The following is a 72,089-nucleotide window of genomic DNA, read 5'->3' as shown; positions in this document are numbered from 1 at the left end:
ACTGTCTATCGGGGAAGTATGTATTTGGATCAGATATAGATTGTGTGTAAAGTTGACAGGGGTGGGTTCTCTGTATCATAAACAGACCTCATCATGATGACACTTCATTTAATTCCCCCAATCAAGGGGAAGAGGAGGAAGTGGCCAATGACAAGTGGAGAGGGGTAGGGCCTAGAAAGCTAGCCTCTCCACCCACTTTCAAAACACATAAAAGCAGACAGTCAGGACAGATAGGGAGATTCTATTCCATCTGCTGCGGGACGCTCTGCCGGGAAAATCCATACTTTACCTCCATCAACCTCCAGAGAGCCAACACAGAGACTTCAATCTATCCACCTTCAGAGACCAAGACTTTACTTCAGAATTTGTAGCAGAGAAGTCAACTACAAGCTAAATCCCTCTTTAGCAGGCCTCAAATCATTGCAACTATTCACAGCCAGGCGAGCTGTTTGAATTATTTGCAAGAACTCTTGCCATTTGCCAGAAAGCAGTGTTGTATCCAGAGAGAGTCCAGCTGAACCGGAGACCTCTGTATCCGGACCCACAGACCTGATCAGAACCAGAGACCCAGACCAGACCAGCAGAGTAGAGCTGACCCAGACACTGTGTGCAGAGACCGTCCGTGGCGAGTGAAGACAACCCGCTGACCAGATCGTGACGAGGCCCAGTCCTTCTAAAAATTAGGAGTGAGTATCCGCCAAAACTGTGCAGAACCCAATCTCTTAGATTAAAATACTCAAGCTATTTTAACTTGAGTAGAACTGTCTCCTAGAGATCCTGTCACCTGTCATTCTTAAGCTGCGAGCTGTCATATGTAAATCCAAAGTTGCACGCTGTCACTTGTCATTTTGAGTTGTTTTAAATCCGAAAATCTACCTTTACTAAATTGTTCATAACTCCGGAACCGTTTGGGCTAGGAACGAAATTTAACTTTCATCTGGAAGCTGGGATCCTAGGCTGTCCTAGGACCCCAAAACGATAGTGCTACTCCTTGTAGTTCCTCTGCAATCGCGCCCGGCGCACTCAGAAAAATCTGCCGCGATTTGACATTTTGCAGCGAATTGAAAGGTTCGCTCACGTGTAAAAATCTGCAGCTGCTTGCCTTCCCTTGCAAAAATTCGTTTGCAACCTGACAACCATTCATAGAGCATTGCTAAAGTGATCCTGAACTCATTCAAAGTATCTATCACTCACCCTGAACCTCTAGAGGGAATTAAATGCATTTTAGCATATTTTTCACTTCCTTGCAAACCACATTCAAAGCATTTTGGGCCTGTGTTTAAAACTCCGACCTGTTTTCCTCTAAGCTTGCTGGGGGGAACTGAATTTCGTATTGTCTTGATTGCATTCCTGAGAACTGTGTGCTCTCCTTTCCATCTCCTTATATTGCATAAAGGGGGGAGTGAATGGGGAGTGAATTTTCAAAGAAAAGTGATTACATTGGCCCTCATTACGACCCTGGCGGAAAGTGACTGACCGGACCGCCACAGCGTAAATAGCGTTTCCGCCATTGCACGATGGAGCAAAGTGCGGCTCATTCCGATCCATCGGGCACGAGCACCACGCCATGGCGGAAGTGCAAAGTCCGCGATGGCGGAAATGACCCCAAAACGGCCCACACCGCCGCCGTACGGCGCCCTAGGTGCAATACCGCCACCCATTTTAGCGGACACCGCAGTGAGCGCCAACCGGAAAGTACGGTGACCGTAAATATACGGAAACGGAAGTAAAAGCATGGTCCCGGAACGTGAAACATCACGCCGTACACCTATAAAACCACAAAATCCACACAACCATTAAAAATACTACCCTGAGACACATCCCAACCCGTCATCCACCCTAGTGAAACCAAGAAAAATGGGAAAAGTAGCAAAGAAAGCGTGCGACAGCAAGCGCCAGGTCCACTTCTCCCGTGAGGAACTCACCGTGCTCACAGAGACCCTCCAGGAGAATGCTGCCGCCGTCTTCTCCACGCAAATGACCAGGACGGCACTTGCGAACAAGAAGGCCATATGGGCCCTGGTGGCACAGCGGGTAAGTGCGGTGGGGACCGCACCCCGTAACCCACAGCAATGCAGAAAGCGATGGGACGACCTGCGGATACGCGTCCGTACCATACTTTCTGCCAACCGCAACATTGCCACAGCCACCGGGGGAGGATCGGAATCACCCATCAAGTTGACCCCCTGGGAAGAAATCTGTGCCTCCACCATAGGAATGGAGAGTATAGAGGGAGTCGGAGGGATGGAGAAAGGAGTGTAGACATCCGAAGAATCAGGTAGGTGGCCCAAATAAAACAATGCCAAAACCACAATGTCCAATCATGTGAAGTACCACGTGCCCACATAGTGCAACAGTAACACATGTCCAGGAGAACGTCCACATACATAGGCCTGATAGCACACTTCAAAACTCACATCAAATACATAAATAATTAAAAATCCTAAAAACACCCTCTACACGTGCAGCAGGCACACCCTAACTGCAGGCTGCCAAACAACTGCACCCTCACTCCACACACAAATGAAACCACCTCCAAGGCCCCGACCCAAATCACCCTCAGGTACCACCCCAATGCATGTGATACATTGCCATTCCAATTCCCACAGACCCATTAATAACGCTCGCCCTCCTTTACTCCACCACAGGGTCCGATCCAAACGACGAGCTCCAGGACACCCCTACCAGCACACCTGCAAAGAGGGCCAAGACCAACGGCCAAAGACCCTCCACCTCAGCTGCACGCATCAAGACACGGCAGCAGCACAAATCAAGTGGCAGCACAGAGGAGGGAACTCCAACAGGCACCCCAGCAGCCAGCATGCCCACAACACCACCACCACAGGTCCCCCCAATGGATGCCACAGTAGGCACTGCTTCTGGTGGCAGCAGCACCATAGGTGACACTGCATTAATGGCAGCATGCTCCGACACAGAAAACGGGGATGTCGAAGTCAGATCCATCCATGACCTGTCCCAATCCCCCTGTCTGTTCCATCCCGTACACCATGAGGATACCACGCAGGGGCACCCACAAGACGACGACTGGCCATCCCCCACAAGCCCTGTGGCAGGGCAACATGAGGTGAACAGCCACTCTGTGACACCACCGCAAATGGCCATGGCCCAGCAGAGGCAACAGTCCCTCGACCAGTTAATCGTGCAACAGCAGCAACTGGCCACGCTCCTCAAGGACCATGCCGATGAATGTGGGGGCACTAAGGCAGACATAGAAACATCAACTGAGACACTTAGGGCAGAAATGGAGAGAAGTACAGAGACACTAAGGGCACAAATGGAGAGTAGCACCGAGAGCCTGAGAGTCCAAATGGAGAGTAGCACCGAGAGCCTGAGAGTACAAATGGAGAGAAGCACCGAGAGCCTGAGGGGGGAACTGCATGCGACGTCCAAAGACGTATGTGCCGAACTTGCCGCAGTGCGCCGTGTGCTCACTGAGCTCTCACAAACCCTTAGGGACATGCATGGACGTGAGCAGGCAGAGAAATCATCCGTTGCAAGTTCCGTCCAGGGCAGCCCCCAACGTAGATCTGGGAGGAACCTGCGCTCCACAGGCAGGGGTGCCCCTGATACCCGCAGAGGGGGCTTGCAATAGCGACTGCCCACTGACAATGAGCATCTTTGGACACTGGTGTTCGGGGGGGAGGTAGGAGGGTGGAGGGGGGGTGTTGGGCTCACTTGGGTGGCGGGTCGATAGGGTGTTTAACATGATATCACATATGCCATAAACAATGCACGATCAACCAATGAGATGTGAGGACATTGATCTTTGTGTACGAGGCCATTATAGGCGTACAGTCCATATTGTGCATGTACCAGACACACACAGTGCCACGAGTCCCGTGTCCATGTATCAGCCACCAGGCGTGAGTGCTAGAAGCATGCATCTATGAGATGCTGACGAATGTCACGGCCCTCCTGTGCCTCGCAGACTCCTTGAGGTGCTGCCACATCCCCACCCTCATCATGACCATCTTCAGGTGCTTGCAGTTCTGCGTCAGGGGGCATGGGCACATTTCTACGTACGCACATGTTGTGTAGCATGACACATGCCATCACCATCTTTGCAACCTTCACATGGCGGTACAGGAGTGCCCCGCCAGACCTGCTGAGGCACCGGAAACGAGTCTTCAGTAGGCCGAATGCCTGTTCTATGACTACACGGGTACGTGAGTGGGCATGGTTGTAGTCCTCCTCATGCTGGTCCCGTGGGTTCCGGACTGGTGTGAGGAGCCATCTCTTCAGTGGATATCCGGCATCACCTGTATGTGGACGATAAATGAATTATGTGGAATGCCATTGCTACGTACGCACCCCCCCCCTTCCTGCCAGGTCATTGCCGCATCACATACCCCACATCATCATGCATGAAATGAGACTCACCGAGTAGCCAGGATCTGTTCCCTGCGTGTCGCTCCATGTAGCGTGGTATTGTAGAGTTCCTCAAGACCATAGAATCATGGGTTGATCCAGGGAATCGGGCACAACAATGTGTAATGATCCTGTTGGAGTCACACACCATTTGTACATTCAGAGAATGAAATTGTTTTCGGTTGCGGTACTGGGCCTCCATGGCATGTGGGACGACCAATTCCACATGGGTGCAGTCGATGGCACCAATGCAACCCGGTATGCTGGCAAGTACATGGAATCCCACTTTTGTGTTGGTAATTTCCTGCTCCGAGCGTGGTAGAGAGATGTAGTCGTCTGCGTGCTGCAGGAGGGCATCGAGCACTTGCAATAGTGTCCGTGAGAACAGTGGCTGTGAAATGCCATGCAACTGTCCGACTGTGTGCTGGTAGGTGCCTGTGGCCAGGAAGTGGAGTACAGACACCACCTTCAGTAGGGGTGGGATGGCGGTTGGGCTATCTATCATGCTGACAAGGTCAGCCTGTGTCATGTCCACAATGGCGGTTATGGTGTCCCGGTCCAAACGGTAGAGGGTGTGGATCTGCTCATCAGTGAGGTTGAACGGATGTGCTCGGAGGCGTGGGATTGCGGGCTGCCTGCGTGGTGGTAGTGGCTGTGCTGGCGGCCCTTGCTGGCCCTGCCTTGCCCTCCTCCTCCTGCGTCTCCTCCGTGCGGCCGGTTGTAGTTGGTGTTCGTCTTCTTCTTAAAGTTGGAGTACTTGCAGTGCTATCAGGTCCCCCAGGGCCAACATAGCTAGTCCTGCCGGTAGCATTTCGGAGTGGGTGTGGTTGTGGGAGGAGACTGGGTGTGCAATTTATGTGTTTTCAGGCTGTATGGCCTCCACCTGTGGTGATTCATTCCACCTGTGCAAGCTGCTCTCCCCTTTGGGCGAGCACGTCCCGCACACAACGCTGCAATTCGACGAATGGCATCTTGCTATTACAATCATGTATTTGTACCCGATGGCAGTGTAACATTGGTTGATATGTTCATTCGGCTATGGTCCCATTGTTTCACATACTATCTTTGCAGTCGCGAACAGACTTGTGAAGGGTCAGTGGAACGTAGTACTCGAGTAACGGTGGACCCTCATGCATCACTGTACCGAGGTTCAACGACGGGCGGGGCGTCCCATTTGTGAGTGAAGGCAGTTGCCATTTTCACACACAGCCGCACTAGATGGATTAATTTGTGATTTCAAGCGGCCACAGATGCCTTTTCGACGTGATGTTGCAAATGAGGAATTCGAAGGGCGGCGCTTTCGGTTTTCAGCTAGCGGCGAGGAGATGCCCACAGGTCTGACTGCAAATATAACGTTCTATTGTTCAATGTCCTTGGGACAGGGGCCATGGCGAGGATGCAATGATTGATATGAATAGTTTGGGATGCGCAATAGCGAAGTGGACGATGAGGCCGGACGTTCCCAAATACATGTTACTTCACAACACTGGAATTACAGGCTGGGGCACAGTGGATTTTGCAGGCTGCATAACGCACAGACTCAATGGAAATTTCACATGTTATGTGAGTATGGAAACAGGCGTTTTCATTACGGGATGAGGGAATGATGAATGGATGCATGGACAGATGATTTGATACAGAGTTTGCCATGTACAGGGCTTCTTGGAATCTGTCCGCCTCCCCTGCGCTATGTGATGCAGGGCTGCCATAGTGGGACCATCGTCTATCTGGCCTTGTTGAGCCCTCCCTGTCTCGACGCGCCTTCAGACACTTGTGTCTATGCACGTTACCAATCCCATCTGATGGATTCTGTTTTAACAGACGCATGCACAGGTACACTCGTTTGTGATGGTGTTTTCACCTCGATATAGATAGTTATGATTCGCAAGTGGTTTTTGGGTGGTGATGATCCTTTGGAGTGGGCTAGCATGCATATGGCTGTGGATTTGGTGTGATCATTGAAGTGAGTAATTCAAATGTAGTTCTGATGGCCATACTATTCTTTTTCATTTCATTTGGTTGACAGGTATCTCCTCCCCTTTTGCCACTGCCATCTGTATGCCACTCCTGCAGATGGATTTTACTCCCGACACCTGCTGCTTCGTGTTAATCAGTGGAGCAGCATTACGATCTTATGGGACGATCGCCAATGGGCCACATGCCCTTACGCAGTACTAGTGGCTAGGAGCAACATTTCAGCCTTTCAGCTGGACTAGTGCCTCCCTGTTGGGACGGCCCTGTGGTTCTAGGCGCTTCCATGTTGCCTTTTCGTACGAGAATGTAGCCCCTGTGTACCATGAAGGAACAGGGCGTCACACAAGAAGTAGCTGGTCATTTATTGCGGATGCAGCCCACAATGGTGAAATGTGTTTTGGAGTTCATGGCCTAATGGCTGTATGGGCTTGGTGAATTTGTTGTGCATTAAATTTCTATTCTGATATGGACCGTGTAGCGTTCTTCTTTGCAAGTGATGTGGCATATTCCTATTTGGGGAGCGATGTATTGTGAGGAGATCTGCATTGGGTTCCAGCTTCGGAGTATAGTTGCGTGGTACTGTGCTGGGCGCGTTTGCCTACGAAGCCCAGTGAGGTCAGGGATAAGGGCTGCCAATATGACTGTTTTAATGATGTCATGCTCAGGGGCGGGGGATTAGCTTTTGTGTAACAGATGCCGGTCAGCCAGGTGGATTGGTGGAATGATGTGATTTTCGGAATATTGCTGGTCACAGGTGCCTGTGTTTGCGTGCGTTTCTTGGTGGGAGACTGAGGTCATGTCCATTGGAATAGCTTCTGTATTCGTGCCATCTGTGCCCTGCAGCTCCCATTGGCCCCTCTTGAGATTCATTTGTTCGTTGGCAGGCATGGATGACTAGTTAATTTCACTGGTTGCATTGTGTGACTTCATTGCACCTACGGGGAGTTGTACAATGTGGCCAGGGAGCGGTGTACAGGCACTCAGTGGGGCCGTTTACGGTTGGTTCGCGATGCCGTACTTCTCACCATGGCGGAATGGTACTTTCCGCCGTGCTTGATGGCGTTAGGTGCATGTCCGCTAGGGTCAGAATTCGCGTACCGTTGCGCCATGGTGGTAATTACGGTTTGGCATGGCGCGCGCGCGCGTACTTGGTGCAGTTAGCGTTGGCGTTCACTACGGTGTCGCTAATGGCATCGTACTTTGCGGTGACGGGTCATAATCGCACCGAGCGCTATTCGATGGCGGCATTGCATTTCCGCCATCGTTTTTCGATTTCCGCCAGGGTCGTAATGAGGCCCATTGTCTTTTAGTGAAGTCCTATCAAGTCAATTTCTATGCTGCATTCTTTTTCATCTGTGCAATTCATTGAAACCATAAAGCATTCTCTGATACTTTATTCCCCTGTTCCTAGTCATAAGACACCAGAACTGTGCTATTGTAGGATTGCTTATTGCTGATTACTGCTCAGATTAAGTGTGATATTCAATTATTAATTTATTATAAGGTGTGATATATATATATTGTTTACATTCTCAAATAAACCTTTTAAACTTGCAAAACAGAACTACTTCTTGGCTCAGTGAGGTCAGGGGGATTCCAAGAGAGGGGTGTTATATAGGGGTAGTCATCCAGAACGCATGAACTGGACATAAAGATATATCAATAAGGGTTTCCATTCAGTATCCCAGACTAGGCATTGACTTAGCTGTAGTGTTGAATTGAATCCTCTTACAAAGTGGGGGCTCGAGCCGGACGTTTGGGTTAGATCTATCACTTGTGCAGATTAATACAGTGAGCCAGCTGACCAGATACACATATCCGGTCGGATCACCATGCTGTGTTACGCTGTAAAACACTCCTCAAAAGGGACACTCTAAGGAAAAGGTCTGTTTTGCAAAAATAAAATACTAATTTCTGTAAATCAGGACAGAGACCAATCTCTAGAATGACGACCTTAGTAGACATGAAAATAGCCAGAGAGCACTTCTTACATAAGTTATTTGTGAGAGGTGAGTGGACTCACCAGGACCGCATGGTCTGGTTGCAGGCCATCACGCAACAGGTCACTGAAACAGGGTCAGATATATGGAGAGATCAGGGTCCCTTACATGTGGCCCTGAGTGAACTATACATGGCTCTTAAAGCTAAGGATGAACAAGACAAGATGGTTAGGATAGCGGCATATTTGTATCTATATATGGGAGCCATGCAAGACAGATGTGCTGAAGGTCACGATCTGGCAAATAGGCAACAGATGGCGTTAGAAAAGGTCCAATCTGACCTGGTCTCTTCTGAGCAGAGGCTGCAGAGGAGCCAGGAGGCAGAAAATGATAGTAGGCAGTATATCATTAAAATAAAAGAGGACATGGATATACTGCAACAGGAAAAGGCTGACCAGGATACCAGATTTCTGGCCTTGCAGAAGGAGTACCAAGAAGGTTTGGACTCCCTACTGCAGAGCCAGAAAAAGCTGGAGCAACAGTTAGACTTCAATAGGGTATGTGCTGATCAGGTAGTCACCCTGCAAAGCCACCTAGATAGGGAGAGAGCAGAGAGCAATAAACTGATTCTGAAAGACCTGGATACCCAGGCAGAGTTTGATCAGGAGCGCCAGAAAGCTGGTGCCTTCCAAAGGCAAAGGGACGACCTGACGGTACAGATGCAGACTCTTAGTCAGGAAAGGGACACCTTAGGCCAGGAAGTCTGCCACTTAAAACGAAAAATGGAAGAAAATCACCTGGCCCACCAGGGACTGGGTGACCTCCAAAAAGAACACCAGGACTTGCTAGAGCACACCAGGAGGGTGGAGGAGGCTCTGGCAAGACAGGAGCAGGCCAGTAGGGATGGGACTCAGGAGGTAACCCTCCTGCAGCAAAGACTGGCCCAGGGCTCCAGGACCAATCAGGAAATGCAGAGAGAGAATGAGGCTCTCTGCCAGCACAATGTTAGGCTCCAACAACAGGTAGCAATGCAGGAGAGACTGATAGAGTCTAGTAAGCCCTTAACTGAGGAACTGAAGGCGCAGGCTCTTGCATTGCAACAGGGAGCAGGGGCGGATAGAGACCAGGTTCGCTGGGAAAGGGAAACTCCTGAGCATAACCTCAGGAGCCCTAGTACCAGAGGCCTTTATCTCTCTCAATCCCTGGACTCTGCCACCCCATGTCCCCTGGCGCACATGAGCACCGGGCCACAGGGATGGCAGATTACTATCCAGCCAGAAGCATGGGGCTCATAGGCCAGTACCTCCCAGGAATGGATGGGCGGGCATCCGGGTATGGGCACCCAAGCACAGTGCAATTTAGTGGGGAACCCCAGGAGAATAGGCCCATTAAGGGCATCCTGAAAGCTTCTGCCCAGTTAGGTCAGTGGGGGGGGTACCCATCAAATCCTGGCAGCAAGGAGGAATCTGAAGACTCATCTGAACAGCGCAGGACACAGGAGACCAGGTCCCCACATTCTGCTAGCCAATCCCAGGCTTGCAGAATCTGGGAAAACCTGGAAGATCAGACAGGAACCTCTGGGAGCAGTGCCTCTGAGTCAGAGGATGAATGGACCAGGGTTACCCGAACCAAAAAGGACAATAAGGCAAAAAGGGCCTTGCTTAAGGACCCATTGAAGCAAATAAAGGCAATAAGGAGTGTCATCACGCCTTATCACAAGAACGCCAAGTATTCTGTTTGGGAACACTTGGAGCTTTACGAGCAAATGATGGAGACTTTCCATTTGAAGGACAGCCAAAGCTGTATTCAATATGTAAAGTGGACCTTCTCACCAGAATACTCCAGTTTCTTTGCGGGGCTGGAGGACCAAAATCATTTAAGATGGTCCACCTATAAGGCGGCCATCTTGAAACATTTTTCTGTTCACAGAAATCCTCAAGAGGCTCGCAAGGCAGCCTACAATTTGCAATGTGGGGAGGATCAGGCCCCACAAGAATTCGTGCAAGAACTGAAACGTGCCTTTGCGCAGACCACCAGAAGGGTGCGCACAGACAGCAGAGAATTTGTCAATACATTTTTCCATGCCTTGCCCAAATATATAATGACCCAGCTCGTGAGAGATTTTCATGAGAAAAGATCTTTAGACTGGGTCATTGAACAGGCTACCCGGATCTATGAGGTGCATAAGCCCATAGAAAATAATAGCAATACCCAGAAAAATCCCAAAACCAACAGCACCCCTGCTGCTGCCAAGGTGGCAGAGGTAAAGGTCACCCCCGTTTTGGATTTGGAGATGGGGGGGCCTAAAAACCTACCTGCACCTAATAATTCACAGCCCAGAAGGCCCTCGGGCCAGTCACAGACAGGGAGTCGAGGAGGTAGTCCCACAAATGGGGTCCCCCGCTCCCCTGACTATGTAAGTCCCCGCTATAAGGGAAACCGACCAATCCTGGGTTATGTGTGGACTCCTCCAGCCTAAGGGGGGGGGGGTCCGGCCAAGCACCTAACCCAGGGAACTTCCATCCCAACTTCCCACAGGAGGGCAGAAATTCTCCAAATCCTGGGCAGAACTTTTTCCCCAGGTATCTGCCCAATTTCCAGCCCCAAAATCATCCATCCTTCTTTCCCCAATTCCCTGAGCCCAGACAACCTAATCCGGGAGAGGGGAGGCCAAGGGTGGAGGGGTACCAAAATCTTCCCAACCAGGGGTACTACCAGAGAAGGGATAGCTATCCTTCCCGGGATCAGCCCAGGGGAGAAAATAGAGCCTCGAATCAGCCTGAGCGTGTTTCCCAGTTAGAGCGCCAGGTCCAAAATATGGCACGGGATCTGGGTCACATACTGAGGGCTCAACAGAACCCTCAGATGAGCATGCCACCGCAGAATGCCCCAAACTCTGGACCTGGTGCTCAAGAACAATGACGGGGGCAGCACCCCGATAACACACCGGTACCCAGGGAGGAGGCACAAGGGGAAGGGGGGTGTAAAGCCTTGGAGGAAGCGTCCTTCCCAACTTGTAAACAGCCCCTGGAATACCAGGAACCGGAAACAAAATCTCCTGCCCCTGAAAGCCCGCCTCCCAAGGAGCAGAGGGGGGGTAGGAGAAACAAAGGACCCAAACAGACCCACTTTGTGGAGGAGGTACAGGTCTTCCAATTTGAGGGAGAGGGATCCTCAGAGGATCCTGGGGAAAGGACCTTCTCCTTCAGAGATGTGGGAACTCCTCCCAAGGGAAAATGGGTCCCAAGGGATGCCAATTCAGACTGGGGAGATATGGAGACTGAGCTACAGCCGCCCATCATCTCATCCCAGAACCCACAATACCAAAATCCCCTGGTTCAAACCCATCCTGATGACTGCCTCCAAAAAGGGGGAGCGGCCCAGAACCGGAACCAGGGGAACCCACAATGGCTCTGATCTCCAGTTGCCAACTTTTTCTTTCAGATTCCCAAGGCTCTCCACAGAATTCTGCCCAAATTTCTTCTCTTGCAATGTCCAAAACCAGAAAGTTAGCCCACCAGTTGTCCAAAAATGTGCATTATCTGTGCCCCCTTGAGGAGAAGGAGGGAAGATATTATGCCCCGGTACAAGTACAGGGGCAGGGTACGATTTCAGCGCTGGTGGACACGGGATCTCAAGCTACCCTTCTGTCCAGAAGGGCCTTTGATGAACTGAATGCAGGAAGGGGAGGGAATTACCAAATTCCTCTCACTTCACTTCCTGGACAACTCCAGAACTTGGGCGACACAAGTTGAAACACCCGGTCATAGTTGTGACTCCAGAGGTTGTCAGCCCTAATAGATTGCGTAAACAAGGTCCTCTGGACCCAGACTAGCCGACCAATAAAATTAAAACAGAGTGTCAACCATGTTAGTTTAAACGGCACCTGCCACATGGTTGAACAAAAATCTGACCAAGTAGAATTTCACTTCCAGAAGAACCAAACTCCCGACGTGACAGTAATAGCAGTAGGACAACAGACTGGTGATGGGGGGTCCTCTCTATTTCTGAAAATCAACCTTCCTTCCAGTTTAAGGTGGTATTCCACACTGGAAGGAAACACCCTGAAATTCTTTACTAATCCACAATCAGAAACTCCCACTCCTATAGTCCAGAAAGATGTGAAATCAGCTCAGAGCCTGGCTGATATTCAGCAAATTGGAGAGCAGTTGTTCATCCCTGTTCAGTTAAATGATGGGAAGGACTCTGTTCTCGCTCGAGTGTGTGTGAACAACGGTAAGAGCTTCATCAGCGAAGCCATGTTCCGCCAACTCCCAAAAGATCCAGCCATTCCCACATTCAAACTGATAGACAAATGGGAAATGGACCTGGAAGCACCCAATTCGAAACATCTCCTGCCAAGCAGGTGTATGCTCAAAATCTCCATTGGCAACAAGAGCATAGTCCACAATTGTTGGGTCGTGCGAGACGTCACTGCCGCTTTTTACTTAGGCAGTGACATTCTCAATCGCTTTGCCATTAGTTTGGACCTAATAAACTTCAAAGCTTGGTCCCGATTAGCAGATAATCCCATGGGCTTTGATGATCCAGAAAAAGCATTTAGGTCAGCTCAATTGCTACCTTATGCAGTTGAGATTCAGATCAAAGAGGAAGTCACCATCCCAGAAAGGACCCGACAATTCTCCCTGGAAGTGAAAGTTAAAAGAGGACAACATTTGAAAAACCCTGATGCTTACATACATCTAAACGCTTCTCTCCAACAGCAAGGGTTGGGGGTAAACCCAACTCCATTAGTCAACATAGAACATGACACCATTATAATAGAGGTGGATAACAGCGACTTAAAGAGTATTACTCTAGCCGCAGGCACCATTATTGGAATGGCGGTTGATGACCGACATTTTTCCATCGATTTAGGAAATGAACTGTTAGGACCAATCCCCAAGGACTGTTTTGACAGTGACAGTGAGGACAATACAACACCAGACAGGATTTTTACCCGCCATGGGGGGAACTTCCTGGTGTACACTTCTTGCCCTTATGGTAAGGAAGATGTGACTTGTGACTTCAGGAGGGATGAGGTGATTTTCCAGGTCCATGAGGGCTGCCTTTCCCACCTGAAGCCTCCAGTCCAAATCAGCACTCTGACCAGGGACTTCTCCACCCAGCTGGAGGAGGCCGCTGAAATAGCCAAACCAGAAGTCTTTCCAGGCTTCAGGCAGATGGTGGAAGAGAGAGTCAACCTAGCTGATGCCTGTGTGACTCTGGAACAAAAGCAAAAGTTGAAACAAGTTTTCTTGGATTTCCAAGATCTCTTTGCGGTAGACTCATATGACTGTGGCCGCACCGACATCCACACAACAACAATCCCCACGGACCCTGGCATGACTCCAGTGTTTGTGAAGCAATATTGTTTGCCTCTCGCATCCATGGAGTCCCTTACTGAAATAATTAAGAACCTTGAGTCCCGGGGAATAATCCGTCCAATACACAGCACCTTCAATAATCCGGTGCTGGGAATATTGAAGCCAAACGGCCAGTGGAGACTCTGTGCCGACCTCAGGGAGCTCAACAAACGGGTCCATACTTCCCGATGGCCTCTGCCCTACATTGACCAAGGGCTGGCCCAGATCCAGGGGTCACAGGTATTCACTGCAATAGACCTGACCAATGGATACTGGACCGTGCCTGTCAGTAGGGAGGACCAATACAAACTGGCTTTTACCTTTGGGGGCCAGCAGTACACATGAACCCGGACTCCCTTCGGATACCTCAACTCCGGCAATGAATTCAACATTTTCCTACATAAGGCCATGCCCGACCTGGGTGCGAGGGGTAACCTGGCTTATGTAGATGATGTCCTCATCAAAAGTTCATCTGTGGAGGAACACATAGCGGAGATCCGTTATGTTCTGACCAAGTTGAGGGCCGCCGGAGCAAAACTTTCCTTTCAGAAAGCACAGTGGTGTAGAACCCGTGTTAATTTCTTGGGGCATGAGATTACTCCTCAGGGTCTCTGTCCCCAGGAAAAGAAAGTGGAAGCACTTCAGAAACTGAAAGACCCCGCAACTCTGCGGGAACTAAGGAGCCTCCTTGGACTGACTAATTACAGCAGAAAGTTCATTGAGGGCTACGCAGAGATCACCAGACCCCTGATTCATCTCCTGAAGGGGGGGGTCAAGTGGGAATGGGGTCAAGAACAAGCCGAGGCGGTAAAACAACTCAAGAGAAGCCTCTCAAAAGCACCTTGCCTAGCTTACCCTGTCAGAAACAAGGAGTTCTTCCTGGAGACGGGGTTCTCTAATACGTGCTTGACGGCAGTATTATACCAAAAGCATGACAAGGTCAATAAAGTAATCTCCTATGCGAGCAAAACTTTATCATCTGTGGAGGAAAAATTTAACGATTGTGAGAAGGCACTCCTGGCAACGGTGTGGGCATTGAAGAATTACCGCCCGTTTATCCATGGGGAACACATCATAGTGGAGACTCCACACCAGCCTCTGCAATATCTTCAAAGTGACAGAATCCGGGCCGGAAATGTGAGTAATTCCCGAATTACTTCCTGGATTCTGTCAATGCAAGGCTTTCCTGTGGAGGTCAGATATGGCCAAAACAAGAAGAGTCCCCTCGCGCAAGGTCTGGCTGACTTGCATGATTGTGCCAGAGAAAACTGTCTCGAGGACGAAAGTCTAAAAATCAAGGACAACACGGAGGCATACCTTAATTCCCCACACAAAGTGTAGGACAAGTGTGAGGGAATGCCCACTGTCTATGTGGATGGATGCTCGTACCATGTTGACAACGACGGGGAGAAAGAACTGGTGGCTGGCATAGGGAATGCATGGGTGAAGGAGTTCCCAGAACCCTCCGCTGGATGCAAAATTGGTCCCTGAAGTAGTCAGGTGGCAGAATTGATGGCTGTGCATCAGGCCATCCTCACTGCTGTTCAGCATCAACTCCACGAACTGGTCATAATCACAGATTCGGATTATGTACGGAACGGGTTCGTGGAGCACCTGGTTAATTGGAAAACCAGAGGCATGTTATGTGCTAATAACAAACCCTTGAAACATGGGAAGTTGATCCAAAACATTGATGATCTGGTCACCTCGAATGAGATGACCATCTATTGGAAAAAGATCAAGGGTCATTCCAACGTAGAGGGACCAGACAAAACTGGAAATGACTTAGCTGATCAGCTGGCCAAAACCGGGGCCATCCAAGGGGATCTAATAGAAATAGAGTCCCTGTTGGGGGAAATCCAGGTCACTGCTATCACTAGGTCCCAGACAAATGCTCACAATGATCTGTCAACTGCCCAATGGAGCAAGGAGACCCCTGATGCTGATTTGATTACCGCTCAGAAGGGGGATCCAATAATTGGTAAATTTTACCAACACATTGAGGACCCTGAGAACTTTCCCCTGACGGATACCGATTACAACGGGAAAGAGGACCTTAGAGTGTTGATGAAATGTCCAAAAATGTTCCGGATCCAAGACGGTTTGTTGGTAAGGCAATCCAAAGCTGGCCACGATCAGTGGGTGGTTCCTACCTCATTCCGAAGCCTGATGTTAAGTCACGCCCATGATGCGGCCACCGCCGGTCATAGGGGGTTTCACACAACACTGGAAATCTTAAGAGAGGTTGCATACTGGCCACACATGGGCCAGGACCTCAACCAATACTTGAAGGGTTGTCTTGTGTGTGCACAATTTCAGCCAACATCCCTCACACACCGGGCGCCTCTCCAAAAGAGGGGGATGACACTGCCATGGTCAGATTTACAAATCGACTTCGTAGGCCCTGTGATTCGCTCGTCTAGAGGAAATAAGTACATGTTGACTGTGACATGCTTGTTTACCAAGTGGGTGGAATGTCTCCCAGCCCCAAATTGCAAGGCAGAAACAGCAGCTGCCCTGATGATTAACCACATCTTTTCCCGTTTTGGTCTACCTCAAAGGATTGAGTCAGACAGAGGTAGCCACTTCACCAGTGAAGTAATGACAAAGATGTGGGAGATACTGGGGGTCAAGAGAAAGCTACACATTGCTTACAGGCCAGCTTCTTCTGGAGCAGTAGAGAGATACAACCGAACCATTGTGAGCATATTAAAGAAGTTTGTGGCAGATTCTGGGCCAAGTTGGGATATCCGATTACCTCTGGTCCTAATGGCCATCAGATCTACCCCTTCATCTGCAACCAAAATGTCACCATTTGAGTTGATGACTGGACGCAAGATGGTGCTTCCTCAGCATTTGCTCTACAGAACCCAAGAGCAAACGTTGATAAATGCCTCCACAACTCATGAGTATGTGGAGAATTTAAGGAAACACCTTCGGCATGTTTTTGCCTATGCTCAGCGGAATCTAGAAAGATCAGCTGAGAATATGAAGACCCACTATGACCTGAAAACTTCCAGGAAGGAATATCAGGTGGGGGACCGGGTCTATCTATACAATTTCCAAAGGAACCAGGCCAAGCAGCGAAAATGTTTGCCTACATGGAAGGGACCCTATGAGATTATAGACAAGATCTCCCCTGTGGCCTACAAGATCCGCATCCCCAAAGGCGGTTTGGCAGAGGGGTAAGACAAGTGGGTCCACATAAACCAGTTGAAGTGTTGCCATCCCAGGCACACTTTGCAGCAACTGGAGGAGTCCTCGGTAATCCCAGAGGGTACCGCTCCAGAGTAATTCAATTCCAACCCTAAAAGATCCTACCTATAGCCTATCAAATTCTGTGTTTCTCAAGTTTATGTGTTCTTGTCTCTTAATTTAAAAAAAATGTGCATGTTCATATCTGTTGAGTTCTAAAATATATATGCCACCCCACTATATCAATGGTGGGGGAGAAATGTCCATGAATAGGTATTGCCGCTCTTCCTTTGTCGTCCTAGGAGAAAGAAAACCTGGAGACTGGCCAAGGAGGACGATCTGGAGACCGGGAGCAGAGACGCAAGGGGCCCAGTGTACCGCCCAATACTCCCATCAGGACCGGCGAGGAGAACTGACTGATCCACCCCTGATGGAGGAAAGGATGCTGAACTTTGTCATCTGCGGAATTGGAAGAAGATGATGCGGACCTCCGAGCACGTGGGTCAACATCCTTAGCACCCGACATCCCCTCAACTCAATCCAAGTGCAGTCGGGCGGGGGGGTTTGTTGGGTGTTCTGACCCACGTTTGGACTATTATGCTACAACATTTGGTGCTGTGGGCTTAGGAAATCCAAGATGGCCGAAAAAGCCCACATGTGCGCCAGAATCTATGAAAACCGCGCAGTTTGTGCGCACACCAAAATGGTCGCCTGACTTGCCACCCCCCGGTGCGGGTGTGCTGGGTCAGAAGAGCCATGAGTGAAATGGGGTGCCAAAGAGAAAAACAGCAGTGCCTGTTCGCTAGAAAGCACTTTAAAAATCACCCTTTGTTTCTCTGAAGGCAAGCTCAGAATGCCCATTTCAAACATTGCAGAATATCCAACAATCTCACTGAACACCAGCAGACATTTGACAGAATAAAGTCTTGTGGGCATACAAAATCTGGAAAGAGGATGAGCCTTAAATAATGTTCATAGCAAAACTGGCTGAGCTGTGGATTTCAGCAGTTTAAGTAAATTTGGACTGAAAGACACTTAAAATCTAAATGTTTAAAAGAAATGAGTGACCTACTTTTGAGGGTCACATAGGTTGCAATTGTTTAAATATCATAGTTTTAAACTTAAAATCAGCATTCTAGCTGCATGCGTAAAAATTGGAAGTTTGATTTGGACAGGGAAACTGGCAGCCAAAGAGACATTTAGCTGAGGCCTGGCTTAAAAAGAGAGGGAATTTTGCCCACCAGCTACCCCCGACAGGATTTGAGACTTGCACAACAGCTGTGTTCCCAGGCCTAGCTGCCTTTTGCTGTTCCCACCAAAAGGGATATGACACTTCTCTGATTGAATTACCTGGGCTCTGCAGGAAATTGAACAAAGCCCTGTCCTGACTCAGGCAAATGTTTTATTGGGGGGGGGTCGTAAAAGTGGCTTCCTCCTGGAAGGAAAGGGGAGGAGCACTGCCTGTGAGAGCAAGCTGGCTTGGCAGAACTGGAAAAAAAAGAAATTCAACCTTGTGCTGGGGGAAACCACACCCCTTTGGGGCCAGAACATAAATCTAAAAAGATGGATCATTCATAGAGCGGACTTGTGAAAATTTTATAAGTGATATCATTATTCTTGTGATTTTTCTGTGCACATTTGAAGACGTGTTAGGACCCGGTGGTATGTTCAGGGGGGTTTTTAGAGGAAAAGAGGATATTACTCTAAATGTATGTATGTTAAAAATCTGACACTCCACCACCTAATGCCCACATGCTTTGCGAACATTTGTGTAAATGCGGGGACAAATCCAATATTGGTAACCCGACCAAAAAGTGAAATATGTTGCCATTTTTGTACCCAAGCTCCTAGAAACGACAGAATTGGAACAGGGGCTACCATCAGTAAATGCATGATGTGTGTATGCAATGCCAAACAACTGTCTATCGGGGAAGTATGTATTTGGATCAGATATAGATTGTGTGTAAATTTGACAGGGGTGGGTTCTTTGTATCATAAACAGACCTCATCATGATGACACTTCATTTAATTCCCCCAATCAAGGGGAAGAGGAGGAAGTGGCCAATGACAAGTGGAGAGGGGTAGGGCCTAGAAAGCTAGCCTCTCCACCCACTTTCAAAACACATAAAAGCAGACAGTCAGGACAGATAGGGAGATTCTATTCCATCTGCTGCGGGACGCTCTGCCGGGAAAATCCATACTTTACCTCCATCAACCTGTAGAGAGCCAACACAGAGACTTCAATCTATCCACCTTCAGAGACCAAGACTTTACTTCAGAATTTGTAGCAGAGAGGTCAACTACAAGCTAAATCCCTCTTTAGCAGGCCTCAAATCATTGCAACTACTCACAGCCAGGCGAGCTGTTTGAATTCTTTGCAAGAACTCTTGCCATTTGCCAGAAAGCAGTGTTGTATCCAGAGAGAGACCAGCTGAACCGGAGACCGCTGTATCCGGACCCACAGACTTGATCAGAACCAGAGTCCCAGACCAGACCAGACCAGCAGAGTAGAGCTGACTCAGACGCTGTGTGCAGAGACCGTCCATGGCGAGTGAAGAAAACCCGCTGACCAGATCGTGACGAGGCCCAGTCCTTCTAAAAATTAGGAGTGAGTATCCGCCAAAACTGTGCAGAACCCAATCTCTTAGATTAAAATACTCAAGCTATTTTAACTTGAGTAGAACTGTCTCCTAGAGATCCTGTCACCTGTCATTCTTAAGCTGCGAGCTGTCATATGTAAATCCAAAGTTGCACGCTGTCACTTGTCATTTTGAGTTGTTTTAAATCCGAAAATCTACCTTTACTAAATCGTTCATAACTCCGGAACCGTTTGGGTTAGGAACGAAATTTTCATCTGGAAGCTGAGATCCTAGGCTGTCCTAGGACCCTAGAACGATAGTGCTACTCCTTATAGTTCCTCTGCAATCGCGCCCGGCGCACTCAGAAAAATCTGCCGCGATTTGACATTTTGCCGCGAATTGAAAGGTTCGCTCACGTGTAAAAATCTGCAGCTGCTTGCCTTCCGTTGCAAAAATTAGTTTGCAACCTGACAACCATTCATAGAGCATTGCTAAAGTGATCCTGAACTCATTCAAAGTATCTATCACTCACCCTGAACCTCTAGAGGGAATTAAAAGCATTTTAGCATATTTTTCACTTCCTTGCAAACCACATTCAAAGCATTTTGGGCCTGTGTTTAAAACTCCGACCTGTTTTCCTCTAAGCTTGCTGGGGGGGAACTGAATTTCGTATTGTCTTGATTGCATTCCTGAGAACTGTGTGCTCTCCTTTCCATCTCCTTATATTGCATAAAGGGGGAGTGAATTTTCAAACAAAAGTGATTACATTGTCTTTTAGTGAAGTCCTATCAAGTCGATTTCTGTGCTGCATTCTTTTTCATCTGTGCAATTCATTGAAACCATAAAGCATTCTCTGATACTTTATTCCCCTAGTCATAAGTCACCAGAACTGTGCTATTGTAGGATTGCTTATTGCTGATTACTGCTCAGATTAAGTGTGATATTCAATTATTAATTTATTATAAGGTGTGATATATATATATTGTTTACATTCTCAAATAAACCTTTTAAACTTGCAAAACAGAACTACTTCTTGGCTCAGTGGGGTCAGGGGGATTCCAAGAGAGGGGTGTTATATAGGGGTAGTCATCCAGAACGCATGAACTGGACATGAAGATATATCAATAAGGGTTTCCATTCAGTATCCCAGACTAGGCATTGACTTAGCTGTAGTGTTGAATTGAATCCTCTTACAACGCGTTAGCTCTCGAGGACAGAGCGTTCTTTTCTTTATAATTTCCAATTTTATCAAAAATTTGTATGTTTAAGTCTCCACATATTATTATGTCAATTGATGGAAACTTTGTGACCAGTTTATCAAGCGCTGTTAAGAATGCATCGAGATATGCCATTTCGTCAGTCACTATGGGGTTCCAGTACATGTTAAATATGACCATCCAGCGTGACTGGTTGCAGGTGGATTTGTTTTGTTGTCGTACCACCACATATTGGATCCATGGGTTCAGATTTGTTGCTTCCACCGGAGTCCAATAGGAGTTAATTTTTATCATCGTTATCTGCCCTGACGATGGTCTTCCCTTTTGTTGTATGATGGCTGGATTAGTAAAAATATTGTATCCTTCGCACGTGGGAGGGTGCGACAACCATGTCTCTCGAAGACAGATTATGTGTGCTTGTTGTAGTTTAGGATGGGTTTGATGGAATAAATGATCATGACCTCTGGTATTCCATGAGGTCAGTAGGGTCTGCGCTCTCTGTTTCTCCACTCGTTGTTATGAGGACACAGATAAGCTACTTTCATTTTCTTTTGATTGAAATGTATATTCTCTTCTGATATATCTAGAAGTAGAAAATTGTTGATTTGTTTGATTTTCGTCTTCCCCGCTATCTGACATGTCTGTTGATGATGCGTCGTTGATTGTTGTTGATGCAAGGTACGTATCTGATTTTTCATATTTTCGGCTAAATGGCCTCAGATCATTATTATTGTACTTCGCGGCATCAGACCTTGGTCTTTTGTTCGTCTCATTCGTCTTGATACATTTGAAGCCAATAGATTGTAATTGAGTGTCGGCTTGCAGGATTTCTTGCATAGTTGTTTGAGTCATAAGCTGTATTTCAACTGTATCAAGTTTCTGATCATCAATGAATTTGACCAGGTGTATGTCTTTCGTATTGCTGTGCTTCAGTTCTGGAATGGCCTGGAGAACACGTAGAGTATTAGTGCGGTTTAGTATCACAGCAGGCTTTGCTGGTCGTATATGTGTCAGTGTAATTACGCATTTCTCTTGTCGTTTTAAGGGATCGACAAATATGTGTGTTTTTAACAATGGGTAAGCAAAACTCTTGTCGTCATAAGTCGACTGACAGTGGGTGCCTGGTGTCGATTCATTTATTTGTTCTCTTAATAGTTTCTGGTCAGCGAGACGACATTTTTTTCTTTTTTCCTTTGTTTTTGATTTTTCCATAGTATGGAAACTTTCAAATTCTTCATCCGATATGTCAATACAAGTAAGTTCTAGACGGCGGTTAGCCGTCGAGTTGGAATTAGGGTATTGATCTAGGAGGATCATGTCTTTGATGTTCTGTTCTTGATTTATAGATGCAATGTCTATGGATTTGCCATCCGGGTAAGTGGATAGATCTAGTAAATCAACTTCATCTTTTGCCTCCTCTTGTTGTAATTCTCTTCGTGTCATTGGAGGCATCTCTGTCTTTTTTGTTTGTCTTTTTCTTTGGGTGTTAGCCTGTATGGTTTGGTTGTCTACTTTCTGCCTATGGGTTTGCGGTATCAGTAGCCCTTCCTGGGGCGTGGGTATGGTCAGATTTCTTAAGAACGCACGGGATCCTGTTTGTCGTTTCTTGTTTTTCCCTTCGTTAGAGGCCTTTCCTTTTATGTTACTTCTGCCATCCTGCTTCAAGAACATGTCGAAGGGTAAAAGATCTGATCTTTGAACAGGTAGTATCTCAGATTTGGAATGATTTAACTCTTGCCGAGGTGACATCTTGGCATTTGTATTCTCTAATTGTACTTCTTGTTGTGTCTGTACATTTTGGTCTATTTTCCACTGCGGGCCACACAGTTTTGTTAATTTTGCCATTATCTTTGTCATCTCATTCATAAGTAGCATGATTGCAGAGTTCCCTTGTATTCTTTCCATTCGATCTGCACTGGCAATTTCGGCCAGTCTATTTTGCCACATATGGCTTGTTTCAGCTTCGGTGTTCAGACGTTGTTGTATTTGGCAGATGAAGTTCTCAATATGAATCTGCTTCGTATGCATCAGCGCAATCAAAGTGGCTTGATCTTTTATTGCATCGACATTTGACTCATGTAATTTTAGGAACGGAATCAGTGACTGTGATGTTGTTGTAATCAAGATATTTTGTAGTTCCATCATTGTTGTTGGTAGACGGGCCATCTTCAGGGGCTCTGTCTGTGGTTCTGCCATTCTATCATCAGATGTACCTGGGTCTGTAAGAGGTTGCTGTTCTATCTTTAATGGCTGTTGACTGCCCTTTATTACCTCATGTGACTTATCATGACATTCTGATGGATTGTCTTTCCATGGAAAGAACGAGTGCTCCTCTGTCTGTTTTTGCACCGGGGTTGATGTATGACATGTTCTTTTCATAGTTGAATTTTTGTAATTCGGCTCTTGTTCAGCTGATGTCATGTAATGTCATTAGTGAATTTACTTCCATCATGTCCATTGACAGGCGCGCTGCTCTGAAGGATTTTTGTAGGTCAATTTCATGTGTATGGGAGATTTTTCCCATATTTTTCTCCTGTACTTGAACTCATAGTGCTCTTGCGTGTGCTGCCTTCGCTTTCCTTTGGGTTGAAATTTCATTCGAGGACAGCTGTGTTAGGTGTTTCTCAGTTATATCATGGTTTCTTATTCCATTGAAGGATTCCAAGCAGACCTCTACTCTAAATTTCGCTTTCTCATCTTGAGGGAGCGTCTGTAGATCTTGATCCTGCTTTGACACTGCCGCAGGAGCACGCCACTCTGCATCGACACCACCAGGGGGCAGCGGCGGCAGAGCGTCCAAGCCCAGGAGCTCGCTCGACACAGGAGTCCGAGCTTCACTGCTCGGGGAGAGCGAAGCCACGGCATCCGGGCACAGACGGGCCCCCGCGCCCCCGCGGCCCTTCACCCCTCCCTCCCCCCGACAGAAATCCCAGCGGCCAAGGTGGGCCGAGCAGCCAGGGGCGCAGCCACCGCCCCCCAGCCTCCACCGCTCTCCCCGCCGGACCTCCGCGGGGGCCCATGACCCGTCCCCCGCCCCGGCAGCCTGGTCCGCGGCCGGCCTGCCGAGGACCGCAGCCAGGCGGGGGGACCCACAACAACAGCCAGGTAGGGAGGCACTCCGAGGGGGGGGTCACTGGCTCTGCGCAGGAGAAGGGGGCGGGGAGGGGGAGTGCGATGGCAGTTCTGGTCCGCTATTGGCTGGGAGTTGTAAGCTGCTTATGTTTTCCGACTCCAAATGCCAACTGTGTGGAGGTGGGTCAAAAACTGCAATGGTGGCATTCAGGTTTCTTACCTTTTTTTCTCGCGCCGTCATGTCAACATTGCTCTTAGTGCGTTGTATTTGTTGGATCGAGTTTTTTCCTTTAGAGACTGTGGCAAAAGCTTGGGAGATAGATGGTTGATTCTTACTGAGAGGTAAAACCGGGTGCGTATTCATTTCTGTTTTCCCTCTCAATCGTGTTCTGGGTCTGGGTACGGTAGATGACAGGGGTGACATCTTCAGTTCGCCACCATTTTCCTTCTTACTCATGATGTTGGGCAGGGAGCACAGGTAGTGCCTCTATCCAGTGAGCTGTCAGTGCTCAGGCACGCGTGAATGGGCACTTCAGGAAGCGGAGTGGGCCAGAAGGGTCAGCAGGGTCGCCGGGTCGCCCCAAGAGCCCAAAGACCCTAAGACTCTGCGACCTGACTCTGCGGCTGCCCCGTGGCTAGTGGGAGCTTTTAAGTTCCTCTCCCAAAAAAAAACAAAGTAGAAAGAGGACTGGATCAGCAGTAAAGTTCTTCTGAGTCTGTCTCCGTAAGACTCTGCGACCTGACTCCGCGGCCGCTCCTCGGCTAGTCGGAGCTTTTAAGTTCCTCTCCCAAAAAAAAACAAAGTAGAAAGAGTACTGGATCAGCAGTAAAGTTCTTCTGAGTCTGTCTCCCTAAGACTCTGCGACCTGACTCCGCGGCCGCTCCGCGGCTAGTGGGAGCTTTTAAGTTCCTCTCCCAAAAAAAACAAAGTAGAAAGAGGACTGGATCAGCAGTAAAGTTCTTCTGAGTCTGTCTCCCTAAGACTCTGCGACCTGACTCCGCGGCCGCTCCGCGGCTAGTGGGAGCTTTTAAGTTCCTCTCCCAAAAAAAACAAAGTCGAAAGAGGACTGGATCAGCAGTAAAGTTCTTCTGAGTCTGTCTCCCTAAGACTCTGCGACCTGACTCCGCGGCCGCTCCGCGGCTAGTGGGAGCTTTTAAGTTCCTCTCCCAAAAAAAACAAAGTCGAAAGAGGACTGGATCAGCAGTAAAGTTCTTCTGAGTCTGTCTCCCTAAGACTCTGCGACCTGACTCCGCGGCCGCTCCGCGGCTAGTGGGAGGTTTTAAGTTCCTCTCCCAAAAAAAACAAAGTAGAAACAGGACTGGATCAGCAGTAAAGTTCTTCTGAGTCTGTCTCCCTAAGAGTCTGCGACTAGACTCTGCGACCTGACTCCGCGGCCGCTCCGCGGCTAGTGGGAGCTTTTAAGTACCTCTCCCAAAAAAACCAAAAGGAAAACATTTAATGGACTGGGGCAATGGAAACAGGGTTTGCAGAACTCAAGAGAGCAATTTCTTCTCGGGATTCCTAATTATGCAGAGGAATTCTACCTATTCCTATTCTACCTATTCTCGCACACGAATGGCAGTGTTATGACGGAAGTGCTAGCCCAAAGAACCTCGTTGGGGTACAAGCCCCTGGCGTACTACAGTGGGAATCTGGACCCAGTAATGAGAGGCCACTTCCCATGCGAACAAAACTTAGCTGCCGTAGCGTTCGCCATAGAGAAGGCGACAGCCATTGTAATGGGATGCTCCATGATGTTATACATCGAGCACTCATTATTTGCCATCTTAGAAAAACCAAAAGGTACATTGACATCACAGAGAGCTTCTGCATATGAAGTGATTATATCTAATCCATCGATCAAAATAGTTTGATGTAAAAAAGTAAACCCAGCTACTGAAGGAGTGCTGATGCATGACTGTGCGAACTACGAAGAATTCTATGATGAAATCCCCAGGGTGAAAGAAAATGCCCTGGCGGGAGGGGAAATCGTCTTTATTGACGGGTCTTCGAGAATCGATCAAGAAGACGGACAAAGATATACAGGTGTGGCCGTAATAAAACACATAGCAAACTGAGAATTTCAAGTACTTATCAGTGCACGAATACCATCTCACTATTCAGCACAGGCTGCAGAACTATTGGTGTTGATACTCGCCATTGAGAATCATGCAGACCAGGAAGTTACGGTGTATAGTGACTCTGCCTATGTGACGTCAACAGTGCGCGCAGGTTTAGCGCGCTGGAAAAGGAGGGGCTACGTCCGAGCGGACGGCACGCCAGTGCAGCATGCAGCATTATTGGACAGGCTGATGAAGGCACTACAGCTTCCAGTGGGCATAGCGGTCGTGAAATGCGCCACCCACACCAAAGGGACAGATTTTGTGTCACTTGGAAACCATGTAGCAGACGTGGAGGCCAAGCGTATGGCGTCTAAAAGTGAGACGATCATGGAAGTAGAAGTGGCACGCACCCATGAACGAATGAAAGTAGCTTTAGCCACACCAGAGGCCTACAGTAATATGGTGCAGACTCAACGGATGGAGCTTCAAGGGGAGGCACCGCAGGATGAAAAGAACCTGTGGAAGTGTTGACAGTGTTCTTTAAACCCCTCAGACGGATTGTGGTGGCAAGACAGCACTGTTAAACCAGTAATGCCTGTAGCCCTACTAAAAATAGCATTGGAACAGTTGCATTACCCATTTTATATGTCAATAGAAAATCTTGCTGCAACGCTAGCAGAAGACTGGTTTATACCGAATTTACCGGAGCATGTTGCATTCTTTATTGTGAATTGCATAATCTGCCAGCAATTCACCGCTGGGCACACATTAAAAGTAGTGAGAAGAGTCATCCCCCAGCCAAATGGGCCTTTTCAGCACTTAAACATCGACTATGTCGACATGATTCAAGTGTGTAACGGGTACAGGTACTTAATTGTAGTGGTGTGTCCATTCTCCAGATGGATAGAAGCAGGTCCCTGTACACACCCAGACTCAACCTGTGCTGCCAAATTCCTGGTGAAGGAAGTGTTCCCTAGATAGTGGCATGTGAAGTGATGAGGTCAGATAACAGGGCTCATTTTGTTAACGCAGTCTTTGAGCAGATCAGCTTGCTGCTTGGTATAAAGCACAAGTTCTCGTCGGTGTATCATCCGGGAGGTAATGGTATTTGTGAGAGGCTCAACGGCTTGTTAAAGGAAAGGATAGCTCACAATGTCCTGTTCTGCCTAGTCACTGACTATGCAGAAATGGTTGGGAGGCCTGCAGAGGTTGACGTCATCACCTTCATCGGAGATCCGGATAATGTCGGACACATGGGAACACTCCTCCATGGAATCATGCTCTAAGTGGAGCTGTCCAACTTTCAAAGAGAATACCTAAGGAGATTCCAGTGAAACCTTCTGCCGAGGGACAGATCCAAGTGACTGAGACACAGCTCTTCATCTTTCCGCCGAGGGACAGATCCAAGTGACTGAGTCACAGCTCTTCATATTTCCGCCGAGGGACAGATCCAGTAGACAGAGACACTGTTCTTCATCTTTCCGCCGAGGGACAGATCCAGGAGACAGAGACACTGTTCTTCATCTTTCCGCCGAGGGACAGATCCAGGAGACAGAGACACTGTTCTTCATCTTTTCGCTGAGGGATTGATCCAGGAGATGGAGACACAGTTCTTCATTCTTCCGCCGAGGGACAGATCGAGAGAACAGAGACGAGAACTCCACCATTAATTTTTATTTTTCTTATTTTATTTTTATTTTCTGAATTGAATTTGGATTGATTACTATTTTTCCCATTTCTTACAATGAACAGGATCTAGAATGTCTTCAGGACTGAAGCAAATTCGGGGGGTGGACTGGGAATTGACCTATTTTGAATATGCTCAATAAATGCGACTCATCAAGTTTTTCACTCAAGTCTAATCCTTTTCCATAGTCTAGTAAGGGAACTGCATCCCGTAACCAGAGACAACTGTCACCCGCAAGAGTGGGACACATGTGAAGCACAAGATACTTTATGTTACAAACTTTCTGAGAGTCAATAATGGAATAAATGATAAAGAATAGAACTTTAACAATTGATATGATTGAGATGGGGGCCCAGAACAGTAACTTGGTCCTCCCGCAAACAGAGGGGCGCTCCCGCTTCCCTAGAAGGAAATGCTGCCAACTTTCATACTGCTCGATTATGTGTATATGCATAGTGATTATCATTGTTTTCTGTCATTAACAATCAGAACTGCATTCTTTATTGGTGCATGAAGCGTTCCAATTTCAGTGCACTCACCAGATAACGTACGTATAAATCCCACGAAAGCACCCAGACCCTATATAGCAATTCCGGTTCCAAGAAAACCTGATAGCAAGGCAAACAAACTAAAATTGAATGTTATTCGCAGCGATTCATACACACTTTGGGTAATGAATGAAGAGAAAAGCTGGAGACAGGGTCAGCACGGAATGAATGAAAATGTGGCACTGACCACTACACGCACTCACACACTGAATGCACATGAACAAGAGCAAGTGTCAATGGCTACAGAACCTCGAACAAAGACAACAGAAAATACGAGACTGGCTACCGAAAAAAACAGTCCCTGAAAATAATAAAGGTGACCGTAAAGAAGCAAGTGAAAAACCAACTAAAGAAGATATAGCAAAAGCCCTCAAGAAGACAAAAATGGCTATGAGAGAATTCACTGCAAAGATTTTGATTTTGATTATTTCTAAACGCGCATCGGGCAGACCAAACTGCATTCTGGGGCGCAGTTGTTAACTAAGAAATTACATTTGGCTGTGAGGAGCTGAGGGGGGCTGTATATGCCCTATAGTTAGGTTCACTTGAATAGGTAGGTTTTCAACTCTTTCCTGAAACCCTCTAGAGACTTACATGATCGTATGGCAACGGGTAGCTCGTTCCATACTTTTGGGCCAGATACAGAAAACCTCCTATCGCCTTTCGAGGTACATTTGGTACGTGGAACATCCACCAGAAGTTTATCTCCTGACCGGAGGTCTCTAGTAGGTTGGTGATGGTGAATTCTTGTAATCAGGTATCTGGGTGCAGTTTTATACTAGCACTTATACATGAGGCATGCCACTTTAAATTTTACTCGATCCTCCACCATAAGCCATTGGAGTGCTCTCTGAGATGTTGAAACATGATCTCTTTTCTTTAAGTGGGCTATAAGTCTAACTGCTGCGTTCTGTGCCCTCTGAAGTCTCAACAACTGTTTCGCTGGAATCCCTATCATCAGACTATTACAATAGTCAAGATGTGAGTTTACCAGCGCTCCTACAACCACAGAGTGATCTTGGGCTGCTATGAAGGGGAGTATGTTCCTGAGCATCCGTAAGGAATGGTATGCGGCTTTTACTTTGGCCCCTACCTGTGCCTCACTAGCCAGATTCTCTTGCCATATACATCCAAGGTTTTTCACTTTCTTTGCGAATGGAATCTCTTCACCCAGAATCTGTGGTGTCATATTTAGTTCTATGTTTTTATTCTTTTTCTCTGATTTGAACAGTATCACCTCTGTTTTTGCTGCATTAAGCTGCAACTGGTTGCATGCCATCCATTTTTTTATGTCTTGCATACACCTATTGATCCCTTCAAATGCTTCGGGCAGATTCACTGTCTCCACATAAATCTGTGTATCGTCGGCATAAGAATGGACACGTAGGCCATGTTTCCTCAGGATGTCAAACAGTGGTTGAATATACAGGTTAAAAATCAGAGGTGAAAGCGCTGACCCCTGGGGTACTCCCCAGCTCAGCTGTATTAGTTCCGATAGGAAGGCTCCCAGGGTCACCTGCTGGGTTCTATCCTGCAGAAAGAAATCGAACCAGTCCACCACTACTTTGGCAGCTCTCCCTATTTTTCTAATCCTTTGAAGGATGGTCTTGTGGTTGATCGTATCAAAAGCCGCAGACAGGTCAAGCATCAAAAGTATGGTAGAATTTCCTCTGTCTGCAGCTTCCAGTAGATCGTCCTGGACCGCCAAGAGGGAGGTCTCTGTCCCATGGTTAGGGCGAAACCCTGATTGGCATACATCTAACAGGTCTTTGCTATCTATAAACTGCTGAAATTGGCTACAAACCACTTTTTCCAAAATTCTGGTTGGCCAACATAAATTGCCACCGGGCGATAATTTTTCAGCACCATCGGGTCTAAATTCAGCTTCTTCAATAACGGTTTTATCAAGGCTCCTTTGAGGGAGCGTGGAACGCAGCCCTCCTTCAACAATTTATTTATAAATTAAGTTATAAATGGGGCAAGGTTAGCCGCCAAACGAATGGCGGTACAAGCTGGCATAGAAAAGGCCAGGTCTTTTGTGGGTTTTAGTTTTAATATTAGAGCTAGTGCTATTTCCTTCTCAATGGCCTGAAAACAAAAGTTCTCCTCTTCTTCCTGATTTTCCTCCACCTTTATCTCTTCTCTAGGATTTTCCCACTTTTCTATAGTCATTACTTCAGTAATACTTTCCTGAATATCCACAATTTTTTGTTCAAAGAAGCAATTGAACCTATTAGCTTGTTCCTTTGAGTCAGCTGTGGGTACTGCCATACATTTGGGGTTCCTAAACCTTGCCACCACCTCAAATAAGGCTCTGGCTTGGTTACCTTCCTGCTTGATGTCAATCTGAAGGAAATCTTTTTTTGCAGCAAAAATAGCTGTTTTATATTCCTTTAAGCAGGCTCTCGCCTTCTCAGCGTCGCTATCTGCTTTGGAGGTCCTCCATAGTCTATTGGCCTGGCGTACCTGTTTACGCATCAACCCCAGTGCTGGGCTAAACCAAGATTTGGATTTTTTACTAGCTTTAAGTTTGAGCGGTGCGTATTCATTGCATAACTCTTTTAGGATGGCTGTTCCTTTATTGAAAAATTCTTCACAAGGGAGGCCAGGGTCTAGCTTTGCCAATTGCTTCTCTACTTCCTCCCCGGGGATTTTTTCCAAATCCGTTGCCCTCCGGCCCCAGACTGGAGTCACCTCCTGCCCTTTCTCCTTATGTGATCCTTTAATAGAGAATAATTGCAGGTAGTGGTCTGACCACAGAAGGGGGATAGATTTACAGAATTGTGCAACCCCTCCTCTTACTGCCAGGAGGTCTAGACACAAATGCTGATAGATCATTTATTCCCGTTTATAACCAGAGCAAGGAGACTAAATGAAGAATTGAAAAACAGAACAACAGAAACTGCAGTGATAAGCACACCAGTCCCAACACAAGAAACAAGCACCAGGCCCAAGACGAAGTCATACGTGGGGCAGATGGCACACAGGGGGTGGTTGAAGGAGCTCTACGAGAGAATACAAGAAGAGAGGAAAAGAACTGCAAAACCTTCTGCTACCACAGCATTGCAGATAATGAAGCCTGCTCCACCGACAAGCATGCCTGAGAGACCCCCAGCATGGAAAAGCCGCACAGACGTATTTAAAGATAGATGTAGTTATAGCTAACTACAAAAAGACACTAAGAATCAAGAGAAGCCCACATGAAGATAGCAATGAACTGAACGATTACCTGGACAGCACATCTAGGAAACAACATCTGGTACCAACACCTGAAAGAGGTCGGAAGAAGAAAATCAGGAGCATGCTTCGTCTGTGCACTTCTACCGTACAGCATGGGAAAATCCAAGATCGTCGTGGCAGTCGAAATCGACGTCCCTACAGCACACTGTATGTCACATGTAGCAATGTGCAACACCAGAGGACAGTTTATGGGGAGAGACGCCTCCTTGATATAGGCAACTGAAACGAACTTCCCAGATGAAGACGGCTACGTTCAGGACATCAAGACAACAAATAGAGCTCATACTAGGAATCACGTGATCCGGTATGAGAAGGCTGAAGTCAAAGGAACGGGAACAAGATGGGAGATAAACCCGAGGCTGAACGTCCAAGGAAAGACTCCAGAAGATGCTCAAATTTGGAAGAACAGAGGCCAAATGCAGATCTGGGGGACAGTAGTTACCCCAAATGGATGGGAAGAAGGAGTGGTAATCTGCTGAGCTTGGATGGTCCTTGGAGCCTGCCAAGAAGTAATAGAGAACCCACAGAGGTTATGCAAACCGCTACGGGCTAAATTGGTAAAGTTGCCGACATGGGTCGAAGACAGAGGAGGACCCTTGCAGATAGTACCACTGGAAAACCCAAAATTGTGCTTCAGGAACAATGGCACAAGGAAGATGGGAGAAAATGAAAACAGCGGACAAATCTTTGAAGCTCCCGGAATGACTCAGGGAACTGCAGTAATTATGGACCACTACTGGGCGTGTGGATCCAAAGAATATATAAGACTACTGAAAAACTGGGGAGGCATATGCACAATAGTGAACGGCCACATTTCTGCACTAGTGATCCCGAAAAGTGACCTGAGTATTGACAGTTTCCCGAAGGCAGATGCTCACCTGAGGAAAAGGAGATATGTAGAGCTGGTATCCCGAATGAAGAGAGAGAATTACTTATCTACCAAATCAGTAGAAGCATTTTGTGCAATCCCATATGAACACAGGCTGTTTAGCCTCACCTCGTCAGTATTCACAACAATACTCTTGCCACACATCCAAGTTGGAGCTAATACTAAATGGGTACAGATAACCAGATGGGAGTTATTGCAGACCATCAACACCACCATAAAAGGATTCAATGCGATCAAAGAAGAACTAAGAGCAATCTGATTGATGACCCTCCAGAACAGATATGTACTTGACATGATCACAGCGATGGATGGAGGAGTTTGTGCAAAAATCAGAGAATCATATTGCACATTTATACCTTCGCATGACGAAGAAAATGGAACCTTAACAGAAGCCATAAGTATGATGAGAAACCTAAAGAACCAGATGATCAACGAAACCGACGAAGTGGATGATGACAGTTGGTTTGGAACACTATTCTCATGGGTCCCACAATGGATGGCGGATATATTCAAGTTTCTGGGAGCCTTACTAGTAATGATACTGCTAGGATTCTGTGTTATCAAGATAATCATCTCACAGTGCCAGAAAACTGAGAAGAAAGCCATTGGGATGAAGCTCACAGTCGACGTCGAACCAGGATGGAAGCCCAGAGACCTGACTGATGAAGAAATAAGAGACTTTGTGAAGGCCAGCGAATTTGCGCCAGAAGGAACAAAGTTTGTGAATCCCAGAAAATGAAGAAAGTATGAAGGAAAATGAATCTATTGCAGCCCAAATGGACAATGTCAGCTCATGACCTGGAACAAAGATGAACATGTAAAAACAGCAAGAAGCTTGAAAGGTGTGATAAAAATATGGACTCCAAAGACACCGGTATTCGCACCATCATGTACAAACCCAGAAGACGATGAACAAGATACAGAAGAACAAAGTAACAAGAATTGAAAGGAGGAAGCAGAAGTGGTTGATGAACTGACCAGAGGGAAGAGTGTAGAGGAGGTCCCAGACATGGCCTACACCCCAGCCCCACAGTTTGAGGTACCAGGAACATACTCGCCAAGGTACGTGACGCATGAGGAACAATTGAACCAACAGAGAGCTGCACTGGGCCTATGTCCAGTGCCCATCAGAAGAGCAATACCTGTTGAAGTACCTATAACAGACAACCATGGGCAGCTCGGTACCTGCTGAGGCAACCGTACCAGCAGCTGGCACAAAATGAAGACTACTTTTAGACTGTCCCCGGAGAGACCCAAAGAGCCTTAATGGAAGGCAAATGGTGACAACATAAGAGCCCAGATAGTTGTACAGATGAACATAAATGACAAGCGAAAAGGATGACACACAAGACGAAAAGTTATGAATAATAGTGCATCAGACTTGAAAGAAGAAACAACTTTGCAGCATGAAGAAACGTAACCATGAAGTGAGATGAAAATGTGCAACTAACAAATGCCTGTAAATAGGCTTGAAACGCAAGAAGCCAAGGAAACGGTACTGCTTGCAATGCTTAGTAGAAGAATAGAGCGGCAAGCGCCAAATATATATCTACCTCAATGAAGCACAGTATTCAAGTGCAACTCCATTTTGTAAAAGCAGAATTAAGCCCAGGCTGCAAGGGGCTAACAAGGCCAAGATTCATATTCCAACCAAAGCCAAAGGAAAGAGCGGAATCGAAACTCAGTAAAAAGCAGCTCATGCCTGGGAATTCGAGGACAACCTAAGGAAGGGAGGAGAGCAGCAACATCGAAGAATCAAAACTTCAGAGCACACCAGCCAGCCAGTGAAGGACGAGATAAAGAGGCCCCAGGCAGGTAGCGAGACTACGGAAGAATCAAATACGCGAATACAAGGAAAATGATCCAGATTCACGGTGAACAGACACGTGACCAGCCAAGGGCAAAGAGGTACCAACGTCTGATGTCACTCAGAATCCGAGGATGCCATAACTTTTCCTGATAAGAAGCTACAGTTCGAGGCCATCCCTAGCCAACTAATTGACACATAGCCCTAAAAGTGCTGATTGATGGAAGAAAGGCAGGGTGAATCCTGGGGCGCAAGGCACCTGGGTGTCCATTCTGCATGCTGCTAATTAAAGTGGAGATGTATGTCTAGGGTTGTAACCCACCCAATCACGATGGACCAAATATTAAAGGGCCATATAGCTAGTAGAACCAATAAGATGTCGTACTTGTAGTGACGTCTATCACGAGTGATGTAGAGGGATGGGCGTAGACGCCCACCCAATAAGAGTTATCAATCCTCACGCTCTGTTACAATATACAGATATAGTACCTATAGTAAAGTTACCTTTCCCAACCTATAGAAATGAATGACAAACTTTGAGTGTTACACGTCAATGATGACGAGTTTTTGGTATAAATGTTACTGTTTGTATGAAGTTCGAGGAGTTGAAGCAAGACAGGCGATCGCAACACTGCTGATTTCCATTTGTTTCCCCATTTTTTGTACTTGTCATTAAACAGACTTCCCTTTGCCAAACCATTGACATGTCCTTATTGGTTTGTGTTGGAGTAGGAGAATCCTGCACCCCATCCTCCACAACGTGCAGCTATCTTGTCTTAAAGTATTCGAGGGTGAGCTCTGATCCATGGGCCCGTCAGAGGTCGCTCCGCCCGCCTGTACACCCCATACTGCATTTTACCCCTTTCCCTACACCGTCGAGGCGTAATACAATTCCCTAACAGTGCTGCAGCAAAGGCCTCCTTCCCCACCCATACTGCATATCACCCCCCACCCCCACACTGTTGCGGCGTAAGACAATTCCCTAACAGTACAGCAAAGGCCTCCTTCCCCACCCATACTGCATATCACCCCCCACCCCCACACTGTAGCGGCGTAAGACAATTCCCTAACAGTACAGCAAAGGCCTCCTCCTCCCCCATACTGCATATTACCCCTTTTCCTACACTGTTGAGGCACAATACAATTCCCTAACAGTGGTGCAGCAAAGGCCTCCTTCTCCCCCATACTGCATATTGCCCCCTCCCTTCGCGTATTTATAAATGTGCACCCCGCCAACACTTGTACCATCCCTTAACATTGCAGCAAGCCTCCATCCCAACTCACACTGCATAAAACTCCACCCCGGGGCTCCGCCCCATCCCCGATTTAAAAAAAAGTGGGAAGGACCAATTGGAGTCAGAGATTTGGAGGCCGAAACTCATTTTGGTAGCTAGGGTGTATCATGCTTACCCCTCCCCCATAGACAAAAAAAAGGCAGGGAAGCAGGATATTTCCCGTGGAAGAGGGGGCACATATGGGCCCCTCCCACTGGTACGGTCAGGACTAGAGGCCCTGGCCCCACCCCCACACCGCTGTCCCCCTCCGCCTGCCTCAACCCCGGGTAATGATTAATGTTGCTGTCATCGCTTACGTTTTTAATCACAGATATACAGCTCCACGGAGCCCACCTGCTCCGGGCGTCCCTCATCTGCATATATTACCCCAAAAGACCCAGCGCTCGTTAGGATAGGAAGGGGGATGGGGGGCGAATAAGGCTAGGGAGAGCTTTTGGGCGACCTGACAAAGAGAAGGGGCGTGGAAGGCGTCAAAGACAAAGATACAAAACAGACAGCCGTGCAATAGGAATACTCTTCTGCAAAACACAGCATTACCGTAGCCACTATGTGGCACAGCAGAACCAACCCAACGCATTCGCATAGGTGCCCGAGCAACAGCACTACTATGCGAATACCGAAGTATGCACTCTGTTACCACGGGAGTACTTCCGTGCAGCTTATCTGTACTGTAGTGTGGCAACCCCTTGGCATGTTTTAATGTTATGCTGTGGGATGTTACTTAGCGCACTGCTGCCTTTGTATGGTTTCTTGGCGCTGTGACCACTATCAAATGAAAACTGCACTATACCCTACCCAAACACGTTATTGTTATCAAATATTGCACTCTAGTGTAGCTATTACACACCATTACTGTAGGACGATACCAGCACAGTATAGCAAATGGCCATCATTGCGGAAAGAATTAAGAGTACCGCAGTACAGTAAGATAAATGTAAAACTCCGCCGTAGGAATACTGGAGTGTAATGTACCCAGTCTACACATTACACAGGATTACTGCAGTACATAGATCAGTGTGCTAAAGTGCAGAATAGCAGGAGGGGTCATAATATGCACCATTACCTCAGGGATACTGCAGTATAATCTATGTAGCATTAACACAGTGCAGAATGATTTGACAAATGGCCAGAATTACCATGGTAATATCGCACCACAGTGTGCCAAATGTACAGCATTAGTACAGGGGTACTGTAGTGTCATCTGCTAAATATGCCTCACTATGATATTAATACTACAGTATAATGAGCTAAATTGGCACAATGGACAGCCTTACCATAGGAATACTGCAATATAAAGTGCTGAATGCATACTGAGTGCACGATTCATGGAATCATTTGTGTGGAAAGCAGGGTACTTGCACGGCAAACTGCGCACAAATCCACGAGCTGTTGAGAGCCATGCGAGCGACTCCACGCATAGCGTAGGCGTGGCTTGCACAGAGGGCTAGGAAGGGGGCCGAACACCAAAATTGGGGAAGAACTTGCTAAAAAGTGGGCATTCTGATAGACGGCCTGCAGTCAGTTCCTCATATGCCCACAATTGCGCGGCACGAGACCTATTCATGGAATTGATAGCACAATCTCTCGGCTGGGAAATGGCCAAGTGAGTCCTTCATACTATCCACCACCCGAAGGCAGGCGTAAGTACACTTGCTCATAGGATTTGCAGCACGGAGGTGGGTTTGCATGACGGATTTCGGGGTGCTTCGGGGTGCATGTACGCAACTCGGGTTCCGATCCAATTTAGGGGTGCATGTACGCAGTGAAGCGGGGTGCACGAACGGTTTGCGGAGGTTCGCAAGCAGATTTTTTCGATATTTCAACTGAGTAGCGGTTTTTCATACGCATGTTGTTGAGGTGCCGGATACAGTTACGGGACACTCTGCTCAGGGTTCCCAAAATGCAGGCCTGCTTGCGATGGATCCCACTCACTCTTTAAAGGGTGCGTGCATTCACGTGCCTGTATTCACGCTTGGGGGAGCATGCAAAAGTGGCTTTCCTGGCTATTTTCGCTTTGCGTGGGGGCGTGTCAGGGGCGTTCCGGGCGCAACTTGCTAATGCGGTTACTCTGCACAGTAAATTCCATGAAACCGCGGGCGGCGCGTTCTTTAATCTGCAAACAGGCTCGCACAGTGTCTTTCTCAGCGCGCAGCCCTTTCAGGATTTCTGCGCACATTTCCATGAATCGGGCCCTGAGAATGCATCATTATGCGCCCTGCATAATAAAAAACGAATCAATCAATTATGATAGGAATACTACAGAATAATAAGCTACATTTGCAGAAAAAACAGGTATAATGCAATATAATGAGCTAAATCATTACCACAGGAATACTGCAGTATTGAGTGCTGAATGAATGTGCAGCATTAGTACAGCAATATGGCAGTATTATCTGCTAAAAGTGCAGCATTTGACATAGGAATACTGCATTATACGTGCTGAGTATGCAGCGTTATGGTTGGAATACTTCAGTATAATGAGCTGAATGTACAGTGTTGCCATAGGAAGCCTGCAGTGTGATTTGCTAAATGTGTGGCGCTGACACGGGCATACAGCTGCCCAATCGTGACGCCTGAAGGGGCCGCGAGACTGAGGTGTGGAGGCGGGGTTTATACTGATGGGAGTCGAAGGGGGAGCGGATTAACTGTTCCTCCTCGGAGGAAACGTGGAACGACAGAACAGAAGAAAAAAAAAACAATCAGCTGAACTTTTTGTTGTCCCAGTGTTAGTCTAGATTACTCTTAAAATGAAGAAACCAATGAGAAGAATAATACGCATTGATGTGTCTAAGGGGCAACGAACCGTATATGCAATATATTTGGTGGAAACATGGCGCTTTAAAATGAATTGGAAGTGCAGTGAAGATGGGGGTGGGTGAGAGAGAACGTATTAGTGTATGCTTTATATTACGACTACACGCCAGGCTGTATTTTCTACGCCCGCCCCCAACACTGCACGTGTGATGGCTTTCAGCGAGCTTAACTGGCACAGACACATAGCCCCCATCTGCAGAAAGCCTGTCTGCCAACCCCCCTCCCCACTGCAATTTGTGATGCGCCGAGAAACACACCATGCCACAATCTGTGAGCGCAGCTTGCAGCTGCCGCCCCTCTGCTCCCCCATGCATTTTAAGATCAGAGCCGTAGTCAGGACTGCGTAACTAGAGAGGTCTGTAGCTAAGTAGTTGGGGTCACAGAAGGAATGGGGTTTGTTTTCCATCAGAGATATTCGAGATATTTTTAGGGATATTTTTACATTTTAACAGCATAAGGTAAAACAAAAAATATTGATAAAATAATAAAATAAAATAATGGATCAAAAATGGTACACATTCTGTTTATGTGATAAAAGGTGCGAACAAATATTAAGCTACAAAAAATCATAATTCCATAAAAATCCAAATTCCTAGGATAAACACGATTAGATTGATTTTATTTTTATTTTTATATAGTGCTAAATCGCCCAAGGGCCTCAAGGTGCACACGAACATTACAAACATACAGAAATCTAGCTGCATTGATATGGGCAAAAGATTAAGTGTAATCTTGGTTGAATCGATGTGTCTTAATTCCTTTTTTAAACTCGCAGATGGAGTTGGCCTACCGTAGATGACTGGGGATTTTGCTCCAAGTCAGGGGAGCTTGTACGTCAACTCCGGTGCCTCCAAAGCTTGATAGTTTAAATCTGGGTTGTAGGAGCTTGATGTCATCATAGGAACGCAGTGATTTATTTATTTTTATTTATTTTTATTTATATAACGCCCAAACAGCCATGGGCATCGGGGCGCTGTTACATGTGTTGAGTTTAGTTACAGCAGATTAACTTAGTTATATAGTTACAAGAGTCCACTAAGAGGCCTTTGGGATCCGTTGCTAAGGATCTTAAAGATGCGGCACACTCCGGTACCAGGACACTTTCTACTGGCCAGGAATGCAGCGCACAATTAAAACGCTTTTAAGTTTTTTTCACTCAGATTCAATCTTTGAGAAGGCAGCCAACCCGTCTCACACCCCCCTTAACGTACACCCGTGTCGCCATGGACCATGAACCAGGCCGGTGTGTAATAATTAAATATTTATTTATTTTAATTTTGAATAAAAATCAAAAACATTCAATATGGGGCAGCAATCACCAGGGTGGTGATAATTACAGACTAAAATTATATAATACTCTCAGTTTAGCCTTTTAACATAAGAGATACAATGCGCAATTGAAAGAAAGCAAGATTACTTTTGGGTAGTGCTTTTAAATGGCACCACAGTTAAGCATTCCCCCTGCAATACTCCCTCAAACCCCTGTTAACCAAATGTCGTGTGAGTGGAGAGGAGTAGAAAGGAGTCAGGTATACTATGCAACAATCGGATTGAAAATCCAATCTACCACCCCTGAATGGGAGGCAAAAATCATATTGAGCTCCCTTGAAAATTGAGCAAAATGGCACTCGGAATTACTGAATGGTGATTTTACTTGTGCGGTTGAATGGATAAGGCAAGAATGTGTGTGGCTGTATCAAAGAAGCGAGAAAACTTGCAAGCTACAAGGCAAGGTACTAAACAACAGGCATACAGTTTAGTAAATCGACTTTGGAAGGAAAAGCATTGGAGCAAGAATCACACGTAGTGAAATTGCAATTGCTTTGTTTCACGGTTTAAAATAGCAAAACAGATTGGAAAATGACCTAAACAGACAAAATCGGAAAGCTGTTTCAATGCTAAGGGACAAAGGCACATAATAGGTATGATATGAAAGCGAAAGGGTGACTTTTGATGGGGGACAGTATGGGATTCCTTGAACGAAAGGAAATCATGTTTAAAAAGGGAAAAATTTTGCAGACGAACTCGGGTTTGTTAGCAAAATGATTTGTTTACCGAGGCAATTTTAGTGACTATAATTAGTAAAAAAACTCGACAAAATTTTTTTTTTCGAATAGCAACAGTAATTAACGTGAATTTTCAACTGGGAAATTAATTGATTTACTTCAAATAATACTAGGGACTTACACAGATAACTGAATGAGTTGGAAAGAATTGCGCTAACACATAGAGACTAACTCAGATTTTTCTAAGCACAGGATACACAGAGGATTATAACAATTTTAAGAAGTTACTAGGACACTTATAGGATTTCTTATAGGGTTGGACAAATGGCAAGGTAACAGAGCAAAGGATGCAGCGTTTTGATATTGGGGAGGGGTAATACTAAAATAACACTGGAATGGGGTAGTTTGGACCACCACCCAGGCCTCGGGACAAAAATCTGGTCACTTGGGCAACAGCTGGGCTCTCCTCTAGGGACACAGCGGGGCAACCGGGGTCTGGTCACAGTAAACAGCAGGGTGCATCAGTTGGGCTCTCCCTGAATTATTGGGATTTTGTAGGGTTTTAATTCTGGATCAGTGGTTCTGCCTGGATCTGCTACTTCTTTTTTTTAAAGTGCTCACACAGCCTGGGGGCATCAAGGTGCTGTTAGAGGAATATGTCTTAGCTGCGAATTTATAACATGCTTAAAATACCCAGAGGTTTCTAAGCGCGAACACGGGGATCAAACCTGTGTTGCTTCGTGTCGTCTTGTTTCCAAGGCGGGCACGTTGCCGCTGAGCTATCCTCCTGGAATCTTGCAGGGTGAATGTGGGATGTCTGGATCTCTGGATGTTGATTTTTGAATGAAGGATTCTTGAATGTTGGAGTTTTGAATGTCTGGATTTTTGAATGTCTGACTCCCCCTAAGCATCCTCCTTTTATAAACCAGATGACATCAGAGGATTTATACTATGTAGGCACAACTAAGCCCGACCTACCTCTAAGAAAGGATAGGTCAGTCTGTGAATGCCGCCTCCTTCCTGTAAGCAGATTGGACTGAAGGAAGTGAGTCAGTTTTAGTGTGGGTGTTTTTTTGCAATGTGCTTTGTTCTACCAAAGTTACTTTTGCCAAAATCAGTTATGACACAAAACACTTATATTCACAAATGTCATAATCAGGAAAATTAGATAGGCAGATTCCATATTTCAAGAGGAAGACTCCTGTCCAAACGCCAAGTTTGTGTGATATTTCTTTGTTCTCTGGCATTCTTTCGCAATTTCTATGGAAAATGTTTTATCAAACATCCTACAAATAGATACACATGAGCCTAACAGCATCAGTGATAATTGCATTTAAGTTTCATTACCGTCTCATGTATGCTTTTTCCAGAAATGTCAATTTACTGGTGCTTGCGTCCCCCACATGCTAGGATAACATGTTTATTGTTTTATACTATACTCATGTACTGCACTGTCCCTCCCACCTTCCCCCGCACTTTCCCCCTTTCCCCTTCCCCTGCACTTGCGTGATCTGAATGACACCTGGCATAGTAGGATTGTTGTCTGTCCTCCCTTTGTTCCCCCTCCCTTGCCTTGTCGTGACCTTGAATCACTTGTGTATAGGCACGTTATAAATGACATATCATATCATATCATATCATATCATAACACACATTGTTTCATTTTAATGCTGCAAAAAATACATTAAAGCTGTCAAAATTTTACATTACTGCTTCTTTAGGTTACTGAAATACATACTTTGATATAAAAGTCTTTTCAATCATATGGGCAGGCTTTGTTTTTAAAAGTAGTCTGTCCTTTGAAACCCCCAGCCAAATGTCATGCTCTGGTCAGCTTTACCCAGGATTGCCATGGATTTGCCTTTGATCCTAGGCAGTTGAAGCTGAGGAGGGGTGTCACAAGGAATTCACACTTGCCTGTGACAGGGCCAGCTCCTCTGATCCATTGTTCCTGGCTGAAGAAAAGCCAGGAAGTCTGACGAGGTCGCTAGATTCTCCACCTTGGCCCCTTTCATGTACCCAGGGGGCTGGTCCACTTGGGGAAGGTAATTCTGTTCCCATGGGAGGCAGGGATACTTTGAAGTCAGTGCCTGCCAAACCTGTTCTGCTGGTCTCAAAATTATTATTTTTTCTTTCTTTAAACAGAAACCAAGTCTTTTTGGGAATAAATATCATGTATCTTTTAGAGCAAACCCCCATATTCCATCACATTTCTGTGCAACCACAGGGCCTCTTTTTAACATTTCACTTTCAAAAGGCATTTTCATGCTCAGCAAAAGTGCTGTTTTACACGTGGGTTAATTTTTCTTGGATGTCACTTTCCAAATGCGGTTTTCCTCACATCTTTAGTCTGAACATTTCCATAGCTCTGGTCAGTTTCTAATACATAGGAATCTGTTCAACACAAGGGTTCTTTGCAACTGACATAAGCAAAGGGAGAGAGAGCGCTTCTTGCGAAGAGTTTGGCCTGTGCTACCTTTTCGTAATCGCTTGCTGTATGGCCTGAAATGAGATATTACTTGACACACAATGCCTTTCAGAGAGGAATAGCCATCCTTTGATGGCTTTCATCCTGATGATAGATGGGCATGAATGTGCTTTTCTGGAACCAAACTGTGTAATGTTGAAAAGATGTAAATAGCACCGGTGCAAAGTCTGTTTAAACGCAGAACATTTTCTTTTTCAGTGGGAGGTTTTGAGCTGGCAGCATAGCAGCGCTGCCTTTGAATTCTTTTCTTTGGTGCAATTGAAGAAAATACTTGCAGCCATTCTCGGGGTGATCCATCTCACCCCAAATGTGCTCAGCAGAGACGGCGCAGCCATTAATTTTGTAAATGCAAAACACAGTTTTGGTGCTGCAGTGGGAATATGTGCTCAGCAAACACAGTGCAGCCATTATTTTTGTAACTGCTGAAAATGCAGTTTGGTGATGTAGGGGAAGTTCTTCTGGGCTGGTAAATGTATCCCACACCGTGCAAGCTAGATACATACATTATATATGCATTGCATACATTATACAGACATTATACAGACAGGTAAGAATGACATAATAGTGTATAGTTAACATGGCAATTAATTAGTTGAAGAGTAAAGTCTTGACATTTCTGTGAAAGACTATGGGGGTCATTATGAGTGAGACGGTAAGGGGTTAATGGTGCCGGTAAAGGTGCTGGAGCCATCAACCCCTTACCGCCTCATTACGAGTCTGCTTGCGGGAACCCGCTAAGGACGCCTGGTTTTGCCAGGCGCTCTTAGCGGGTCCTGTGAGCAGACCAGGGTGCTAACAACAGGCCTGTTAATAACGGGCCTGTTGTTAGCATCCTCCCCATTCCCATTAAGCTCTATGGGGGCTCAAATGGGAATGGGGATGGGTTCCTTGAATGAGGAATTACCAGGCCCTCCAAGGTCAGAATGGCAGAGTAGTTCCTCATTCCAGGGATCTGGACCCGGTACCCGGTAAGGGGGTAGCCATGCCACTGATAGCGGCATGCTTACCTCCTAACTTGTAATGACCCCCTACGTGTGAGTTTTCAGCTCTAAGGGATGGAAGGAGGTCATTCCATTGAAGGGCTACTAAGTAGGGGAAGCTGGCTCCTCCTGCTCTGACTATTTTGACTTTAGGGACTGTGAGCATGTTAGAATAAGGAGTTCTGGTTGGTCTTGTGGATGCGGATGTGTGCATTCTGTGGGATAGGTAGAGGGGGACAGTTTGGTTGACACATTTGTGGGTTAGAGCAAGGGTTTTGAAGAGGGTGCGTTTTTGATGGGTAGCCAGTGAGCATGTTTCCTGGCGGAAGTGATGTGTTCCCTTTTGGGAATGCCTATGCCTGCACCGAGGGTGCTGTTTTGGATGACCTGCAGCTTATCCATGTTTTTTACTGATGTGCTCAGAAAAAAGGCATTACAGTAATAGAGTCTTGATCCTGTTATAGCTCTGGCTATGGTATGGCAGTTATCCTTGGATAGGAATGGTCTGGCTGCGTTTAAGAGTTTTGCGTGGTATGCCACGGCTGAGGCGATGTCATTGACTTGTCTGGTCATGGAAAGGTTTGAGTCTAGGTAAACTCCTAGAGTTTTCACTGATTCAGAGATGGGATCTTGATATTGTCAATAATGAAGTGGCTTAATTGTGAGTTGTGTTTTATTAGGTTTTCAGTGGAACCGATCACGAGAAGCTCAGTCTTGTCACTATTGAGACATAGGGCCTCATCACGACTTGGGCGGTAACCCTTAAAATCGGCGGTAACGCTCGTAGCGCCGATTTTAAGGGTCTGTCGGATCACGACTCCAAATACCGCCGGCGCAATAACATCCGGCGCAAGGACAGCCGGCTGTACAAGCGCCGGCCATAACAGCACCAGGAACCATTTGCGCTAAAACATCATCAATCACGAGTCCGGCGTAAGCGTATTAGCGCCAGAAAAGCAGTGGATAATCCGCCGAAAATACCTCCAGGAAAAAGCTGGAGGTAACAGAACACAGGCCAAAGCAATAAGGGCACAGGTGGAAGCAATGCAAATCAAAGGCCTACAAAGGACCCACCCATGCACAACACACCCTCCCCAACCCCATTATACCAGCAGGAGCAGGGAGGAGACAGCAATGAGGGCCCAGGTGGAAGCAATGCAAATCAGAGGCCTACAAAGGACCCACCCATGCTCAACACACCCTCCCCAACCCCATTACACCAGCCGGAAGGAGACAGCAATGAGCGCCCAGGTGGAAGCAATGCATATCAGAGGCCTACAAAGGACCCACCCATGTACAACACACCCTCCCCAACCCCATTACACCAGCAGGAGCAGGGAGGAGACAGCAATGAGGGCCCAGGTGGAAGCAATGCAAATCAGAGGCCTACAAAGGACCCACCCATGCACAACACACTCTCCCCAACACCATGCTGCCATTTGGAGCCGGGAGCCTTGATGTCGACTTCTACCAGCTGCGTCTGGAGCTACAGAGGCCAGTCAACCAGGCCAGGTCCCTGGGAGTGCAGGCGGCAGTGGGGATGAGGAGAAGGAGGAGGAGAGCAGTACCAGCAAGGCGGCTAGCCATCCCCAGGGTCAGGCCAACACCCTGGGCCCTAATTGATGGTCAGTTGGTGACAGAATATCGGCTGGACAGGGCAACCATCACCCAGTTGGACACAATCCAGGGTGACATATGCAGCCGGATAGCCACCAGCACCGCAGTACCTCCCCCAGTGAAGCTCGTGTCTGTGCTTCAATTACTTGGGACTGGCAGATACCAACATACCGTTGCCATGATGCATGGAATGGCCCAGTACACATTCAGTGCCATGCTGGGACAGGTGCCTGATGCACTGTTGAATCATGTGAATGAACACATTGCATTGCCAGCCACACAGGCACAGGTGCACCAGCTTAAGGGTCAATTCTATGCCATTGCCCAAATCCCGAATGTAATAGCAGCCCGGGACTGCACACATCGGGCACTTGTACCACCCCAGGCACATGAGGCTGCCTACAGAAACCGTAAACAGTACCATTTCCTCAACGTGCAGATGACATGTGGCCCTGACCTCACCTTCAGCCACTGCTTTGCCCGCTACCCAGGATCCACCCACGACTCCATGGTCCTACGCAACAGTACCCTGCCAGCGTACATGGAAAGGCACCGAGGCCAAAACACATGGCCACTGGGTGAGTACAAATGTATCCCACAAAGCATGTCAATCCACAACTGATGGTGCCTGTCACAGAACCCATCATTCCCAATAGTCAGCAGCATCACAGCAGCATTCACATTCAAGCACCTTGCACAATGAACCTTGGACATGTCCTACACAGCAGAACACACCCATGCAGGATGTAAGACATGTTGCGGCACAGTGACATATGGAATCCCCACCACAACAAAGCCTCCTGTGTGAGTAGCACCATGGCTCACAACACTGACACAGTCCAGATATCCCACCCTGGCCATCTGACAGTAATGCAATTCCAAACCATGAGCTGGCACATCCACGAATGCCCCACACATAAGTAGGCCGAGTAATGACAATGCACATCCCACAGACACTGTCCCCAAAATGGCCATGGAAATGCATGGAGAACAGTACAGAATAGTGAAGAGCAGCAAATGCAACTGCAGCCAAATGGATTTGCAAAGACACATGAGGCAGACACTTCTGTCAAGCAGAAGTAGATGGAAGGGCCCCCTCATCCTGCGACAAGTGAATGAGTACTGTTACATACAGAAACATAGGCGTACCAAGTGGAGAGTACCCCATTGATTCAATTGTGCCCGTAGGACAGCACACTCCACAATGTTATAGGCCACATGCCAAATATGGCAAAATCACACTGATGACAGGGCTCTGTACACCCACTGGACTTACCTTGTCCCCATACCGGCTTACTCTCCCCTGCAGGTGATTCTGGATAGCCCCAGTACAGGTGGCTCATGACCCCTGTGCGTCACCCACACGGCGGCGGAGTGGGCATACAACCTTGGCCATGCCCATACACAGATCTGGTGGAGAGGGCATTTGGACTGCTGAAGGCACGCTTCCGGTGCCTCGACCGTACGGGAGGGGCAATGATGTATGCACCAGAAAAAGCTTGAAAAATTGTACTGACATGTGCCATGCTGCACAACATCTGTTGTCGCAGAAATGTGCCACTGCCCCCTGATGCACATGTGCAGCCACCTGATGATGGTAGAGAGGGCGATGAAGTGCCAGAAGGTGTTGCACATGCACAAAGGGTTGGGCAGAGGGAAGGGAGGTCGGCCAGCCAGGTATTGATTGATGGATTCCATTAGAAATGGGTAATAGGTAAGTTGTGAACATGTCACTTCAACATCAAATTGCATTTGTTACAATCACTACTGTCCATGCATTGTGTTTTTTGTAACGTGATTTATTTTTCCTCCAACAATCCCCCCTCCCCCAGTGAACACCCAACAATCCCCCCTCCCCCCAGTGAACACCCAACTATCCCCCCTCCCCCCAGTGTACAACCCCCAACTGTGCAGTTGCCTCATCAGGCAAACAACAATGTTTCCATGCACCAGTAGGATGGGCGCGGGCGCTTCCCTCTCCCAGGACCCTCCGGTGTGCGTGCCCTCAGGTGGCGCATGGACCGGCGGTTACCAGTCAATTGGTCGAAAACATTTGGTCGACAGGACAATTGGTCGACACCATTTGGTCGAATGCCAAATGGTCAAATTTTTTTTTTTTTTTTTTTTTACCCCTTTTTTTGTTTTTTTTGGGGGGGTCCCCCCCAACCCCCCAACCCCCTTTTTTTCTTTTTTTTTTACTTTCCCCATACGAAAACCCACAAAAAAAATATGTAAATTAAAAAAAAAAATTCAACCATTTGGCATTCGACCAAATGGTGTCGACCAAATTGCAGTCGACCAAATTGCAGTCGACCAATTGACAGGACACCATGGACCGGCGCCTCGGAGATGGGTCTAGTGAACCCTCTGTGGGTGTTGTGGAAGTGGAGGGTATGGAAGCACAGGCCATCATGTGCTGGCGCATGAGGTTATTGGCCTCGCGTTGCTGTTCTGCCAGTGCTGACACGGCCTCCGTGAATTCGCGGACTCGTTGCCCAGAGCCTGTCAGGGCAGCGGTGCATTGTTGCACAACTTGCCGTGTATGCGCATTGTCCCGCGCAATGTACCTGCACCCATGCCGGATGGATTTACTTACGGCCTTTATGTGCCGGCTCTGGACCCTTGCCATTCCTTTCACCTGGGCCTGTTTTGCCTCAATGATATCCAGTCGGGCCATGACTGCTGCCCCAGTGACAAAGGGCTCTCCTGGTGCGTCAGGTGATGGGCGGCGAATTGGGCGCTGTGGGGGGGGGAGGGCTGCATGGCGACATGCCACCAGACTGGACTGGGCTGCCTGGCTCAGATCGCTGGCCCTCTGGACTCCCATAGGACGGAGTGGCCACATCGGGCTGCGGTGTGCTGCAGCGACGCACAGGCACATGGCGACTCCCTGCCTGATGACTGCCTGGTCTTGGGCTTCCATTGGGTGTTGACACCCCTTCTCCATCACTACTGCTTTGCGAGTGTTGTGCGGGGGCATGATGCCCACGTGGAGGTGTTGCTCCCACGTTGGGCTCCACTTCAGGCCTCTCTCCCTCGGCATCGGGGCTGTGGGTAGTGGCTTCTGGTGAGCTGCCGGTCGCCTCCCTGCGGCCATGTGGCTGCCGCTGCTGTCTGGCGGGCTGCGTTGGGGTGAGGTGGGTGTTCCCCCGTGTTGTCTCCCATGGGTGCGGCGTCTTTGGGGGGTGCTGGTGCTGGTGGAGGCACGGTGTTGTGGGCGCATTGTCGGTGTGGCCTCATCGCCATCATCACCAGGCTGTTGGGATCGATGTGTGCCTGTGGGGTACATAGGGGGTGGTTTGAGTACAATGCTACATACATTTGTGTGATGCAGGTCATGCAAACAAGTGTGAATGAAGACAGTGACAATGACGCAGTCAACTTGCATTCCGTTCAGTGACCATGTGGTGCTTGTTGTGGATGTGCATGGAGATACACTGCATGGGAACGCATGGTTGTGGTGGACTGCACTCAGGCTTTTGTGGTTGTGTTGATGCACAGTACCACTCTACGTAGCTGTCCTATGGGTATGGGATTCTATCCCCTGCCCCTGTCATTCATGCACTGCACGTACAGGGTTGTCTAGGCAGCACTACCGTTCTAGGGATGTGGCCCTCACTTACGGGTGTATGCAGTGCCTTCGACACATGTCTTCACTCTCATTCAGATGCATGTATTTGGGGATGGGACACACCTGCCGTTGGATTTATGCCAGTCCCTGCCTCCGCTCCACCAATGCCCTCGATGGTTCCGATGTCGATGAGGCCCATCAATTTCTCCTTCCATGGTGTGAGGTCGGGTGGGGGGGTGGCCCTCCTCCTGTGCCCCTGCTTGCACTCCTGTGCTGGTACAGGATGCCTCGCACTCGCACGCGCAGGTCATTCAGCCGCTTGCGGCAGTCCTCCCCATCCCGGGGCACGCGCCCCACTGCACTGACCCTTTGTGCGACGGATCTCCATATTTGGCCTCTGCGCTGGGCGCTGGTTTTACGCTGCTGCAGCTCATTGTGGTACGTCAGTGCCTCCTCCACAAGTACCTCAAGCTCCTGGTCACTGAACTTGGGTTTTCTGACCCTGTCCAGTGCAGACTTGCCCCTAGTGCGCTCTTGACTCATTTTCAGGGTTCAGATCGCGTGGATGGCTTCCAGTGGCTGTGATATCCGACGGATTGTGATTTCCAAGATGGCCGCTGCTTTATTTCCCATTCCGGCGGTGACGCGTTTCCCGCGTGCTAAAAGCGCACGCTTATAGCGCGCGCTATGAGCGTGAGGTGGCGGTAGCGCACGGTGCACCGGATTTAAGGGTTCGCGCTGATCGCGCTAACGCCTTGGACCGGGGCGCATGCACGATGACTCGTGATCTGGCGGATTATCCGCTGGGTGCCTTGGCATTAACGCTATTTAGGTCCGGCGGATAATCCGCCACATTTACCGCCCAAGTCGTGATCAGGCCAATAGTCTGTTCACGGCCATCCAGGCTTGAATGATTGTGTATATGGCGTGGAGGGCTCTTGGGTCAGATTCATAGTCACCTGTTAGTGGGAGGAGGATTTGCGTATCATCCGTGCAGTTGGTGTAGGTGATACCTAATGAGTCCAGGATGTGAGAGAGGGGTCTAGTGAAAACATTGTAGAGGGTGGGTGAGATGCAGGACTCTTGTGGTACTCTGCATAGGATGATGGAAGGTGAGTCAGAGGCAAGGTCGGAGAAGACTTGCATGGTCTTGCCTTGAACGAAGGAGGTGATCCAGGCGGTGGCATTAGTTGAAAAGCTGGCTGTCGAGGTCAGGTGGTGACAAAGGACCTTGTGGTCGACAAGGTAAAATGCAGCAGAGAGGTCTAGGAGTAGGAGTAGAGCAGGTTAACCTGAGTCTCTTGCGTCATCCATTTGATTTTTCAAATCAAGTAGGGCGGTCTTGGTGCCGTGCCCCGGGCGGAACCCACATTGACGTAGCCCGAGAAGTTTATTCTCCTCTAAGAATTGTTTCACTTGTACATTTGCTGCTTTATCCAGTATTTTCAGCAGGAACAGGACAGTGGTTATGGGCATGTAGTTGTTAGGTGATGTGGGGTCCAAGATGTGTTTGTTTAAGAGCGGGCGGACCCAGGCTTCTTTGAGGCAGGCATGTAACTGTCTAGTGGCGAAGGATGCTGTAGCGAAAGCTGCCAGTAAGAGAGCAAGGGTGCTGGCATAGTCCTTGATGATGGCTGCAGGGCAGGTGTCTCCTTTGAGGGTTTGATGGATTTCATGATATTGATGATATCCTGCTCATGGATTTCCTTGAATGAGAACGTAGTGGTTGGTCCTTTGGTTTGTGGCAGGTTAGGGAGTGGTGGTTGAGTCAGGGTTTGTTGGGTCACTTTAATTTTGGTTTGAAGGCTGTCTAGTTTGTTGAGCAGGGCTGCTTGGATTTCATCGCACCAGGACCTATCTTTAGTGATATTCTGAGGGGGGGGGATAAGGGTCTCTAAGTCTCTGAAGATAGAGAAGATCTCTTTAGTATCGACTGACTAGTGAGCAACTTACATTGTGAGGGATTAAACGGTTAGACAAGTATTGTGGTGCTTCCGAGTTACAGCACTTGAAGGTGAGGAAGAGAATTTTGTGCGGGACACATTGTTTTACTATGAGCCATTGAAGAAGAGCATGTTTTGTAATTATACAATTTCCTCTGTAAATAGGGCTGTGAATCTTGGCTCTTCCTGGGTTGATAAAATGATGCATACTTTCACACTAAATGGCAGTTGTTGCTGGTGAATTTCTTACTTCAGGGGCACAAACATTTCCAATGAATGTGCGGGACAGACCTAGTACAGCGAGGGAGCACAAAGCAACCCGAGAACATGTTTAAAATAATGGATGAAAATGTAGCATTTCACAGAAACTATCTGTGAAAGATCGTTAAAAAGCCACACAGTTTACAAGCTATTTTGTAGGGCAAGACATGAAAAAAATCCATTAGAATGCAAATCACTGGCAGTGCATCAGAACATTTTCCAATTCATTTTCATGACATTGCTTTTAAAACCTGTAAAGAAATATCATGTAACACATGTCCTTACTGGCTCTGCCATTATATGCCAGTATCCCCACTTAAGAACATACACCTGTTGACTTTGCCCTTAAATCCAGTAAAAGAATGCCAGGCCACAGTAATAAAAACATCATTGCTGGCTGTAGAAATGTACCCCCATCATGTAAGAACACACATAACATTGACTTTTCCCTTAATGCCAGCAAAAAAGCCATGCCACAGTACAAAAACATGTTTTTGCTGGCTGTACCAATGCTCCCCCATGTAAGAAGACTCAGCATGTTGCCTTAATAAAAAATGCCATGCCACAGTAAAGAAAATATGTCCTTTCTGGATGTGCCAATATATACCAGTATCCCCGCATAAGAAAATACCCCTGTTGACTTTGTCTTTAACTTCGGTAAAAAATGCCATGCCACAGTAAGAAAACATGTTTTTGCTGGTTGCACAAATGTCTCCCATGTGAGAACTCTCAAGATGTTGAATTTGCCCTTAATTGCAGTTAAAAATGCCATGCCAAAGTAAGAAAATATCCAGGCTAACTGTCATAATGTAGTACACAACCCCCCAACCTCGCCTCCATGTAATAACACTTATCAAGGTGGCTTTGCTCAGAAATGCCGCTAAAACATGCCATCAGACTGTAAGAAAATATCCATGATCCCTGCACCACAGACACACACACAGCCTTTCACTAATCAGTCACACACCAATACAGCTTCACTCGCATTCATTCAGACGCACACCCAGAACAAAATTAAGACGAGTGTGGGAGCCCATCTACTGAGAAGCACCATGGTTCAAATTACCTGATCTATGAAATATATTCCACTCAGGAGGGTCTACAACCATGTTTTAGCTCACCGCACCCTTCACAGAGGAGAAAAAACCATTTGAATCTCAGTCTGGTCCGACCCGCAAGGGAAGTCCAGCACCGACATCCTAAGCAATTCTCCTTGGAACAAGAGTAGCATCTGTAACCCCAGACTAGTGTTTCAGTCTTGTTGGGTCTCTTCAGTGAGGTGAAGTAGAGACTTTTTAAGGCACAGTGAGCAAGGGGTCCATGTCTGGATTACACTGGTTACTTAGGATGAAACCACAACTATTACAAAATTAAGAAGAATATGGGATACCCTCTACTGAGAACGAACATGGTTCAAATAACCGAGTTATCTTCAGCAGTTCCTGGTTAACTCGCTGGTATGGGATTACTTGAGGCTCAAAATGAACATGGTTAACACCTTAGAAATCATGGGGGCATGGCTTAACATCCTGCAAAACCAACGCTATTGCCGTTTGTGCGACGAACCCTGTCTGGAAACAGCCAGATATCTTCTGAGGAAGTGTAAGGCTGTGCTTGTATTGAGAACGAGTACCATGAAGGCAGCTGGAATTTGTAATAGTACAGAGGAGAAAGAGCTTTGGTTCCTCTTGATGAACGGTAACAGCAAACCTAGCATTATATTCTTTAGTATGATGTGGAAAAAAGTAACACTTATACTGAAAGCCCTAGATGTGCACTGAGTGGAGCGGGAATTACAGGGGATGGTGTGGGTGGCCACCATCTACCTAATATCTCAAATTTGGAAGAGCGATGGGCTGGTTGTGATTTGGGCACGGGATTCCGAGGGGGCACTGGGTGGAAGCCTGGGTTGTTAAACCATATATTAAGAGTGGGAATCATTATGTTAAATATTGGTGAGGAGTGGAAGCATTTTCTTTAAGGGGACCATAGGGAAGGGTGAGGTGGACAGAGATGCTCTTGTTTTAATGTTGTGTTGAAAAGCTGTCTTTTGTACTGCTGTATAACACGTTACATAAAAACAAAGAAAACAAAAATAACCTGTTCTATGGAATTCCGTCCACTCAGGAGGGCCTGCAGCCAAGTTTTAGCCCACTGCACCCTTCACATAGGAGAAATATCCATTTGCATATCAGTCTGGTCCCACCTACAGGGGCAGTCCAGCACTGAAATGCTAGGCCATTGTGCTGTGAACAAGAGTACTACCAGCAACCCCATACAGGTGTTTTGGCCTTGTTGGGCCTACTCAGTGAGATGGAGCAGAGCACCTCTAAAGTATTTTTGAGCAGCCTTGGTTACTTTTAAATTTTACAGAATTAGGAAGAATCTGGGAGTCCCTCGTCTGAGAACAAACATGATTAAAAAAAACGGTCCTATGGAATTTCTTCCACTCAGGAGGGTCTACACCCACGCTTTCGCTCACTGAAAGGTACAATGAGTTAACACGTGGTTGTAAACCCTCCCAAGCGGGCACCTTCTCATAGAACAAGTTATTTGGCCATGTTTGTTTTTGGTTGGGGGGTTCCCAGAACTTGTTGTGCACATCCGGAACATTCACATGGCATTAATTTTCACATGTGCACTCACACACATAACCACCATGCACGCTGCATTCAAATTCATGCACGCACTTACACTGTGCGTGTATACACACACACCCCACATGCACACAAACACACATACACATCCTTGTACACATGAATACACACATACAAAAATGCTTTTTTTCTTACCCGTTTCACTTCAACTCCAGAATTGATGCAGCAACGTCTCATCAGATACTCTCTCCAGCCATGCCAGCTATTGAGCTCCATGTACACAGGAACCAGGATACAGCTGACCATCACATATTATTGCAGACTACTGCAAGAGAGGAATTGAGAGAAAAAGGATGCTAGAAAAGTAAAGAAGTGAAATTAAAAGCAGAAAGTATTGTCAAAATACGCCATAGAAGGCGCGAGGTTGACTAGTGGGGAAGGGTCATGCTCCCAGCAAATTACAGGTGAATAACCAAAGGCAGTATTAATCAGAACAATAATGGATTTGCTCCACGAGAAAGGAGAGGATTTCGAGGAAGGGGCTTTCAGAAAAATCAAGGGAAATGGCAAAATAATCAGGGAAATTTCCACAGTAACTGGGTGGGTTTCAAAGCACGCAGAAGAATAGTCAAAGCATGCAGGATTGGAAAATTAAGAGACCTCCTGTATATTGGACATGCGGTATGTCAGACCACTTTGTACGCATGTGTAGAAGCCAAGGATTCATGCAGAATGGGCAATTCTTAAGAGAAGGGGACAGCATACCCCCTAGTGCATAGCTCACAAGTCAAGGAAGGGCTTCGCCCAGGATCAGACATTGTATCAGACATAAGCGCTGGGAGTGTAGCAGGTACAGCAGTTTAGGAAAGGTGCAAAACAAATGTACTGCAGAGGGCAAGTAAGTGAGCCCACATGCAGGCTCAGCAATGTGCAAACATGAAATAAACAATGACACGTAGGAACTAATGTGTTGGGTTTAACTTGGAGAAATGATTTTACAAAAACAGAAGAACGCATGCATCCACAGCAGGACTGCCTCACAGAAGTGGTTTGATGCATTCAGAATCGTTAGTGGCACTAGGTTTTAAAGTTGCCAAGAATTAATATGGCAAAGGGAGAACAATTTTTGTTCTAAGTGGTAGACATTGGGCCTGTATGTCCATGGAGCAAGGACAGAAAAGTGGTGAATGAATATTAGAAGGTTGAGGATGGTTTTTGAAGACTATAAGTATAGTTTTTGTTTAGTGAGAAATTAGCAATCTCTGGAGGAGAGTGTGTTATGACGAAATTTTAGTATATTTGTAATAGGCACCTGCTAGTATTTGAGGAAAGGATTGGATGACAAAACCTAAACATGATGATTTTGTTTAGTGAATTAGGGATCGAGTGTTTTGTTTTGAATGTGTGTGCATCCATAGTGGCATGTACAGGCATGGCAAGAACCCGATGATACGTTTCTGGTAGAGATCGAAGGTTTTTATTATTGTAGCAAAAACACAGTATTATAGATAACTGTGTGACCTAGTGGAAAAATGGTGAGAGTATTTGGTGTATTCAGCCTCAGACCACAGATATTTATGAACAAAGAGGGGGAGCAGACGACCTTCATAAAATTAGAAACAGCCATAGAGTAAGGAAACATGGTAAATGATCAAGGATTGGATAATAAAAAATGGATCATGGAGGACAGTAATGGTTCTCATAAAAAGGTTTAGGTTAAGTAAAGTCATGAATAGCGATATATCTAGATAAGGCTTAATGAAAGTATGAAGTGGTGCTTTCTTCAAAGACATCACACATTAAAAGGAAAGGAAAGGAAACATTTTAGTACACATGGCGATACTGTAGCAACATCCAGTATAAATTAAAGAAAATTGGAGAGAGTGTCAAAAACCGATAAGTGGACTTTGGGCCTTTTTGGCATGGGTCCAGAAAAATGAAGTAGGAGAAAATGAAAATAACTAATTTACCTTAAACGGTATAGGAATGAAGCTCAGTTTAAAAAATTGACGTCATTTGGATAAAATAAGAATATATAAATAAATAAATAAAAATGAATGAAAGAGAAAAACAAATGAAAAATGATTGGATGAATGAATGAATGAATGGAGAGGGAACTAAACTCATCATAAAATAAGCAAAAATCCAAAATTTGTACAAAGAAACAGCATCAATGAGGGTTAAAAGCCAACACTGAAATAATTGCGCAGAGCATTAAAGAAGCATTAGGGAGTAACGGAGAACCAGAAAAGGAGTATGGTTGCCCAAAATTTGGGTTAACCAGACAAGGACAATTTTGAACAGAGCCAATTCAAGGAGAAAATACAAGGGTAAGTAAATTACCATTATTTAAGTGCCTGTAACGATGTTGGTTTTTGTTACAAATGAAAATCATGGACCTTGTGTGAACATAGGAGGAATGTCTGCATGGCCTAAAGTAGGGGGAAAAGAAAAAAGAGGTAAGTACTGGTTCACACTACAAGGGTGTGGACATACTATTGATCATTATTAAGGGTAAGAGAACCCCGGTGAGTAACAGAAAAAAGAGGCAGATAGAGACAAAGTGTCTTCAACTATGTAGCCATTTTTCCCAAGATAGGTGCAATCAGGTGTGAATAGAGCAGCATATAGATGCAAGCATGGCCACTTCAGACAAACGCAGAACATAGAAGACGTCAGATGACAGGTGGGTAAACTTTTAGAAATTTCAATAGTTGGCAGAACGCCAACAAGGGCAGAGTTTAAACATATACATATAGAATAGGCAAACAATGTAGTTTTATTATATAATATGAAGGCACATAGTAAGAATTGGTGTCATAGTCTAGAAAAACAGGGGTAGACTAGATCAAGCATAGTGGGGTAAAGAGGAGAACTGGCCTGGTGAAAAGTGTTATTGTTTTGTGCACCAACGAATTAGGGAAAGCCTGTTAGATGGGCTGAAAAAAGATAGAAGCCAAGCCAGAAAATAATTGTATTTGTTCGGAGCAAGGAGACAGAATCTAGGTTAGGAAGTAACTTGACCACCTTGCCAGTACCCAAATGACTTTTGTCTCTATTTCGATTTTTTACAGAGAACTGGGATCCCTAACAAAAGATATCCTCGTCTGCTACGGATGCGCCTAGGAGATGGAGAAGAGGACGACATGCCTATTTTATTGATGTATAAAATGTATTATTTTAAGTGTCTCTACATTTGAAAATGTCAATGTATAAGGAAAGGATAAGTATTTCCCCTGAAGGGATACTATTCTTGTAAATGAAAAAGAAAAAGAGAAAGTCCAGAAGACATAAGGGCAGAAAAAATGAGACAGGCAAATGTATTTATTGCTTAAAAATATATTTTTATTGCAAACAAATCAGGTTCCAGCAGGTTGACCATATACAGTGGGAACAAATGTGAATTTGTGCAAAAAAGGGGAGAGAATTAGTCGCTTTGTAAACACAGAACTAAATTGTCAGATAGCTTTGTCTAGGAGGCAGGGATGTCCAGAACATTTTTAAATATAGTTTTTCTAGCAGGCAGGGATGGTCAAAAAGAAAAACAAAAAAAATATATATCATCTAAAATTAAGTTTGTTTAGAAGGCAGGTGAATTTTGACAGAACATACAAAAAGGGCTTTAAGGGGCTGGGTTGAGAAAAAATGTATTGATGATAGAGACATACTTATTTGTCAAAGGAAACTCATTCAGTTTTATATTACAGATGGATAACGAGGGACCTATATGCCTCAGGAGACTGAAAGCTTCGAAACACGTGAAGAGAGAGAGGTCACAGAGGAATCCAACTAAAAGCCCCGTTAGAGTAACCATTGTTCTGGATGTTTCTGCAAACAACACCCCATCCTTGCGTTCCCTTGCTAAAAAATGCCCCTTCTTGTGGACTTTTGAACAAAAAATTCAAAATATGAATACTAGTGCTCTATGGAAAAAAGAGAAACTCAAATGTGAAAGTACCGGCCTTTGGATTAAAGGGCCTAAGGACTTGTGCAAGGCAGCCCAAAAAAGAGGACAAAATCAATAGGACACAGACGGTCCATGGATGCTAAAGGTCAGGTGGAAGACATGCGAGTGGAAGAGATGAGAAGAAAAATATCCTGTGTATCCTGTGTCTTGCCTGCTTGAGGAAATACACCGGATGGCTTTTTGAAACCAGTCTGAGTGTCCTGCTTTGCTCCAGAGTGTCTTCTTTGCCCAGAGGTGCCAATGCCCAGGAGAGAGGGTGATGGGACCCTCCTCTACACTTGAAGCAGTCCTGTGTGTTTTAGTCACTGATGTCTTTATGAAAACAAATTCAAATCCTGTGAGTCTTCATCAAGGGGAATTGAAAAGAAGCATGTTTTAAATCTATTACAGTGATATATTTGGCTTTAGCTGGGATTTTACAAAATATTGTAGCAGGTTTCGGGACCAAAAGAAACTCTGCTTCAACAATATTGTTTAGGGGCAGAGATCCTGAATACATCTCCACGACCCCCCAGTTGACTTCTTCACTGGGTACACAGCCGTTTTCCATGGGGCCACTGATGGCACTAATATTCCCAACTTTATTAAAACTGAACTGGTCTCAACCATGCCTTCATCTGATTCTCTAGACATAGAATACTGTTTTGCACATGGTAGAATTGCTACTGATTTAAGCTTGATTTTCACTGCTCCTGCTCCTCTTAATAGACCCACGTCATATGGACTGTTGGTCCATAAGATATCTGGCACCTTTTCTGAAGCTTTCTGAAAAAATTACAGTTTCTTTTTTACCAATGCTATTCTCTGTGGTATTTCTCTATTCTCATATACTTATGAAAAATACTGACTCATCGTCTGAATATTCATCTGTGAAGCAGTCTTTGTCTGTCAGTCTGTATCCTTCCTTAAGGGCTATCACTGTCTTCCATGCTCTTCCCTCATCATCTGTCCCATGAACAACTACCCTTTCTTTATTTACGCTGCTGCCTCTAACTTTATGGGAATTACCTGTCCCTCCTCATCATCCATATGTATTTTTGGTTTAAATAAAACCCATCAGGTATTCTCAATATAATCCCTGTCAATGCAGGAAACCATGTCAGCAAATTATTTACTCCATACAAAAAAAATTGTGGATCTAAAGGTACCCCTCGTAATGCCTTTTGGCCTGTAAAAGCTAGTATAAATTCACTCACATTCACGTAATGTATCCCTCAAGTTCGAACACACTATCCCTTTGTCCATAAAGAATATCATCATATTTATTTTTGTCATCAAGTCACTTGATAATATGTTAACTGGTGTCTGCCAATAATATGATAGTGACATTGACATGTTATGTTCAACTATGGAAAGTGGTAATTCATCAGTAAAAGGAACCAAACGTTTGACCCCAGAGAATCCCTGCACATTCATGGCAATCCCAGGCATTGGGTATTTCCCTCTCAAACACAGGAACTATTTGATCCCATGTGCACAAGGAATGAAAATGTCTTGCCTCTTATTGTTACCGTGACACTTGGTTCACTTGTGGGTCTGGTGTCACAGATATTACTGAACACATCAAGTCACTCTGTGGGCTTTCCTATTGTGGATATAAATTCATCCCAGGACTCTTAAAAGGGTTCCCCCCCACTACTGTTACGCTCCTTATCCTGGATGTGGAAGCCTGTGGAGCTCCTGTGTTTACTTTCCATTGTGGCACTGTTGCTTGTTGCACCGGTGTGTACTGTGGTTGCCGTGCTTGTGATTGTTGTGCCTGCATGGGTGCTTGCTCTGTTTGCCCTTATGGTGACTGCATTTGTTGTGGGATCTGCTGTGCTTGCTGTATAGGGGGTACACTTGTCTGACACTGTGTGTGATCTTGGGCATAATATTCCTGTGATTCTGTTTTGTACTGTGGAGACTAGCTCATTCCCCCTCTTGGAGGTTGTCTGTTCTGTTACATGCCTCCTCCTCTACTTCTACACCTTCATGCTATATGCCCTGTTCTCCCACAATTCCAGCATTGTTGTGGCTATCCCCCATTAAGACCTCCTCCCCTTGAGGGTTTTGAATTCCTCCTCCTCCTCTAGGTGCATTCCCTCTACCTCTTGGCCAAATGTTATATCCACTCTGATCCATAGGATGCACTACATTGCTTTGCTGTGCTTCTTGTGTGACCACACCTTCACCATTTGTCAATTCTGCTCCTTCTATGGTGAATTTTGACAATTCTTTCTGTACTAACTTAATATCCTCCTGCTTTCTATTCTCAGCTTTTTTCTTATTTTTCTCTTGCAACAACCAACAATGATGTACAATAGTCAACCGTATTTCTGGCCATGGCTTCGCTTCCATCCCTACCTGTTTCTGCATGTGCCATTGCACTGGTTCGGGCATTCCCTGACATGAAATATGATAAAATAATGCCACTGTTTTATCCCATTGTTCTCTCGTCTCGGGATGACAACGTTCCTGAATCTCCCCAATAAAGGCAACAGGATCTTCGTCCTCTCCCATTTTCCTAATCATAATCGCACACACGTCTGATGTGTCAGGATACTGTACTTTATGCGTCCTCTATACATCTGCCCAGCAATTATTATATTAAATGGCACTCTATGTGTCGTGTTCTATGCTGTCACACTAATTGCATATCCTGCTCGTCTCCAAATGTTTTCAGCTCTCTCCCCTGGAATAGCTGCCAGTAGGCATTTTAAGTCACCTACTTCTAACGCCATTCCTGCTGTCATTCTCTCAAACTCATAAATCAATTTTCCCGCACCTGCAGCCAAACTAGGTCATTAACATTTCAAATGATTTGCATCTATTTGTGGCCATGGAATATAGTGTGGTCGTCCTCCCCCTTCCTCTAATAATGATAATTGTGTAAATCCTTGTGCAAAATGATATCCCCCTATACTTGGTGTCTTCCGTGTGGGGCTAGTCTTGCAGTCCATCTTCTTCCTAGTAAAGACCTTAACCCCCTTGTATAAGGCAGGGACAAATCCCCTGCACTACGTGACTGGGCTGGTGGTCATTCAGAATATAGTGTCAGTTCTGGTGTTTTTTTGTTTCAGATCTTCTTAATCCGACCACTCTCTGGGTAATTCCTAGAATTTAGCGCGCAAGTGGCGCACGTGGCTGGCGCACAGTGTGCGCGAGCGAATCTCTGCGCCAGCCGCGTGCGCTAAAATCCATTTCCGCGCACAGCGTATTCATGGATTTTAGCTACCAAAACCAGCCGTGGCGCACAGTGGCGCAGCGACCCTGCAGCAGCGCCAGTTACGCCCCCAAGAACACCCCTCGTGCAGGGAAAACCCATCAAAATCCCCAATCCAGCGCAAAGGGCTGCGCTAACCCTGTACCAGTATACATGTCCGCCACAAAGCACACGGCAAGCGGGGAACGTGTATTACTGGGGTGCGCGGGAACTTTCACACGCGATTGGCCCTGTGCGAGTGGGGTACGTGTATTACTGGGGTGCGCGGGAAGTTTCACACGTGAAAGGGCCTGTGCGAATGGGGTACGTGTATTACTGGGGTTCGCGGAAAGTTTCACACGCGATTGGCCCTGTGCGAGTGGGGTACGTGTATTACTGGGGTTTGCAGGAAGTTTCACATGTGATAGGCCCTGTGCGAGTGGGGTACGTGTAATACTGGGGTTCGCGGGAAGTTTCACACGCGATAGGCCCTGTGTGAGTGGGGTACGTGTATTACTGGGGTTCGCAGGAAGTTTCACATGCGAAAGGGCCTGTGCGAGTGAGGTACGTGTATTACTGGGGTTCGAGGGAAGTTTAACACGCGATAGGCCCTGTGCGAGTGGGGTACGTGTATTACTGGGGTTCGCGGGAAGTTTCACACGCGATAGGCCCTGTGCGAGTGGGGTACATGTATTACTGGGGTTCGTGGGAAGTTTCACACGCGATTGGTCCTGTGCGAGTGGGGTACATGTATTAGTGGGGTTCGCGGGAAGTTTCACACGCGATTAGGCCCTGTGCGAGTGGGGTACGTGTATTACTGGGATTCGCGGGAAGTTTCACACGCGATTGGCCCTGTGCGAGTGGGGTACGTGTATTACTGGGGTGCGCAGGAAGTTTCACACGTGAAAGGGTCTGTGCGAGTGGGGTACGTGTAATACTGGGGTTCGCGGGAAGTTTCAAATGCGATAGGCCTGTGCGAGTGGGGTACGTGTACTACTGGGTTTCCCAGGAAGTTTCACACGCAAAAGGGCCTGTGCGAATGGGGTACGTGTATTACTGGGGTTCTCGGGAAGTTTCACACGCAAAAGGGCCTGTGCGAGTGGGGTACGTGTATTACTGGGGTTCGCGGGAAGTTTCACACGTGATAGGCCCTGTGCGAGTGGGGTACGTGTATTACTGGGGTGCGCGGGAAGTTTCACACGCGATTGGCCTTGTGTGAGTGGGGTACATGTATTACTGGGGTTCGCGGGAAGTTTCACACGCGATAGGCCCTGTGCGAGTGGGGTATGTGTAATGCTTATGGTTCGCGGGAAGTTTCACATGCGATAGGCCCTGTGCGAGTGGGGTACGTGTATAACTGGGGTTTGCAGGAAGTTTCACACGCGAAAGGGCCTGTGCGAGTGGGGTACGTGTATTACTGGGGGTCTCGGGAAGTTTCACACGCAAAAGGGCCTGTGCGAGTGGGGTACGTGTATTACTGGGGTTCGCGGGAAGTTTCACACGCGATAGGCCCTGCACAAGTGGAGTACATGTATTACTGGGGTTCGTGGGAAGTTTCACATGCGAAAGGGCCTGTGCGAGTGGGGTACGTGTATTACTGGGGTGCGCGGGAAGTTTCATACGCGATTGGCCCTGTGCAAGTGGGGTACGTGTATTACTGAGGTTCGCGGGAAGTTTCACACGCGATAGGCCCTGTGCGAGTGGGGTACGTGTATTACTGGGGTTCGTGGGAAGTTTCACACGCGATTGACCCTGTGCGAGTGGGGTACGTGTATTACTGGGGTTCGCGGGAAGTTTCACACGCGATAGGCCCTGTGCGAGTGGGGTATGTGTAATGCTTATGGTTCGTGGGAAGTTTCACATGCGATAGGCCCTGTGCGAGTGGGGTACGTGTATAACTGGGGTTTGCAGGAAGTTTCACACGCGAAAGGGCCTGTGCGAGTGGGGTACGTGTATTACTGGGGTTCTCGGGAAGTTTCACACGCAAAAGGGCCTGTGCGAGTGGGGTACGTGTATTACTGGGGTTCGCGGGAAGTTTCACACGCGATAGGCCCTGCACGAGTGGAGTACGTGTATTACTGGGGTTCGTGGGAAGTTTCACATGCGAAAGGGCCTGTGCGAGTGGGGTACGTGTATTACTGGGGTGCGCGGGAAGTTTCATACGCGATTGGCCCTGTGCAAGTGGGGTACGTGTATTACTGAGGTTCGCGGGAAGTTTCATACGCGATAGGCCCTGTGCGAGTGGGGTACGTGTATTACTGGGGTTCGTGGGAAGTTTCACACGCGATTGACCCTGTGCGAGTGGGGTACGTGTATTACTGGGGTTCGCGGGAAGTTTCACACACGATTGGCCCTGTGCGATTGGAGTACGTGTATTACTGGGGTTCGCGGGAAGTTTCACATGCGATTGACCCTGTGCGAGTGGGGTACGTGTATTACTGGGGTTCACGGGAAGTTTCACATGCGATAGGCCCTGTATGAGTGGGGTACGTGTATTACTGGGGTTCGCGGGAAGTTTCACACACGATTGGCCCTGTGCGTGTCGGGTATGTGTATTACTGGGGTTCGTGGAAAGTTTCACACGCGATTGGCCCTGTGCGAGTGGGGTATGTGTATTACTGGGGTTCGTGGGAAGTTTCACACGCGATTGGCCCTGTGCGAGTGGGGTACGTGTATTACTGGGGTTCGCAGGAAGTTTCACACACGATAGGCCCTGTGCGAGTGGGGTACATGTATTACTGGGGTTCGCGGGAAGTTTCACACGCGATTGGCCCTGTGCGAGTGGGGTACGTGTATTACTGGGGTTCGCGGGAATTTTGACACGCGATAGGCTCTGTGCGAGTGGGGTACGTGTATTACTTGGGGTTCGCGGGAAGTTTCACACGTGATTGGCCCTGTGCGAGTAGGGTACGTGTATTACTGGGGTTCGTGGGAAGTTTCACACGCGATTTCGCTGTCAGAGCGGGTACGTGTATCTAGTGGAGTGCACGGGGAGTCCCACACATGAATTGGCAGTGTGGGTCCTCCCAGGTGTGCCCTCCACCCCATCCACTACCCCTGCAGGCAACCCACCACACAGGGGACTACTCTGCACCCCTGGGCATGCCCCCCAGCCAGCACACATGTCACCTTCCACTAGTGATCACCAACTCATGTCCCCCAGCACCCCCACCCCCCAGCAGTGAAAGGCACCTGCCAGCAGGCCCCCACTCATGTCCCCCTGCACCCCCACCCCCCAGCAGTGAGCGGCATCTGCCAGCAGGCCCCCACTCATGTCCCACTCATGTCCCCCTGCACCCCACCCCCCAGCCGTGATGAACACCTGCCAGCAGGCCCCCACTCATGTCCCACTCATGTCCCCCTGTACCCCCACCCCCCAGCAGTGAGGGACACCTGCCAGCAGGCCCCCACTCATGTCCCCCTGCACCACCATCCCCCAGCAGTGAGGGGCACCTGCCAGCAGGGCCCCACTCATGTTCCACTCATGTCCCCCTACACCCCCACCCCCCAGCAGTGACAGGCACCTGCCAGCAGGCCCCCACTCATGTCCCCCTGCACCACCACCCCCAGCAGTGAGGGGCACCTGCCAGCAGGCCCCCACTCATGTCCCACTCATGTCCCCCTGCACCCCCACCCCCCAGCAGTGAGGCGCACCGGCCAGCAGGACCCCACACATGTCCCCCTGCACCCCCAGCAGTGACAGGCACCTGCCAGCAGGCCCCCACTCATGTCCCCCCACGCTCCCACCCCCCAGCAGTGAGGGGCGGCACATGCCAGCAGGCCCCCACTCATGTCCCACTCATGCCCCCTATACCCCCACCCCCCAGAGGTGAGGGGCACCTGCCAGCAGGCCCCCACTCATGTCCCCCTGCACCCCACCCCCCAGCAGTGACGGGCACCTGCCAGCAGGCCCCCACTCATGTCCCACTCATGTCCTCCTGCACCCCCACCCCCCAGCAGTGAGGCGCACCGGCCAGCAGGCCCCCACACATGTCCCCCAGCACCCCCAGCAGTGACAGGCACCTGCCAGCAGGCCCCCACTCATGTCCCCCTACACCCCCACCCCCCAGCAGTGAGGGGCACATGCCAGCAGGCCCCCACTCATGTCCCACTCATGCCCCCTGTACCCCCACCCCCCAGCAGTGAGGGGCACCTGCCAGCAGGCCCCCACTCATGTCCCCCTGCACGCCACCCCCCAGCAGTGAGGGGCACCTGCCAGCAGGCCCCCACTCATGTCCCACTCCTGTCCTCCTGTACCCCCAGCCCCAAGCAGTGACGGGCACCTGCCAGCAGGCCCCCACTCATGTCCCCCTGCACACCCACCCCCCAGCAGTGACAGGCACCTGCCAGCAGGCCCCCACTCATGTCCCCCTGCACCCCCACCCCCCAGTAGTGAGGGGCACCTGTCAGCAGGCCCACACTCATGTCCCACTCATGTCCCCCTGCACCCCACCCCCCAGCCGTGATGAACACCTGCCAGCAGGCCCCCACTCATGTCCCACTCATGTCCCCCTGTACCCCCACCCCCCAGCAGTGAGGGGCACCTGCCAGCAGGCCCCCACTCATGTCTCCCTGCACCACCATCCCCCGGCAGTGAGGGGCACCTGCCAGCAGGGCCCCACTCATGTCCCACTCATGTCCCCCTACACCCCCACCCCCCAGCAGTGACAGGCACCTGCCAGCAGGCCCCCACTCATGTCCCCCTGCACCACCACCCCCAGCAGTGAGGGGCACCTGCCAGCAGGCCCCCACTCATGTCCCACTCATGTCCCCCTGTACCCCCACCCCCCAGCAGTGAGGCGCACCGGCCAGCAGGCCCCCACACATGTCCCCCTGCACCCCCAGCAGTGACAGGCACCTGCCAGCAGGCCCCCACTCATGTCCCCCCACACTCCCACCCCCCAGCAGTGAGGGGCGGCACATGCCAGCAGGCCCCCACTCATGTCCCACTCATGCCCCCTATACCCCCACCCCCCAGAGGTGAGGGGCACCTGCCAGCAAGCCCCCACTCATGTCCTCCTGCACCCCACCCCCCAGCAGTGATGGGCACCTGCCAGCAGGCCCCCACTCATGTCCCACTCATGTCCTCCTGCACCCCCACCCCCCAGCAGTGAGGCGCACCGGCCAGCAGGCCCCCACACATGTCCCCCAGCACCCCCAGCAGTGACAGGCACCTGCCAGCAGGCCCCCACTCATGTCCCCCTACACCCCCACCCCCCAGCAGTGAGGGGCACATGCCAGCAGGCCCCCACTCATGTCCCACTCATGCCCCCTGTACCCCCACCCCCCAGCAGTGAGGGGCACCTGCCAGCAGGCCCCCACTCATGTCCCCCTGCACGCCACCCCCCAGCAGTGAGGGGCACCTGCCAGCAGGCCCCACTCATGTCCCACTCCTGTCCCCCTGTACCCCCAGCCCCAAGCAGTGACGGGCACCTGCCAGCAGGCCCCCACTCATGTCCCCCTGCACACCCACCCCCCAGCAGTGACAGGCACCTGCCAGCAGGCCCCCACTCATGTCCCCCTGCACCCCCACCCCCCAGTAGTGAGGGGCACCTGCCAGCAGGCCCACACTCATGTCCCCCTGCACCCCCACCCCCCAGCAGTGAGGGGCACCTGCCAGCAGGCCCCCACTCATGTCCTCCTGCACCCCCACCCCCAGCAGTGAGGGGCACCTGCCAGCAGGCCCCCACTCATGTCCCACTCATATGCCCCTGCACCCCCAACCCCCAGCAGTGACAGGCACCTGCCAGCAGGCCCCCTCTCATGTCCCCCTGCACCCACACCCCCCAGAAGTGATGGGCACCTGCCAGCAGGCCCCCACTCATGTCCCCCTGAACCCCCATCCCCCAGCAGTGACAGGCACCTGCCAGCAGGCCCCCACTCATGTCCCCCTGCACCTCCACCCTACAGCAGTGAGGGGCACCTGCCAGCAGGCCCCCACTCATGTCCCACTCATGTCCTCCTGCACCCCACCCCCCAGCAGTGAGAGGCACCTGTCAGCAGGCACCCCCACTCATGTCCCCCTGCACCACCACCCCCAGCAGTGAGGGGCACCTGCCAGCAGGCCCCCACTCATGTCCCACTCATGTCCTCCTGCACCCCCACCCCCCAGCAGTGACGGGCACCTGCCAGCAGGCCCCCACTCATGTCCCCCTGCACCCCCACCCCCCAGCAGTGAGGGGCACCTACCAGCAGGCCCCCACTCATGTCCCACTCATGTCCCCCTGAACCCCCACCCCCCAGCAGTGACAGGCACCTGCCAGCAGGCCCCCACTCATGTCCCCCTGCACCCCCACCCCCCAGCAGTGACAGGCACCTGCCAGCAGGCCCCCACTCATGTCCCCCAGCACCCCCACCCTACAGCAGTGAGGGGCACCTGCCAGCAGGCCCCCACTCATGTCCCACTCATGACCCCCTGCACCCCCACCCCCCAGCAGTGAGGGGCATCTGCCAGCAGGCCCCACTCATGTCCCCCTGCACCCCCATCCCCCAGCAGTGCGGGGCTCCTGCCAGCAGGCCCCCACTCATGTCCCACTCATGTGCTCCCCTGCACCCCCACCCCCAGCAGTGAGGGGCACCTGTCAGCAGGCGCCCCCACTCATGTCCCCTTGCACCACCACCCCCAGCAGTGAGGGGCACCTGCCAGCAGGCCCCCACTCATGTCCCACTCATGTCCTCCTGCACCCCCACCCCCCAGCAGTGACGGGCACCTGCCAGCAGGCCCCCACTCATGTCCCCCTGCACCCCCACCCCCCAGCAGTGAGGGGCACCTACCAGCAGGCCCCCACTCATGTCCCCCCTACACAAAATAAAGAAGCACAATCATAGGCCACTTCTACACCAAAAAACCACATCACGCCACCCTATTCTTGAGACGCAATGATTTCCCAATCCACCCCACACTGACATGCCTATCTGAAGACACAAACCAAATGTCAACTATGCACATCAAGACATGTCCGTCACACAGATACACTGGTTGACATTGATTGTGTAAACACACATTTTCACATGCATCAACCCAATGAGCGAATCCCACACATGGAAATAAAATATGAATATGTATTATGTACAAAAATAAATGAATGAAATGAAATCATAGAAAAATAGCAAACATGAAATTAAAAGCATGTGGAAAAGATGAGTGAATGAAAATTATAACCAATCCAAAACAATTTGAAAGAAAAACAGTCCAAACTCTCTCTCCACCAACGCAAATCCATAGGAAAGGTAAAAAAAAAAATCCATTGCTTCATGTCCATAATGAAAAAAAAATCAAATTATTCCATAGTCCAACTATTTACAATACATTGTCCCAAAAAAAATCCATTACTCCATGTCCATAATGAAAAAAAATATTATAATTAATCCATGATCAAACTATTCACAATCCATGGTCCAAAAGAAAAATTCATGAATCCATGTACAAAATCCAAAAAATAAATCAAATCAATCCATTGTCCAACTATGTAAAGGGTCCATGAGCCCAACCAAACAAATGAAACCCACCTAAGAAACTACATAAAAATAAAACTACATAAAAATGTGTGTGGCATTGTCCATTGACCACAAATAAAAGGAAAAGGAAACCTAACTCTAAAAACTATTTACAATGACAGCGGGCTAGTCCGACGGCTCACTTCCCGATTTCCCGGGCCAGGGCATCATCGAACTCCTGCTCGATGTCCCGGAGGCGGTCCTCTTCCATGGCCCCGAGGGTTCGCAGGGACAATGACATGTGGACCTCCAGGTCCCTGCGAATTGCCTCGAGGCACTCAGCCCGCCTCAGAGCCCTACGCATGGAGTTCTCCGCCCTGACCATTGTGAGCCGTGCCTCTTCTGCCCGCTGCCGCTCTGCATCTATAGCATGGCCTAACCGCTGCCACATGGAAGACACTTCCAATCCTGGGTCCTCCTGCGCTCTGGCCGATGCCTGTCCCTCCGATGTTGAAGGCCCCGAGCCATCATGGCTCCCACCTTGTTGCTGCTGCTGCTGTGTCTCTGCCTGTGCCCTGCTCTTGCTGCCTGCACATCCTCCTCTGGCTGGGGTGCAGTTGTTGAGGTGGCCACCCCTACTCGACGTCCGACTCCCGACTGTGGCAAGGATGTGTCCTCCACCAGCCTGGCCGCAGGGTCAGAGGCAGCTCCACATGGTACCCAGGTGATACATGGGTGGGAAGATGGCATGGAGGACGACTGGCGCATTGGGGGTTCAGGTGAGGCAGGGGTCGGAACAAGGTCCAGCAAACGGAGGAATCCGGCCCTGGTGACCCGTCCCAGTAGGTCAACGCGGTCAACGAGGCATTCGAGATGACGTGCAGTGTCCTCACGAAAACACTGCAGGTCACCTCGCATGCCCCGTTGACGCAACGCCATCCCACTCAGGACAGGCTCAACCCGGTCCCGGATAGCCACGTCCGCCAGGAGAGGAAGGCCAGTTGTTGTAAGCGTATCCACTCCCTGAAAACAGGTCTGACATACGCATCCCTGCTGGTTCAGGATGATGCAGTCACAGGATCGGGGACAGGATTACACACAGGCACCTCTGCGGTGGCCTCTGCTGCCTCCTGTCCCTGCCCCTGCACCACTAGCACCAGTGAAATCCCCACCTCCAGATCCTGTGTCTGTCCCTTGCATGGCCTCTTCCTCCACCAAACCCCCCACCAACCTGGAAGACTCCGTGCCATCTTCCTCCGTCGGACCCTGTGGGGTCTCAGCTGCCCCTTCTGCTGCGAGGAGTCAAACTCTGACCTCCGCCTCTTGGACCTACCCTCGGCAGCTGCGGCCTGGGACGCGGCACTGGACTCCTCACTCCCTGACGAGATCCCAACCTGGGAGGGGAGCCGGGCCTTGTGTCTCGAGCTGGCGGTGCGATCTCTGCCGCTGTGCTCCACAGCACCCTCTCCGCCCTCTTCATCAGTTGACGCTGCAGACAGGGAGAGATAGGACACAGGCATCAGGGCACTGTACAATGGACTGATACACACATGACAGTTGCACATGAGTGGCAGTGTCAAACTTCAGACATGGCATCACAATCCCCAACACACATGTCATTTCAACTCACACACATGAGCAATTCCACAACCATATCACAACAGCCAGCATCATCCATACACATACAACAGCATGAGCATCCAAAGGTGAGCCAGACATCACATGAAACACAGGGAGTGCAGTAGACATGCACACACGCCACCACACTTACATGCATGTCTACATCTCCTCCAACTGTTGCAGTGATGAGATCGCCATACATGTCAGATCTGCCATTCAGCCTTCTACATATCAGTGTCACATGCATCCATGTTGCATCAAAGTTGCATACTTGTCAAATACACACACATGCACATGTACACAGTGCAGATACATGCATTAGGAACCACCATCCATGCCACAACCATGCCAATGTACATACACAGAAATTCAAACATGTGTGCTCCCACACCTGCATTTGTCCAGCATGCTTACCAACACATACACCATCAATGTGTCTCACACCTGAGAGGACACACATGTGGCAGCCTCACGCCCATGTTCATACACATCCCACCATGGCCCTACAAAAACACATGTGTAACCTGCACACTACTGGCACACCACGACACGCACAGCATCCAATCACCCTGCATGTACACTTACCGCTCGACTCCAGACGGGTCTGCCTCTCAAGGATCTGGACGTATAGCGCTGGGCATATGCGTTCCAGGACCCTCATTTGGTGGTCCGGCAGCTGGCCCTGGTGCCCCCCGGCATCCGCTGCCTTCGCGAGGCACCGGGCCTTGTTGAGGGTCCAGGACCTGAAGTCCTCCCAGCGCTTCTTGACAAGATGTAAGTTGCGGACTGCCACCCCCTCCGCGTTGATGGCAGTCATGATGTCCATCCAGATCCTGGTCCGTCCTTCATTGTCGGCGCACAAACTTCCAAAGAGGGCATCATACTGCCCCAGGACTTGCTCTACCAGGACACCAACTTCCCTGGCACTGAAGCTGGTGGCCCTCTGCCTCTCTGGCTGGGGGTTGCCAGTGCTGCCAGATGGTGTTGTGCTGGACATGGCAACCCCAGAGGCAGGAGTGGGTGGGGAACTGGGTCCTGGGGCTGGGCTGTGGAGTGATGGAATCCCAGTCGGGAGTCTTCGGTTCCAGCAGGGGTGGTCCCACTGCGGGTGCCCCTGTGTATCGCACCCGTTTTCGAGGTCATAGTAGCATGCGTGTCCCACGCATACGCATTTTTTGTGTTACTGGGTGCCACCGCGTACTGCGGGAGGTTGATTCCACGCATGTAGGCTGCAGGGTTGCGTGCACGGTTTTACTGCAGTTTTGGGGTGCCTGAGCCTAGCGTGACCAGTCACTACATCACCGGGGTCACATACAGCCTTGCAGGTGCAGGGGGGCTGTTAACATCTTGCATCCCACCCCCTTCACCCCAATTGCCCCGGTCAATTGTGGTGTATACCTCCCATTGGCACTACTCCATCTGTGCCATAGTTGGGAGGCCACCAAAGGTGAGGAGCGCCTCAGCTGGGCATACTCCTTGTGGCAGGTGTGGTCAGGGACGTGGCCGTGGGTGACCAGGGAGTCGGGGGACTCCAGGGTGTCCAGGGTGGCTGCAGAGTGGGAAGAGGCAGGGGTGCGCCACTTGAGCACGATGTTGTGCCATATGTCGGTGCAGTCATGCCACCACCCCCTGTGGTTACGGAAGATGCAGCTTCTGCATCTGGCACTGGCGCCCGTGTGACCCGGCAGTCCGTTTCATCGACTGCCACGGGCCCAAGGGTAGTGGTAGCTACAGGTGCAGCTGTGGACACCACTACCCAGGCTCAGGGTCTGCCAGCGCAGGCAGTGTTGGCGATTGAAGAGCCCTCGGAAGATTTCCAACAGGACCGGAGGGAACCTGTAGGGGCACGCAGGGCTGCCCTGACCAAGACACGTGTCCCTGGGGTAGTAATGTCATCTGCTGCCCCGAACAGCCGGGTGTTGGCAAGTGCAGGGGCAGATGCAGCCTACAACACCCTGGTTGTGAGTTTGCCAACCAGGACAGTTGCGGTCAATGACCCTGCCACAGCGGATGTTGATGCGCAGGGTCCATTAGAGGGCACCCAGCTGCCACTGACACAAGTCAGCCTTTGGTCGTCCCTCCACCTGCCACTCCCTTGGCTCAATCCACCAGTCCCACTGGCCATACTGATCAGGGCGGCATCAGGCAGCCAGGGTCTGCGCCACAATCCAAGAGGAGGAAGGTTGCACCTGCAGCACAGGCTGGGACCCCACACACAGCCACAACCTCCTGCACGTCGAGGAAGAAGCCTTTCTGCAACCAGGAACTGGACTTCATCGTGGGCTACGTGCGGAAACACAGCCGTGACATGCTAGTGGGTGCTAATTGTCAGACTACGGCTG

General features: G+C 48.6%; 1 long non-coding RNA gene across 1 annotated transcript; it reads left to right on the top strand.

The window, feature by feature from the left end:
• The first annotated feature begins 36,651 nt into the window (after positions 1-36,651).
• Positions 36,652-58,301, top strand: LOC138504695 (uncharacterized). The gene is made up of 3 exons (XR_011279906.1): positions 36,652-36,902; positions 56,614-56,702; positions 57,247-58,301. It is a non-coding gene; the product is annotated as an uncharacterized lncRNA (long non-coding RNA).
• The last annotated feature ends 13,788 nt before the right edge of the window (positions 58,302-72,089 follow it).

The sequence above is a fragment of the Ambystoma mexicanum genome, chromosome 11 (assembly GCF_040938575.1).
Source record: "Ambystoma mexicanum isolate Mex_15411 chromosome 11, UKY_AmexF1_1, whole genome shotgun sequence".
Taxonomy (NCBI): domain Eukaryota; kingdom Metazoa; phylum Chordata; class Amphibia; order Caudata; family Ambystomatidae; genus Ambystoma; species Ambystoma mexicanum.
The sequence above is the reverse complement of the archived record's forward strand: the minus strand, read 5'-3'. Positions and strand labels throughout refer to the sequence as shown.